Here is a 72,089-nt window from a genome sequence, read left to right on the forward strand (position 1 = left end):
AGATAAAAAACCTTCAGTGTGCAGCAGCCCCCCCCCCCCCCCTCAGCACCCCCCTAATACTTACCTGAGTCCCATCTCAATCAGCAATGTTGCACGAGAGACTCAGCTGTCCAGGACTCTCCCTCCTCATTGGCTGAGGCAGCAGCACAGTGCCATTGGCTCCCGCTGCTGTCAAAGTCAGTGAGCCAATGAGGAGAGAGAGGGGGCGGGGCCACGGCTCCGCATCTGAATGGACACACGGAGCTGCGGCTCGGCTCGGGTGCCCCCCATAGAAAGCTGCTTGCTGTAGGGGCACTCAACGGGAGGGAGGGGCCAGGATCACAGAAGAGGGACCAGAGAAGAGGAGGATCTGAGCTGCTCTGTGCAAAACCACTAAGTATAACATGCTTGTTTTTTTTTTTTTTTTTAACAAAAACAACAAAACAAGACTTTAGTATCAATTTAAAGCTGAATTCCAGGTATGGTGTCTTCTTGGTGTTCTTATTCCTTAAAGAGCCTTAGCTTGTGTCTTGTTTCTCTTGAACCTTGAACCCTTTGCTCCTCCCATGAGCTTCCTATTCAAGCCATGTCTCTGCACTTCCTGTTTGCCAGATTATTCTGTCAGGGTCAGGGGTCAGCCTCGGAGACCAGTAGCTATAGCAGTAGAGAGGCTCCCACCGACCAGCTTGATACATACACAAAGCAGGTCACCTTGACAGATGACACAGGCTCACCCGAGGTGCAGAGTCTAAGCAATGACCGGTGTTCACCAATGGTGGAGAGTGGCCTTGTTGCATGTTAGTACCAGATCACGGTCCTCAGGATTGCACAGCTCCCAACTGTCTTTGATTTCGAGGGACTGTCCCTGATTTCGAGGGACTGTCCCTGATTTGGAACAAAGTCCCTCTGTCCCTCATTTGCATATAAAATGCTGGCTGCGTGTGGAGACAAGTGAGGGAGAAGATGGCCCCCCACCCGTCTCCACACCATTGCAGGGCGGAAGCGACGTCAAAACGTCACTTCCGCCCATAGCTCTTAAGGGCCATTTTTTTTTTTTTATTGCATTTTACTGTAAATATGAGATCTGAGGTCTTTTTGACCCCCCAGATCTCATATTTAAGAGGTCCTGTCATGCTTTTTTTTCTATTAAAAGGGATGTTTACATTTTTTTTTCCCAAAAAAGTGCGCTTGTAAGACCGCTGCGTAAATACGGTGTGACAGAAAGTATTGCAACAACTGCCATTTTAGTCTCTAGGGTGTTAGAAAAAAATAAATGTACATTGTTTGGAGGTTCTAAATAATTTTCTAGCAAAAAAAATCTAGCAAAAAAAATCTGTTTTCAACAAATCTCAGAAAGGGGCACGGTCCTTATGTGGTTAACGAATCATCTTTTTGTATAATTCTCCTTTAAGGGGGCGTGGCAGGGGGTATGTTTCCTATGAATACATACCTGTGCTAATAGGTGGCCCTCATTCTCATCTCAAAAAGTTGGCAGGTGTGGGATAGCCCCACCAGAAGGTGAGCAAGCCGGGGTCCAGTAGAAAATATAGCAGGTAGGGATCAGGCAGAAGTGTAGTCAGTAAACAAGGCAAAGGTCAGTAACAAGTGGTCGCAGGTTGGGATCAAGCACAAGCATAGTCGAGCAACAAGCCAAAGGTCATTAACGAGGTAGCGGAGATATGGGCGGTAGCAAGAGTGACAAGAGCGAGATGTTGGCTGAACACTGTGACAAAAGGAGCAAAAAAAGGGGGGCGCTATGTTCAATATTAACAGATCCCAATTCTACTGTGTATATACATCTGTATACCACTCAAAACCTAAAACTCTTAATAAAAAACTCCACTGTGCAAAGTTCTTCTGTGCTTTTTCACTAGTGCTTCTTCACCATGAAAAAGGTTTTCCACACCCGGTGCTCTCTTATGAATAAAACATTCACCAGGCCAATGTGACCTCTTTATGCAAAAAAAGAAGGTCAGTATGCGATTTTGCTTTAAGATCTGCAAGCCAGGCCTTCTCTTCCAACATCAGTGCCTGACCTCACAAATGCTCTTCTGGAAGAATGGTCAAACATTCCCATAGACACCCTCCTAAACCTTGTGGACGGCCTTCCCAGAAGAGTTGAAGCTGTTATATCTGCAAAGGGCGGAGCCAACTCAATATTGAACCCTACGGACTAAGACTGGGATGCCATTAAAGTTCATGTGGGTGTAAAGGCAGGCGTCCCAATACTTTTGGTAATATAGTGTAAGTCCATCTAATTCAACCAATATCCAAACTGTAACTTATTTACTTTACGAACATTATTCAAGGGAATAATAATTCTGACTCCATTGTAACATTTCATCTTTTATTCTCATTGGCAACATTATTGCATATACTTCCCCGCTGGAGGCTGTGCGGTCATGCGACCTCCGAATAAAACATCAAAAGGGTATAAAATGTTTTTTTTTTTTTTTTTTTTTTTTTAAAGTGAATGTGATTATAGTTTAAAAAAAAGAAAACGCAATTGGCTGTATCACAGCGTGCATTTTCAGGACTGTGTTTGCAGATACTTTGAGAGCACGTCCCCGCGCCGGCCAAGTCCCGGCCAGTCGATTCATGGCTTCCTTCCTGAGCTTCCCAGCAAGTGAGCTTTCATCGCAACCTCCCCGCCGTCCAAACCAAACACACTCTGCTGATTTCATCCGTCGCCCTTGGCTTTGCTGTAGAATCCATATTTTTTTTTCTTTTGCTTTACTTTGTTGTGGTAGAAAGCTAAAACGCAGGATGGATGAAAATAACAGGAAGCTCAGCCATGTCCCTTAGAAAAGAAAATAAAAGGAAAGGAAAACCATTTTTAAAGGTATCCAACAAGTAGGCATTGACTGATGGAGGGGCTGAGGGGCTCTTGTTGTATAGGGTTCTTTATATCTGTTCTGTCCCTCAGTTATAGGGTCCTGTATAGTATATAAGGGGTCTACAGACTTTTCCCGTATGAGGGCCACATCGTAGATCTGACAAATATTTATTTGCCAAAAATAAGTTCCAATCAGAGTTCCCCCTCAGATCCAAGGATTTCCGAGCAGAGTCCCCGCCCCCCCCCCCCTTACATCTTGGAGTGCCCATCAGAATCTCCCCTTACATCGAGGAGTGCCCATCAGCCTTCCTTCCTACATCCAAGATTGCCAACCAGAGATCCCCCTAAGATCCAATCAGAGTTCTCTTTTAGATCCAGAAGAGCCCAGCAGAGTCTCCACCACCACCACCTTCTCTTACATCTAGGAGTGCCAGACAGAATTCTCCCTCACATCCAGAAATGCCCATCAGAGTCTCCCCTTACATCTAGGAGTGCCCATCAGATGCCTTCCCTTCATCCAGGATTACCAATCAGAGTTCCCCCTTAGATCCAATCTGATTTCCCCCATTAGATCCAGGAGTGCCCAGCAGAGCCCCCCCCCCTTACCTCTAGGAGTGCCAGACAGTTCCCCCTCACATCCAGGAATGCCCATCACAGTCTCCCCTTACATCCAGGAGTGCCCATCAGCCTTCCTTTCTACATCCAGGATTGCCAATCAGAGTTCCCCCTTAGATCCAGGAGTGCCCAGCAGAGCCCCCCCCCCTTACATCTAGGAGTGCCCATCAGACACCTTCCCTTCATCCAGGATTACCAATCAGAGTTCCCCCTTAGATCCAATCTGATTTCCCCATCAGATCCAGGACTGCCCAGCAGAGTCCCCCCCCTTACCTCTAGGAGTGCCAGACAGTTCCCCCTCACATCCAGGAATGTCCATCAGAGTCTCCCCTTACATCCAGGAGTGCCCTGTGCCCATCAGACTCCTTCCTTATATCCAGACCAGGAGTGCCTATCAAAGCCCCCCCTATACATTCACAAATGATTAGTAGGGTTCCCCCTTACATCCAGGAATCCCCCCTTAAGTCCAGGTGTGCCCAGCAGAGTCCCTCCTATCCCTTACATTAAGGAGTAATTAGCAGCCCCCCCCCCATTACATCCAGGAATGTCCAGCATCATCACCCTTACATCTAGGAGTGCCCAGCTGAGTCCTACTCGCTTGCATCTATGTGTGCCTAACAGAGTCCCCCTTACCTTTCAGATGGCAGATATCGCTAGCCAGGAGGCGGAGCGAGTCTGGATGGTGAATTTCCAGTTCTCTTGTAAATTTAGGGGAGAGGGATTCACACCCTTGGTTGGTTCTAAGACATCAGTGGTCCTAGTAACCAACCACAGATATGGTGGGAGAATCTGTGGTGGGGGGACTGGAGGATAGACAATGGATGTTGTAGCCTCCGTATTACCATACCAGAACGGTACATCCGCTTCCAACCAGCCGTGGTCATTTCACGGATACTTGCTGTGGACCAGATTAAAGCCTTGTAGTGGGTCAAATGTGGCCCATGAGCCATAGTTTGGAGACTCCCCACTGTATATGGAAGTTTTCTATTCATTCATTTTCTCTATTGGTTGAATTAGATGGATTTGTGTCTTTTTTCATAACTATGTTGTGATTGCAGCGTTGATACCATTCTCACTAAACTCCCGTGATTACCGGCCTCCTTATCTTTTCAATGGCCGATAATCTGAATCTGCCAGTGTAATCCCTGGCCCCCTTCTCTGCCTCTTCCTGAATCCCACCACATCCCCTCCTTCAACCACCGATGTAGGAAGGCTTCACACCATAGCATCATGAGACGAGAGACTGCAGTACTGCCTCCGAAGCACTTTGAACATCTAGATTCTGGCAGCAGTGCTTCATGGGTACCCTACATTAGCTTGAGACCTTTGACTTTGTGACCTTGTAGAACCAATACCATTAAAGACTTACAAGTGACACCATCTGCCCGGGGTCTACACGGGCGGGGCCTGGACATGTTGTATCATGTGAGGTCCGGGGGCGCCAGGAGGAGATTTTGGGGGGGGGGGATTTGTGTTGGGTGGGGGAATTTGGGGTGGCAACAGGGGGTAAAAATTGTTATAGGAGGGGACATTTGGGGGGTATGCTGGGAAAGGTGATTTGGGGTGATTTGTGCTGGGAGGGGGGGATGGGACATATTGAATCATGTGAGGTGTGGGGGCTCCATGAGGAGATTGGGGGGGAAGGGATTTGTGTTGGGTGGGGTAATTTGGGGGGGGGGGGCAACAGGGGGTAAAAATTGTTATAGGAGGGGACATTTGGGGGGTATGCTGGGAAAGGTGATTTGGGGGGAAATTGTGCTGGGAGTGGGGGTGGGACATATTGTATCATGTGAGGTGCGGGAGCGTCATGAGGATATTGGGGGGGAGAGGGTATTTGTGTTGGGTGGGAGAATTTGGGGGGCAACAGGGGGTATGTATTGTTCTAGATGGGGAAATTTTGGGGAGTATGCTAGGAAAGGTTATTTGGGGGAATTTGTGCTGGGAGGAGGGATGGGACATGTTGTATCATGTGAGGTGCTGGGGCGCCATGAGGAAATTGGGGGGGGGTTGTGTTGGGTGGGGTAATCTGGGGGGATGAGAGGATGTAAGGATTGTTCTGTGAAGTGGAAATTGGGGGGAGGGGAAGCTAGGAAAGGTGATTTAGGGGGATTTGTGCTGGAAGGAGGGATGGGACATGTTGTATCATGTGAGGTGCTGGGGCGCCATGAGGAAATTGGGTGGGGGGGGAATTGGGGGGACAACGGGGGATAAGGATTGTTCTAGGAGGTTGAACTCTGGGGGGGGGGGGTGCTAGGAAAGATTCGGGGGGATTTGTGCTGGGAGGGAGGGATGGCACATGTTGTATAATGTGAGGTGCTGGAGTGCCATGAGGAAATTGGGGGGGATGGGATTTGTGTTGGGTGGGGGAAAAGTCACTTGGATTTGTGGTAGAAGAGATGATATGGGGGGGGGGGGAGATGGATTTTTTTTTTTTTTTTTTTTTACGCTAGTAGGAATGATTGGAGGGTATTTGTGCTAGGAGGGGAAATTTGGGGAGGGGGGAGATTTGTGTTAAAAGGGAGGGTGGGGTTGAAATCGTGGGGGGGTGAGAGAAGGTGTACTCTATGGGGAAATGTGGGAAGTAGAGGGGAGGGGGGCGATTTGTGCTGGGGGTATTTGGGGGAAAGAGAGGTAATGAGCTGGGAGGGGGGGGTGTGGGAGGCAAAGATTTGTCCTGGGAGGGTGGAATTCAGCAGGGGGGCATTCAGGAGGAGAATTTATGCTTAGGGGGAAAAGCATGCAGACTGCTTATGGGTTTTTTTTGGGTGGGTATTTTGTCTAACACATAATTCTCATACATTTTAGGGGGGCCCAGTTTGGCATTTTCGCCCAGGGCTCTTATGACTACATAAGGGTTTCAAGGTAGACCTTGTCTGTTAGAAAAGAGTTTTTACTGGAATCTTTGCGTTCTTCGGAACGCGGACTGGTAAAAGACGGAGTACGCAGCACAGGTGTGACACGGAGGGGAACTCAGATTTGTTCCAAGTGTTTAGTTAAAGCTTTCTTTTTTTTTTTTTCTCTCCAACGCTTTGCTCGCTGCTCTATTTGAGTCGGTGCTGTTGCTGAGGTCAACTGATTTTCCCTTCTACGCCGACTGCCGATGACAGCTTTCTGGAAGCAGCTTGCCGGCAAAGACCGCCACTTCCTGCAGCTGCAGCCATCGCCGCTGCCAAAAGCAGACAATGAGTGCGTCTGCGTGCCAAGGACTCTGAGCGCCGAGAAAGCACGATCGTGATTGCCCTGGCAACTAACCTTAACTCTTTCACGACTGCAATGCAACCCACTCCATGGCGACTAACGATCCCCCCTGCTTTTTTAGGGACCGTTTTGCGTCTTTTAAATTTGTCCCTGGAAATTTTTTTCTAATTTTTTGGTGTAACCTTGGTGATTGAAATCGTAAAATATTCCCTATTTTTCTGTATGCTGGAGTAAAATCTTATGCTTTGAATGTACTAGATGTACTTCAAGAAGGATCATGGTCTAATGGAAGAGTAGGGTAAGGTTTTCAAGTGGAATTAAGGTCTGCTGCCAGTATCCAGGGTTTTTGGCATCATATACTGTATGTATAGCATATTTGCACATTATAGTAGACATACCTGCCAAAGAGCACCACTTTTTTTTATATGGCGCTCCCCGGTGCGGTGCTTTTGTCGAACCCCTGAGAACTATGATATCAAAGCATGCAAAAAAAAGTCCACAGAGGGTACAGCAAATAGCCAAACCTCCAAATAAGAAGGGCTTCTAACCCTGAACTTCCCAGGGTGCAAGGCCCCTGACAGAGGCAAGCTAAACCATTGTCTACCTAGGCCAAGCCAGGTGGACCCCACTCCCTAGGGATTAGCTGAAGCCTGTCTACCAAGTACTTGGTGGGGCAAGCTACACCATGGTATACCTAGGCTAAAGCCAGGTGGACCCCACTCCCTACGCACCAGCTGAAGCAGGTCTACCAGTTACTTGGTAGGGGAAGCTGCGCCATGGTCTACTTAGGCCGAAGCCAGGTGGACCCCACTCCCTAGGGACCAGCTAAAGCTGGTCTACCAAGTAATTGGTGGGGCAAGCTTTACCATGGTCTACCTAGGCCAAAGCCAGGTGGACCCCATTCCCTACAAATTAGCTGAAGCCAGTCTAAAAAGTACTTGGTGAGGGGCAGGCTGCACAATGGTCTACCTAGGCCGAAGGCAGGTGGATTCCACTCCCTAGGGATTAGCTGAAAACAGTCTACCAAGTACTTGGTGGTGTAAGCTACACCATAGTTAACCTAGGCCGAAGCCAGATGGTGGTCCCCACTTCCTAGGGATTAGCTGAAGCCGGTCTACCAGTTACTTGGTGGGGCAAGCTACACCATAGTCTACCTAGGCCAAAACCAGGTGGATCCCACTGCCTAAGGATTAGCTGAAGCCTGTCTACCAAGTACACGGTGGGGCAAGCTACACCATGGACTACTTAGGCTGAAGCCAGGTGGACCCCACCCCTTATAAATTAGCTGAAGCTGGTGTAAATAGTACTTGGTGGGACAAGCTACACCATGGTCTACTTAGGCCGAAGCCAGGTGGACCCCACTCCCTAGGGACCAGCTAAAGCTGGTCTACCAAGTAATTGGTGGGGCAAGCTTTACCATGGTCTACCTAGGCCAAAGCCAGGTGGACCCCATTCCCTACGAATTAGCTGAAGCCAAACTAAAAAGTATTTGGTGAGGGGCAGGCTGCACAATGGTCTACCGAGGCCGAAGCCAGGTGGATTCCACTCCCTAGGGATTAGCTGAAAACAGTCTACCAAGTACTTGGTAGTGTAAGCTACACCATGGTTAACCTAGGCCGAAGGCAGGTGGTGGACCCCACTCCCTAGGGATTAGCTGAAGCCGGTCTACCAGTTACTTGGCGAGGCAAGCTACACCATAGTCTCCCTAGGCCAAAGGCAGGTGGACCCCACTGCCTAGGGATTAGCTGAAGCCTGTCTACCAAGTACATGGTGGGGCAAGCTACAACATGGACTACTTAGGCTGAAGCCAGGTGGACACCACCCCCTACGAATTAGCTGAAGCCGGTCTAAACTGTAGTTGGTGGGACGAGCTACACCATGGTCTACCTAGGCCGATGCTAGGTGGATGCCACTCCCTAGAGACAGCTGAAGTCGGTCCACCAAGTACTTGGTGAGGGGCTTTCCCGAAGAGAGACCCCCTCTGGATGGAAAGAGGAAAAAGACCCCAGAACCTCCCCTTGACATCAGGGCAGGCTCCCCGATAACCTGCACCCGCCGTCTCTGTGCAACACAAAAAAAGTAAATGTGTAGTTTAAGTGCCTATGAATAAATAGTGCACAAATGTAAAAAATAAAGGGTGCCAAGTGCAATGACAAGGCAAACCTTCCAACTAGTATACAAATTTTTCCCTGAGCTAGCCAGAGGGCCTACCCATGAGGCATGTACACGTAAAGAAATTAGTGACATGTCCTATTGTTAGTGACAAACACATATGGTGTACCACTTCCATTGTGGTAATTTTCTGTCATCTCTAGAATGCCACCCCCCAGGGGGCACATCACCCAGAGCTTCTTACACCTCCCAGGCCCTGGTCAGACAAATGCAACCTTCCTACTAGATAGGCATTAGAACTTTGGGACAGCTCTGCCTTCAATCAAGGACAAGCCTGGTAAACCAGGGCAGACTGAACCCTGGGGGGAAAAAAACCTCCCCTTGTTCTTATTCTCACCTAATTACATCAGGTGAATACTAAGCAGCACCCCCACTCAACAAGGGGCGCCAGCTATCTCACTCCCGAAAACTGATAAGAACAGATACTACAATTGATATTAACCACAAAGCTAAGAAGGCAAGGAGCACCACTGCGAAGGCGGCAATATCCCTTGTCACTCCTGCTGACATCTTTTCCCGCCTTCTTCTAGGATTGGCATCTTTGGCCACCTCGATTGGCTGACCCATGGTGACATCACTTCTACACATGCACACAAAAGTTCATTCGTTCCTGCACATGCATGGATCAGTGGAGCATGGATTCACAAGAACATTGATGGCAGGCAGGATTTTTTTGGGGAGAATATATATAAAAAGTCTCTTCTGCAACAAAAAAAGGAGAGCTGTGGGAGGGACCCAGCATGCTCCACCCACTACAGGCTGCCTGCAGAGAATTACAGGAGGGGGCGGAGACAAGACCAGTCATCCTGCACAGGGAGAAAGAGCAGAAGTGAGCAGTCTTCATTGCAGGAAGTCTCACACTGCAATACTGCACAAATTTGGAAAAAATACACAAAGCACACCAAGGAAAAATAAACATGACAAATGTACTTAGACAATATTTTCTTATCCTGGAGTGCAGCTTTAAATTTAAAGTGATTAAAGACCCTCTTTCTGTTTCAATCTGAGGCTGGTTATGATTTGCTATAACTGCCAAAATGATGACAAAATATATCCCCCTGCTTCTGTAGCTGGCCCATTGTTTTCCCTAGGAGTCTGCCCGGAGGTCAAGTTACAGGCATCCCCTGCAGCATCCTGTACTACAAGCTTTGTCCTTCATAATTGCACATTTAAAGAGAACTGTCTTATGGTTCAAAGCAGGGGCAAACATCCCATTTGTGCCCCTGTCACAACACAATAGCTCAGCCGGGGAGATCGCTATACTAACTTCCCATAGTGAGTAAAGCGGCTCCAACCGGAGCTGATGGTGGGTTGAACGGAAAAAAATAATAGTGGGTACCAGGCCTTAGGCTGGCCATACATGGGTCAGTTTTTTCGCTCAGCTAGCAGGTTTAAAAAAAAAAAAAGAACGAACCCCTATATTAGAATACATTGATCAGCGTTGAAGTCCATTGGCTGCAAGCGCTAATCGAATGGAAATTTTGCAGCAAGGCTATTCATGAGAAGTCAATCTATTGAGCAGGAATGGCCATAGATGGATTGAAATTCAATCGGTCCCTGCTGAACTGGCCAAATATCGATGGGTGGGGGAGCGGGTGGAATGGGATACCCCAGAAATACTACATAAAAAGAGGACACTTTAAAGTATAATTAAAGGCAAAACTTTTTTTTTAGTTTTGGATAGAGTGGGAGGCGTGGCCTGTAGCTGCATGAAGTAGCTGCATGAAGTAGGACGTGGTTCACCAGAGCTCTGTCGGCATTGCCGTTATTCGTTTATCCTGCTACTTATCCTGTGACCCTGTTTACCTAGAAGCTACTCCTAGTGCTTCTATTAGCAACCGAGACATGTCTCCTCCTCGCAAAAACCTGGATACAGCCGTAAAACTGGATAGTTTCGCCATAAGGACAAGGACTCGCAGGGAGAGAAACTTAGACTTGAGAAACTTAACATTAATAAATCACCGGGACCAGATGGTTTGCATCCGAGGGTACTTAGGGAACTCAGTCAAGTGATTGCCAGACCATTGTTCCTAATTTTTACAGATAGTCTACTGACTGGAATGGTACCAGCTGATTGGAGAAAAGCCAATGTAGCACCAATATTTAAAAAGGGCCCAAAATACATCCCTGGGAATTACAGACCAGTTAGCCTAACATCAATAGTATGTAAACTCTTGGAGGGGATGATAAGGGACTATATAAAAGATTTTAGTAATGAGAACGGTATCATTAGCAGTAATCAGCATGGATTCATGAAGAATCGTTCTTGCCAAACCAATCTATTAACCTTCTATGAGGAGGTGAGTTGCCATCTAGATAAAGGAAGGTCCGAAGACGTGGTGTATCTGGATTTTGCAAAAGCATTTGACACAGTTCCCCATAAACATTTACTGTACAAAATAAGGTCCGTTGGCATGGACCATAGGGTGAGTACATGGATTGAAAACTGGCTACAAGGGCGAGTTCAGAGGGTGGTGATAAATGGGGAGTACTCGGAATGGTCAGGGGTGGGTAGTGGGGTTCCCCAGGGTTCTGTGTGTCCTATTTAATTTGTTCATAAACGATCTGGAGGATGGGATAAACAGTTCAATCTCTGTATTTGCAGATGATACTAAGCTAAGCAGGGCTATAACTTCTCCGCAGGATGTGGAAACCTTGCAAAAAGACCTGAACAAATTAATGGGGTGGACGACTACATGGCAAATGAGGTTCAATGTAGAAAAATGTAAAATAATGCATTTGGGTGGCAAAAATATGAATGCAATCTATACACTGGGGGAGAACCTCTGGGGGAATCTAGGATGGAAAAGGACCTGGGGGTCCTAGTAGATGATAGGCTCAGCAATGGCATGCAATGCCAAGCTGCTGCTAACAAAGCAAACAGAATATTGGCATTAAAAGGGGATTAACTCCAGAGATAAAACAATAATTCTCTCTCTCTACAAGACTCTGGTCCGGCCGCACCTGGAGTATGCTGTCCAGTTCTGGGCACCAATCCTCAGGAAGGATGTACTGGAAATGGAGCGAGTACAAAGAAGGGCAACAAAGCTAATAAAGGGTCTGGAGGATCTTAGTTATGAGGAAAGGTTGCGAGCACTGAACTTATTCTCTCTGGAGAAGAGACGCTTGAGAGGGGATATGATTTCAATTTACAAATACTGTACTGGTGACCCCACAATAGGGATAAAACTTTTTCGCAGAAGAGAGTTTAACAAGACTCGTGGCCACTCATTACAATTAGAAGAAAAGAGGTTTAACCTTAAACCACGTAGAGGGTTCTTTACTGTAAGAGTGGCAAGGATGTGGAATTCCCTTCCACAGGTGGTGGTCTCAGCGGGGAGCATTGATAGCTTCAAGAAACTATTAGATAAGCACCTGAATGACAGCAACATACAGGGATATATAATGCAATACTGACACATAATCACACACATAGGTTGGACTTAATGGACTTGTGTCTTTTTTCAACCTCACCTACTATGTAACTATGTAACTATGAGAAGGTGGCGGATCCTCCTCCTCTGAGTTGGAGCCATTGGCCCCGGATACCAGCAAAGTGCTGGAGGCAATATCTACCTGCCAGGCGACACTGATGAGGAGGTCAAGGTAGACATTTCCTTGATCAGGCAGGACTTCCACAAACTATTTGATTGGGTATCAGAGGCTGAGCACCACTTGAGCCACGTGGAGGATGCTCTTCTGCCTCTACAGGCCTCCTCAGATGAAGCAAGCTGCCATATTGCTCAACTGCAACAGAAACAAGACGACCTAGAAAACTGAATGCGTCGCAATAACTTGAGCCTCATAGGCCTCCCGGAGGGCTCAGAGGGGACTAATCCAGCCACCAGCCACCTTTCTGGAAGACATAGTTTTAGAGTGAGTGGAGAAGGATTGGAACTCCTGTCAGTTTTTATTGCTGTCTGTGCCCCTGTTAAGGAGGTTCACCCTCCCTTTTTTTTTCCAATGGGGGCAGCAGTTCTGTGACCTGGTGGTCCCTAAGAAAGTCCCTTAATTTCCTTTTTTTTCTAGTTTGGCTATGGGACAGGAAGTGAATGGAAATCTCCGCAATGGGACACAGATGGCAACAAAAAAATCTGACAGGGGTTATAACCCTCCCTTGCTATATCTAAAATGTTGTCCATAGTTCGACTTTACCTTCTCTAGACAGTGTTTAAGCAAAGGGCAGAAAAGAGTAGCTGAAACTAAGTTCTTGTAAAAGCCCACCATCAGAGCAGTCACAAGGGGCCTTATGAAGAAAATAAAAAAACTGCCCACAATCACTAAGGCTCTGAGTTCAGGTTGGTACTCACAATGCCACAGGATCACTAGCTTCCTCCTTCCGATATCCACCAAGGCACTCTTCAGTGAGGGACAAACAGGGCTCATAACTCCACAGGACAACTGGACACCTCCTTCCAACTTCCACCAGGCACTCCTCAGCGAGCTTCTCCAGACAAGATCCCAGACAGACCCTTTAAATAAGCCTCCCCCCCAGCTATGCTTCAGCTGGGTCCTCGTTGAGCATACGGCAGCGTTCCAGTGGCCCTCCTGTAGGACTGGATCCCAGGACCAACTAACACCTGCCCCAAGCTTGAGACTATTTATGGGCTCTCCAGCCACCTACTGGGCACACCTCCCTAGGGATCGGGTGGGTCCCCATAAATATTCAGACTGCCTTTCTGCCTTCCCTCTGACTGTGATTCCAGAACCCTCTAGAATGCAGAGGGATATAATTAGGCCAATCAGCTAAAACAATGAGCAGGCTAAAGCAATCAAGAACTGCTCCACTGGCTACAAAGGAGCCGGACTAAATTTAACCTAGCATGCTATACTCTAACTAGGAGGGTGCTATATAGGGCTGCAGGTTTTTTTTTTGCCTTGTTCAGACTTGAAGCCTAATATTTAAAAAGGTTCCCACATTGGCCTGACTGTTATGGGAATCTCACTAATAGCAATAGGGTCACTGCGCCTCCAAAATTGCAATCAATTTTCATGTAACAGTTGCTTAGTGATGATTCGGTGAGATCTCCGTCACAGCCAATGAGCGTTTATTTTTATTTTTATGTTTGTGAACGCTGCTGACCAGGCTTTCCCTCCCCGAACACAGCTAATGATGCTCAGACGGGTTCGTGTAAGGTCAGCCTGAGCCTTTCTCAGCTTGGAAAGGGTTAAGAGGAGACGGTACACTTGACAGCACTAAACGGGTCATTTAAACGAAAAAAAAAAAAAATTTGGAGCTGTAACCGAGAGATGTCACCGGAGAAGGCACAGGATGTTTTGGCCCGCCCGCCTCGCGAGTTCATCTCCAACTGAAGGATTCTTATTTTTAGGATTTGCTTTGCAGAGGAAACGGTACGCAGCGACTTTTTTTTTTTTCCAACAGATGCCTGCGTATGCATATTGTTCCTGTGTCAGAAATACATCTCGAGCAGGGAACATTTTAGGCCACGGAGCGCCTGTCTCTGCCAATAAGAGTGGAGATGTTACATAAGAGGGGAAGGAAAAAAAAAAAATCTCCTTCTTTTCAACTGGCACGCAATTTGGGTTAGGATGACCCTGTTATTGCACTGCAGCAAAAAACCCAGGCGGAAGAGAGCCCGGGAGACGAAATTCTCAATCTAACCGGCGCTGATTGTTGAGGCCATCCGCTCCAATGACAGTTGTTTTTTTTTAAGTTGCTGAAACCACTAAAAAGAAAAGGAAACGAGCTATAGTTTTTTGGGATATATTACGTTTTTTCAGTATGGTTTTTTGGATATATATATATATATATTTTTACTATATCGTTTTTTAGATATATATATATTTTATTTTTAGTATATAGTTTTTGGGGTTTTTTTTCTCCTAGCATTTCATTTTTTGGATACATCGAGGCCGGGTTCACACTATGTGCGGACACGGCTTACGGCAGGGGGTTCGGTGCGTCCCCTGTTCTCCATTTCAGGGGCGAATCAGGTCCAGATTTTTGCCTAAATTCAGACCTGTAACAGAGCCAAAGATGCACACAGGACCCTTCTGCAGTGCGCTGCGCGGCCACCCCGGAGGTGTGTGAACCCCCTCTATTGAGAGCCGGTCACACTCTCCTGTTATGCGAATAGGATGCGGGGAAACTCGTGAACCCAGCCTCATTATTATTATATTTTTTTTAGTATATGGTTTTTTGGATATATTTTGTTTTTTTGATACATAGGTTTTTGGATATATATTTTTATAGTATATAGTTTTTTTCGATATTTATTTTTTTAGTATATAGTTTTTTTCGATATATTTTTTTTTTAGTATATAGTTTTTAGATACATTTATTTTTTTAGTATCTTGTTCTTTCGATATATTTATTTTTTTTAGTTTATAGTTTTTAGATATATATATATTTTTTTCAGTATATCACTTTTTGGATATATTTATTTTTTTAGTATATCGTATTTTTGATATATTTATTTTTTAGCATATTATTTTTTTGGGCTATATTTCGTTTTTTTCAATATATAGTTTTTTGGCTATACTTCGTTTTTTTAGTATATAGGTTTTTGTATATATATATTTTATAGTATATAGTTTTTTCAATATATTTTTTTTTTAGTATATCGTTTTTTCGATATATATATTTTTTTGTATATAGTTTTTAGAAATATATATATATATATTTTTTTTTAGCATCTTGTTTTTTCGATATATTTATTTTTTTTATTTATAGTTTTTAGATATATTTTTTCTTAGTATATCGTTTCTTGGATATATATATTTTTTTTAGTATATCGTTTTTTTTTTTAAATATATATTTATTTTTTTAGCATATTATTTTTTTTGGCTATATTTCGTTTTTTCAGTATATAGTTTTTTGAATATATATTTTTAAAGTATATAGTTTTTCCGATATATTTATTTTTTAAGCATATAGTCTTTTCAATATATTTATTTTTTTAGTATATCGTTTTTAGATATATTTATTTTTTTAGTATATTGTTTCTTTCAATATATATATATATTTTTTTAAGTATATCGCTTTTCTATATATTTATTTTTTAGCATAACAGCTTCAACTCTTCTGGGAAGGCCGTCCACAAAGGTTTAGGAGGGTGTCTATGGGAATGTTTGACCATTCTTCCAGAAGAGCATTTGTGAGGTCAGGCACTGATGTTGGATGAGAAGGCCTGGCTTGCAGTCTCCGCTCTAATTTATCCTTGTGGACGGCCTTCCCAGAAGAGTTGAAGCTGTTATAGCTGCAAAGGGCAGGCCAACTCAATATTGAACCCTACGGACTAAGATTGGGATATCATTAAAGTTCATGTGCGTGCAAAGGCAGACGTCCCAATACTTTTGACAATATAGTGAATATTCCATCTGTTTATTCAGCTCTTTGCCCAGAATTCAGTTTTAGAGCTAAAGTTTATTCTGCTCCCCCCCCCCTCTTCCTTATCAGCATGCTTTCCATTTCGATGTTTTACCTTAATTTAGACCCATTGACTTCATCACAGGGTCTCTGTGCTTCTCTATGCAATGAAGGGAGGGGCTGGCACACAGTGTCCTGAAAACACCTGGTGAAATGGAAAATACCAATGTTTACCAAAAATTTCTGGACTGCAATGACCTAAAAAATTGATCAAGAAGCATTTGGATTTCCGTTGTAATTTTGTCAACTAAAACATTTCCATAAAAATTTTCGTCAGCGGCCCTTTTACAGTGACGAAAAGCACACCACGTTTTCGCCCACTGACGAAAACTATGAAAATCAATTCCTTTTTCATTAATGAACGAAAACAAAACTAAAATGTGAGGTAGGGACGATTACCGGTTTCCACGGAGCTCCATGCTTAGCAGTTAGCACTGTGCAGCATTACAGGCCTCTTCAAACGACCGTCCAGAGCAGAACTGTGCATTACAGTTCCCCTGACGAGGGTTCCGACTCACGACCATCCAGAGCAGAGCACTGTGTGTACATTACAGGCCTCCCCTCAGACCACTGTCCAGAGCACTGTGTTCATTAGAGGCCTCCTCTTATCACCGGCATCCAGAGCACTGTGCATTACAGGTCTCACCTGAGACCACCGTCCAGAGCACTGTGCAGCATTACGGGACTCCTCAGACCACTGTCCAGAGCACTGTGCACCATTGTAGGCCTTCTCAGACCATTGTCCAGAGCACTGTGCATTACAGGCCTCCTGAGACCACCATCCAGAGCACTGTGCATTACAGGCCTCCTCAGACCACTGTCCAAAGCACTGTGCAGCATTACAGGCCTCCTCAGACCACTGTCCAGAGCACTGTGCATTGTAGGCCTCCTCAGACCACCATCCAGAGCACTGTTCAGCTATACAGGCCTCCTCAGACCACCGTCCAGAGCACTGTGCAGCATTACAGGCCTTCTCAGACCACTGTCCAGAGCACTGTGCATTACAAGTCCTTCTCAGACCACCAGCATTACAGGCCTTCTCAGACCACTGTCCAGAGCACTGTGCATTACAAGTCCTTCTCAGGTAGGGACGATTACCGGTTTCCACGGAGCTCCATGCTTAGCAGTTAGCACTGTGCAGCATTACAGGCCTCTTCAAACGACCGTCCAGAGCAGCACTGTGCATTACAGTTCCCCTGACGAGGGTTCCGACTCACGACCATCCAGAGCAGAGCACTGTGTGTACATTACAGACCACTGTCCAGAGCACTGTGCATTACAGGCCTCCTCAGACCACTGTCCAAAGCACTGTGCAGCATTACAGGCCTCCTCAGACCACTGTCCAGAGCACTGTGCATTGTAGGCCTCCTCAGACCACCATCCAGAGCACTGTTCAGCTATACAGGCCTCCTCAGACCACCGTCCAGAGCACTGTGCAGCATTACAGGCCTTCTCAGACCACTGTCCAGAGCACTGTGCATTACAAGTCCTTCTCAGACCACCGTCCAGAGTACTGTGCAATATTACAGGCCTCCTCAGACCACCGTCCAGAGCACTGTGCAGCATTACAGGTCTTCTCAGACCACTGTCTAGAGTACTGTGCATTACAGGTCCTTCTCAGACCACTGTACAGAGTACTGTGCATTACAGGCCTCCTGAGACCACCGTCCAGAGCACTGTGCAGCATTACAGGCCTCCTCATACTACCGTCCAGAGCACTGTGCATTACAGACCTCCCAAGACCACTGTCCAGAGCATTGTGCAGCATTTCAGGCCTCCTCAGACCACCGTCTAGAGCAGTGTTTCTCAACTCCAGTCCTCAAGGCGCACCAACAGGTCATGTTTTCAGGATTTCCCTCAGATGAAACGGCTGTGGTAATTACTAAGGCAGTGAAAACTGATCAAATCACCTGTGCAAAATAGTGGAAATCCTGAAAACATGACCTGTTGGTGCGCCTTGAGGACTGGAGTTGAGAAACACTGGTCTAGAGCACTGTGCATTATAGGATTTTCTCAGACCACCGTCCAGAGCACTGTGCAGCATTACAGGCCTCCTCAGACCACCGTCTAGAGCACTGTGCATTATAGGATTTTCTCAGACCACCGTCTAGAGCACTGTGCATTATAGGATTTTCTCAGACCACCGTCCAGAGCACTGTGCAGCATTTCAGGCCTCCTCAGACCACCGTCTAGAGCACTGTGCATTATAGGATTTTCTCAGACCACCGTCCAGAGCACTGTGCAGCATTACAGGCCTCCTCAGACCACTGTCCAGAGCACTGTGCAGCATTATAGGCCTCCTCAGACCACCGTCCAGAGTATTATGCATTACAGGCCTTTTGAGGCCACCGTCCAGGGCACTGTGCATTACAGGCCTCCTGAGACCACTGACCAGAGCACTGTGCATTACAGGCCTCCTTAGACCACCATCCAGAGCACTGTGCAGCATTACAGGCCTCCTCAGACCACTGTCCAGGGCACTGTGCCTTACAGGCCTCCTCAGACCACTGTCCAGAGCACTGTGCAGCATTACAGGCCTTCTCAGACCACTGTCCAGAGCACTGTGCAGCATTACAGGCCTTCTCAGACCACTGTGCAGAGTACTGTGCATTACAGGCCCCCTGACACCACCGTCCAGAGCACTGTGCAGCATTACAGGCCTTCTCTGACCACCGTCCAGAGCACTGTGCAACATTACAGGCCTTCCCAGACCACTGTCCCAAGCACTGTGCTGCATTACTGGCCTCCTCAGACTACCATCCAGAGCACTGTGCAGCATTACAGGCCTTCCCAGACCACCATCCAGAGCACTGTGCATTACAGGCCTCATTAGAACACCGTCCAGAGCACTGTGCTGCATTACAGGCCTCTTAAGACCGTCCAGAGTGGCTAAATCTGTATCTGTGAGTTTGTTCAAGCCTTAATACCATAAATAATAACATATTAGATTTCTTTACTCTAGGAATATATAATGAGTTTGGAAATTCTGGAGAAATACTTAAATAACGAATTACAATTTAACTAAACTTTAATCGTCTAAAATGTACTGCAGATTTAGCTGACTAAATACGACTAAAACTAAAACAATTGCAGATGACCAAAATGGGACTAAAACTAAAACTGCATTTTAGTCAAGGGACTATAACTAGAACTAAATTGAAATTTGCTGCCAAAATGAACTCTGTTTTATTGCACCGTCTTACCGCCATGTATGGTGTGATTTATACCTTTAGTCAGTTTATGTGCAGCTGGAGATGTCTGATTGATGATTGGACAGCTGTGTGAAGATCAGACACATGTGCATAACATCCAGACCACCCTTGTAACACACATGTGAGATGCCGAGCCCCCAGTCAATGAAAGGGGCGGAGCCAGGGACAGTCAGACTGGGGAGAAAAGAGCTGGATGATGCTGGACGATGCTGGACGTCCTTCAGCCAGGAAATGAGGCGGGGCTCTATCTGATTACTGCAGCTTCTAATGCACATTGTGAGAAGCTCACAGTGTGCGGTGAAATCAGAGGAAGCCATTTCAGTCCAGGAGAGGAGTCGGTACACCTGTGCAAGACTGAAGGGGCGGCCGGACTTCAGCTTTACCACGGAATCACTGTGCTTTCATGCCATTATCCCGGGGCTGTAAGGAGGTGGGAAGGTCGAGACTTCTGTGTTTCACCTTCTGATAGAGAGGAACTTTTTGTAAATTCACGTCCACCGAGTAAATCCCGGGCATGTCCCCATACAGAGCAATATTACTATATTGTGTACAGAGCTCCGCCCCTTTTATCGTTTAGTGCAGTGGTCTCCAAACTGCGGCCCAGGGGCCAGTTGCAGTCCTTTGCTTGCCTTTATCCGGCCCTTGGGGCACTATTGGCTCCAACAATGGGGCACGATTCCTGTCGTCGACACCATCAAAAGGGTACAATTCCTTCCATTGATAACAAACGATGGGGCACTATTCCTTCCATTGACACCAACAATAGGGCACAATTCCTTCCATTGACACCAACAATAGGGCACAATTCCTTCCATTGATAACAACGATGGGGCACTATTCCTCCCACTGACACCAGCAGTAGGGTACAATTCCTTCCATTGATAACAACGATGGGGCACTATTTCTCTAATGACACCAACAAAAGGGCACTATTCCTCCCTCTGATACCAGCAGTAGGGTACAACTCCTTCCATTGATAACAAACGATGGGGCACTATTCCTTCCATTGACACCAACAATAGGGCACAATTCCTTCCATTGATAACAACGATGGGGCACTATTCCTCCCACTGACACCAGCAGTAGGGTACAATTCCTTCCATTGATAACAACGATGGGGCACTATTTCTCTAATGACACCAAAAAAAGGGCACTATTCCTCCCACTGACACCAATGATGGGGCAGTGTTCTTCACACTGACACCAGCAATAGGGCACAATTTCTTCCATTGAAACCAATGATGGGGCACTATTCCTCCCACTGACACCAACAAAAGGGCACTATTCCTCCCTCTGATACCAGCAGTAGGGTACAACTCCTTCCATTGATAACAAACGATGGGGCACTATTCCTTCCATTGACACCAACAATAGGGCACAATTCCTTCCATTGATAACAAACGATGGGGCACTATTCCTTCCATTGATAACAACGATGGGGCACTATTCCTCCCACTGACACCAGCAGTAGGGTACAATTCCTTCCATTGATAACAACGATGGGGCACTATTTCTCTAATGACACCAACAAAAGGGCACTATTCCTCCCACTGACACCAACGATGGGGCACTGTTCTTCACACTGACACCATCAGTAGGGCACAATTTCTTCCATTGATACCAATGATTGAGGCACTAGTCCTCCCACTGACACCAAAGATAGGGCATTATTTTTACTCCTGCTGGATGCCATGACATCTTCTACCCCCCACTGGGCACAGTCTGCCCCATCCCCCCCCCCCCCCAAAAAAAAACCCCTGAAGGACAGTAAACTGGCCCTTTGTTTAGAAGGTTTGGAGACCCCAGACATAGTGTTTCTGCTCTCATCCCCATTGTGTAAACTCTTAAAGCTTAGCTGTAAATGTGCTAATTGCAATCCCAGAGGTCTGCCCAGAACTTTCTAAAGAACGCCGGTTCAGAGCTGACATTCCGCCACTAGAGGGCTCTCAGTACAATGTTTTATAGAGCCAAAAAATCTTTACCAGAACACTGACAAAACCTAACTTCACCACCAGAGGGTGCTCCAGGCTTAGTTTTCTCTTCACCGAGGTGGCTATAGCCTGTTCTACAGTATATGCTGCAATACATCCTAAGTGAGAACATCTTTTTAAGTGAAACTAAACTCCTGTTTATTTAAAAAAAAAAATGTTGGTTTGTACTCAGAAAAGTCCCTTCTATTGCTCTCGGCTTCCTCCAAATGTTTAAATTCCTTTGTTTTTTGCTGCTGTGATCTGACATCCTATTAGAGGGTGGCTATGCTCATTCTCCATGGTCCCTCTGTATGTAGGAATGTGACCAACCAGCCTTGCTCGCTCCTGAGATGGACTATAGACTATGGCAGTGATGGAGAACCTTGGGGCACTCCAGATGTTTTGGAACTACATTTCCCATGATGCTCAACTACCCTGCAGAGTGGATGAGCATCATGGGAAATGTAGTTCCAGAACATCTGGGGTGCCCCAACGTTCTCCATCACTGGACTATGGGATGTGTAGTGTATATAGAGCAGTGCACCTAACCTACAGTAACTTATTATGGTATTGTCAAAAAATTTGTAGATTATTCATCTAATGACAGCCTGAATTTCCCTGGAGTCTGATGGGCCTGACTGGTAGATATGCCTTGAAAAAGTATTCATACCCCTTGAAGTTTTCTACATTTTGTCATGTTGCAACCAAAAACGTAAATGTATTTTATTGGGATTTTATGTGATAGACCAACACAAAGTAACACATAATTGTGAAGTGGAAGGAAAATGATAAATGGTTTTCAAAATTTGTTACAAATAAATATGTGAAAAGTGTGGGGGGTACATTTGTATTCAGCCCCCTTTACCTCTAACTAAGATCTAGTGGAACCAATTGCCTTCAGAAGTCACCTAATTAGTAAATAGAGTCCACCTGTGTGTAATTTAATCTGAGTATAAATACAGCTGTTTTGTGAACCCCTCGGAGGTTTGTTAGAGAATCTTAGTGAACAAACAGCATCATGAAGGCCAAGGAACACACCAGACAGGTCAGGGATAAAGTTGTTGAGAAGTATAAAGCAGGGTTAGGTTATAAAAAAATCTCCCAAGCTTTGAACATCTCACAGAGCTCTGTTCAATCCATCATCGGAAAATGGAAAGAGTATGGCACAACTGCAAACCTACCAAGACATGGCCGTCCACCTAAACTGACCGGCCGGGCAATGAGAGCATTCATCAAAGAGCCAAGAGGTCCATGGTAACTCTGGAGGAGCTGCAGAGATCCACAGCTCAGGTGGGAGAATCTGTCCACAGGACAACTATTAGTCGTGTTCTCCACAAATCTGCCCTTTATGGAAGAGTGACAAGAAGAAAGACATTGGTGAAAGAAAGTCATAAGAAGTCCTGTTTGTAGTTTGTGAGAAGCCATGTGGAGGACACAGCAAACATGTGGAAGAAGGTGCTCTGGTCAGAGGAGAACAAAATTCAACTTTTTGGCCTAAAAGCAAAACGCTATGTGTGGAGGAAAACTAACACTGCACATCACCCTGAACACACCATCCCCACCGTGAAACATGGTGGTGGCAGCATCATGTGGTGGGGATGCTTTTCTTCAGCAGGGACAGGGAAGCTGGTCAGAGATGATGGGAAGATGAAAATCTGTGGCAAGACTTGAAAATTGCTGTTCAGACGCTCTCCATCCAGTCTGACAGAGCTTGAGATATTTTGCAAAGAAGATGAAGAGAGCAAAAATGTCCCTCTCTAGATGTGCAAAGCTGGCAGAGACACCCCCAAATAGACTTGCAGCTGTAATTGCAGCAAATTGGGATACTACAAAGTATTGACTCCGGGGGGCGCCATACAAATGCCCCCCCCCCGCCACACTTTTCACATATTTATTTGTATCATTTATCATTTTCCTTCCACTTCACAATTATGTGCCACTTTGTGTTGGTCTATCACATAAAATCTCAATAAAATACATTTACATTTTTGGTTGTAACATGACAAAATGTGGAAAAGTTCAAGGGGTATGAAAACTTTTTCAAGGCACTGTATGAGCGGCTCGTGAACGCAGTCCTTTTCCCCCAGTTAGGGCGCACACAGCCAGGCACATAGCATTTTCTTTGCTCTTCCACTGGCTCAAAGGAACAGTCTAGGGGTTGTCTTTATTTCAGTTTTATTGGAACGTAGAGCTTGGATGGGGATGTGGAGGGCATGGGATACCCCAAAAAACTGAAGAATGGAACATCTTGAGGACTCTTGCTGAACTGTACCAAAAAAGAATGTCCCACAGAACCTCCATGCTGACGGTGGTTATGAATTCTCATATGGGCCAAAAGCTACACACAGTCACCGACTTTCCAGCACTGGGGTCATCTACTCAGATGGCTACAGGATCATTGGATGCCATCATCCTACATCCACCAGGCTCTTCTCCGTGAGGGAGATGTGAGCTCACACCACCATAAGACAGATGGACTCTTTCCTACCAACTTCCTCCTGGCTCTCTCCAATGACCTCCTCCAGACCCAACTTGATCCCAGGACTAGGCTTACAGTCCCCCCCCCCCCCGATGGAGGAGGTAGAGCCTCCTCCATCAGGACTAGACCCAGGAACTTTGCTACTGCTGCCTCAGGACCCAGATTATTTATGGGATCCCCAACCACCCACTGGGCACACCTCCTCAGGGATTGGCTGGAGTTCCATAAATATGCAGGCAGTGCACTCTTTTTTTTCTTCCCACTATAATTCTAGAATCCTCTAGAATAAAAGGGGAAATAGAAGCCGTGAGACACTGAGCAGGCCTAAACAATCAATCCCTGCTCCACCGATTACAGAGGAGCTAACTAAATGTACCTAACAAACAGCCTACACTACACTAGAAGGGGGCTTCACCTATATATTAGGAATGCACAGATATATCGGCCACTGAAAATTTTTGGCCTAAAATAGGGTTATCAGTGTTTTGCCGATAGAATAAAAAGGTACCGTGCAAAATCGGATCCCATTGACTTCAATGCACAATCGTGTTCCATTAACTTCAATGCAAAAACATCCAGATTGACTTCAATGCAAACTCGTGTCCCATTGACTACAATGCAAAATCCCATCATATTGACTTCAATGCAAAAACGCCCCCTATTGATTTCAATGAAAAATTGTGTCTCATTGGCTTCAGTGCAAAATCGCGTCCCATTGACTTCAATGCAAACACGCCACCTTATTTACTTCAATGCAAAATCGCATCCCATTGACTTCAATGTAAAAATACCAGCCACATTAATTACATTTGTTTTTTTTAATCCTTTAAAAACTGTCCATTTCGGTTTTGGTTTTCTGCCAAGTACATCCTGAATTTTCGGTTTCGGCACCGGAATTCTCATTTCGGTGCACCACTACTACAGTGCCTTGAAAAAGTATTCATACCTCTTGAAATTCTCCACATTTTGTCATGTTACAACCAAAAATGTAAATGTATTTTATTGGGATTTTATGTGATAGACCAGACCTTGGCACCCCAGATGTTTTGGAACTACATTTGTCATGATGCGCATGCACTCTGCAGTGTAGTTGAGCATCATGGGAAATGTAGTTCCAAAACATCTGGGGTGCCCCAAGGTTCACTATCACTGTGATAGACCAACACAATGTGTCACATAATTGTGAGGTGGAAGGAAAATGATAAATGATACAAATAAATATGTGAAAAGTGTGGGGGGTACATTTGTATGGCGCCCCCCGGAGTCAATACTTTGTAGAACCGCCTTTCTCTGCAATTACAGCTGCAAGTCTTTTTGGGGATGTCTCTACCAGCTTTGCACATCTAGAGAGGGACATTTTTTCCCATTCTTCTTCTTTGCAGAATATCTCAAGCTCTGTCAGATTGGATGGAGAGCGTCTGTGAACAGCAATTTTCAAGTCTTGCCACAGATTCTCAATGTGATTTAGGTCTGGACTGTAACTGGGCCATTCTAACACATGAATATGCTTTGATGTAAACCATTCCATTGTAGCTCTGGCTGTATGTTTCGGGTCGTTGTCCTGCTGGAAGGTGAACCTCCGCCCCAGTCTCAAGTCTTTTGCAGACTCTAACAGGTTTTCTTCTAAGATTGTCCTGTATTTGTCTCCATCCATCTTCCCATCAACTCTGACCAGCTTCCCTGTCCCTGAAGAAAACCATCCCCACCACATGATGCTGCCACCACCATGTTTCACAGTGGGGATGGTGTGTTCAGGGTGATGTGCGGTGTTAGTTTTCCCTCACACATAGCGTTCTGCTATTAGGCCAAAAAGTTGAATTTTGGTCTCATCTGACCAGATCACCTTCTTCCACATGTTTGCTGTGTCCTCCACATGGCTTCTCACAAACTACAAACAGGACTTCTTATGACTTTCTTTCACCAATGTCTTTCTTCTTGTCACTCTTCCATAAAGGGCAGATTTGTGGAGAACACGACTAATAGTTGTCCTGTGGACAGATTCTCCCACCTGAGCTGTGGATCTCTGCAGCTCCTCCAGAGTTACCATGGACCTCTTGGCTCTTCTCTGATGAATGCTCTCCTTGCCCGGCCGGTCAGTTTAGGTGGACGGCCATGTCTTGGTAGGTTTGCAGTTGTGCCATACTCTTTCCATTTTCCGATGATGGATTGAACAGAGCTCCGTGAGATGTTCAAAGCTTGGGAGATTATTTCCTAACCTAACCCCGCTTTATACTTCTCCACAACTTTATCCCTCACCTGTCTGGTGTGTTCCTTGGTCTTCATGATGCTGTTTGTTCACTAAGGTTCTCTAACAAATCTCTGAGGGCTTCACAGAACAGCCGTATTTATACTGAGATGAAATTACACACAGATGGACTCTATTTACTAATTAGGTGACTTTTGAAGGCAATTGGTTCCACTAGATTTTAGTTAGGGGGTATGAGAGTAAAGGGGGCTGAATACAAATGTCCCCCTACACTTTTCACATATTTATTGGTTAAAAATGTTGAAAATCATTTATCATTTTCCTTCTACTTCACAATTATGAGCCACTTTGTGTTGGTCTATCACATAAAATCCCAATAAAATACATTTAACATGACAAAATGTGGAAACATTTTAAGAGGTATGAATACTTTTTCAAGGCACTATGTATATGACAATTACGATAATTATGGATAACAGTTTTCCATAATATTGGCCGCTGTATACAGTGCAGTTGATCATGATTGGCTCAAATCAGAAACTCCCGAATATTAATTCGCTATTGTCACACAACTAGGTGGGCTCGGGGGCCCACCCTTTTTTGAAGCCTATTAGAACCTCAGGCTCCAATCACGTGCGCGGCGCGCTCTGTGATCAGCGAGTCTATGAGACTTGGCTGATCACAGATTGGAGAAAGGGGTCGATCCCGATCTCCTTATCACGTGATCAGCTGTCAGCCAATGACAGCTGATCATGTGATGTAAACAGAGCTGGTAATCGGCTATTTTTTCTCCTCCGGCTGGTAGCGCGAGGAGAAAAAAAAAAAGGCGATCACCGGCGGCTGTGAGAGGGATATCGGTCCCGATTGTAGAGAGCCTCTGCAGAGGCTCCTGTGCCACCTACCAGTGCCCACAGTGTCACCTATCAGTGTCCACAGTGTCACCTATCAGTGCCACCTATCTGTGTCCACAGTGTCACCTATCAGTGCCCACAGTGTCACCTATCAGTGTCCACAGTGTCACCTATCAGTGTCCACAGTGTCACCTATCAGTGCCCACGGTTCCACCTATCAGTGTCCACAGTGTCACCTATCAATGCCCACAGTACCACCTATCAGTGTCCACAGTGTCACCTATCAGTGTCCACAGTGTCACCTATCAGTGCCCACGGTTCCACCTATCAGTGTCCACAGTGTCACCTATCAATGCCCACAGTACCACCTATCAGTGTCCACAGTGTCACCTGTGTCCACAGTGTCACCTATCTGTGTCCACAGTGTCACCTATCAGTGCCCACGGTTCCACCTATCAGTGTCCACAGTGTCACCTATCAATGCCCACAGTACCACCTATCAGTGTCCACAGTGTCACCTATCAGTGTCCACAGTGTCACCTATCAGTGCCCACGGTTCCACCTATCAGTGTCCACAGTGTCACCTATCAATGCCCACAGTACCACCTATCAGTGTCCACAGTGTCACCTGTGTCCACAGTGTCACCTATCTGTGTCCACAGTGTCACCTATCAGTGCCCACGGTTCCACCTATCAGTGTCCACAGTGTCACCTATCAATGCCCACAGTACCACCTATCAGTGTCCACAGTGTCACCTATCAATGCCCACAGTGCCACCTATCAGTGTTTACAGTGTCACCTATCAGTGCCCACAGTGTCACCTATCAGTGCCCACAGTACCAGCCATCAGTGCCCACAATGTCACCTATCAGTGTCCACAGTGCCACCTGTAAATGTCACCAATCAGTGCCTCATCATCAGTGCTGCCTATCAATACCACCTACCAGTGCCCATCAGTGCCACCTACCAGTGCCTATCAGTTCCACCTATCAGGGCCCATTAGTGACATCTATCAGTGCCCACAGTGCCACCTATCAGTGTCCACAGTGTCACCTATCAGTTCCCACAGTGTCACCTATCAGTGCCCACAGTACCACCCATCAGTGCCCACAGTGTCACCAACAGTGCCCACAGTGTCACCAACAGTGCCCACAGTGTCACCTATCAGTGTCCACAGTGCCACCTATAAATGTCACCAATCAGTGCCTCATCACCAGTGTTGCCTATCAATACCACATACTAGTGCCCATCAGTGTCACCTATCAGTGCCCATTAGTGACATCTATCAGTGCCACCCATCAGTGCCGCCTTATCAGTGCCTATCAGTGTCATCTTATCTGTGCCCATCAGTGCCGCCTCATTAGCGAATATCAATGAAGGAGAAAAATTACCCGTTTGCAAAATTTTATAACAAACTATGAAACATGTTTTTTTTTTTTTAACTTCTGTTTTTTTTGTTTGCTTAGCAAAAAGCAAAAACCCCAGTGGTGATTAAATACCACCAAAAGAAAGTTCCATTTGTGTGAAAAAAATGATAACATTTTCATTTGTGTACAGTGTAGCATGACTGCGTAATTGTCATTCAAAGCGCCCGGTAAGCAAGAGGTTAAAAACGAATGTCTATTTCTGTTTTTTGTTTTCTTCTTTCTTTAGTGACTTGGAGTTCTGCCCTAAACGGGTGTTTCGAGTTTCCGTACATCAGAAGGTGGAGCCGCCGGGAGGAGAAGAATTCAGTTTCAGTTTTGTTTGTGATGAAACAGAATAGAAACTGTATGAAGAGATTACGTCAGCGGAACTGATAATAGACGGACGTTCACATGGATGTCAGAGCGATACGGGACGGTGCCGACTTACTGCCAGCCCAACTCTCCAAGGTGAGTGGAACCCTCAACACTTCTCCGGAGGCTGCCCAATCCTGGGGCTCCCCAAGTCACTGAGCGCCCCTTATTATTAGGGATCCTGAGAATGAATGGGTTACTATTGGCCAGGGGTGGCACGTCCATTAGGGGCCGCTGGCCGATGTCTGGATGTCCGATCCCCGCCGCTCCTTGGATACTCGATCCCCGCCGCCACTCCTCGGATGTCCAATCCCGCCGCCACTCCTCGGATGCCCAATCCCGCCGCCACTCCTCGGATGCCCAATCCCGCCGCCACTCCTCAGATTCCCGATCCCCGCCGCTCCTTGGATACTCGATACCCGCCGCCGCTCCTCGGATGCCCAATCCCGCCGCCACTCCTCAGATGCCCGATCCCCGCCGCTGTTCCTCAGATGCCAGATGCCCGCCACTCCTTGGATGCCTGATCCCCACCGTTGCTCGGATGCCCAATCCCCGCAGCTGCTTCTTGGATGCCCGATCCCCACAGCTGCTCCTTGGATGCCCGATTCCCGCAGCTGCTCCTCGGATGCCCGATCCCCACAGCTGCTGCTCGGATGCCCGATCCCCGCAGCTGCTCCTCGGATGCCCGATACCCGCAGCTGCTCCTTGGATGCCCAATCCCCGCAGCTGCTCCCTGGATGCCCGATCCCCGCAGCTGCTCCTTGGGTGCCCGATCCCCACAGCTGCTCCTTGGATGCCCGATCCCCGCAGCTGCTCCTCGGATGCCCGATCCCCACAGCTGCTCCTTGGATGCCCGATCCCCACAGCTGCTCCTTGGGTGCCCGATCCCCACAGCTGCTCCTTGGATGCCCGATCCCCGCAGCTGCTCCTCAGATGCCCTATCCTCACCGCTCCTCGGATGCCCGATCCCAGCAGCTGCTTCTCAGATGCCCGATCCCCGCAGCTGCTTCTCAGATGCCCGATCCCCGCAGCTGCTCCTCGGATGCCCGATCCCCGCAGCTGCTCCTCGGATGCCCTATCCCCACCGCTCCCCGGATGCCCGATCCCCACAGCTGCTCCTCGGATGCCCGATCCCCACAGCTGCTCCTCGGATGCCCGATCCCCACAGCTGCTCCTCAGGTGCCCGATCCCCACAGCTGCTCCTCAGATACCCGATCCCCACAGCTGCTCCTTGGATACACAGTCCCCACAGCTGCTCCTTGGATGCCCGATCCCCGCAGCTGCTCCTCAGATGCCCGATCCCCACAGCTGCTCCTCGGATGCCCTATCCCCACCGCTCCTCGGATGCCCTATCCCCACCGCTCCTCGGATGCTCGATCCCCACCGCCGCTCCTCAGGTGCCCGATCCCTGCCGCCGCGCCTCATATGCTCACTCCTCACCGCTCCTCGGATGCCCGATCCCTGCAGCTGATCCTTGGATTTTTGACACAGTATTAATTGATACAGAAAAGCACGCTACATAGGATAGATATCCTATTTTTGCATATTTCAGCAGTGGTATCATACACAGAAATATTATATTGATACGCTATCATTTTTGTGTAGGCTTACATGATTGCAGCAAACTAGTATATTTTTAGTTTTGCGCCGGTAGCACATCTGGTCGGATTACATACATATTTTGCTCCTCGGATGCCCGATCCCCGCCGCTCCTCGGATGTCCGATCCCCGCCGCTCCTTGGTTGTCCGATCCCCGCCGTTCCTTGGATGTCCGATCCCCGCCGCTCCTCGGATGTCCGATCCCCGCCGCTCCTCGGATGCCCGATCCCCACAGCCGCTCCTCGGATGCCCGATCCCCACAGCCGCTCCTCGGATGCCCGATCCCCGCTGCTCCTCGGAAGCCCGATCTCCGCCGCTCCTCGGATGTCCGATCCCCGCCGCTCCTCGGATGCCCGATCCCCACAGCCGCTCCTCGGATGCCTGATCCCCGCCGCTCCTCGGAAGCCCGATCCCCGCCACTCCTCGGATGCCCGATCCCCACAGCCGCTCCTCGGATGCCCGATCCCCGCTGCTCCTCGGAAGCCCGATCCCCGCCGCTCCTCGGATGTCCGATCCCCGCCGCTCCTCGGATGCCCGATCCCCACAGCCGCTCCTCGGATGCCCGATCCCCGCCGCTCCTCGGAAGCCCGATCCCCGCCGCTCCTCGGATGTCCCATCCCCGCCGCTCCTCGGATGCCCGATCCCCACAGCCGCTCCTCGGATGCCCGATCCCCGCTGCTCCTCGGATGCCCGATCCCCGCCACCGCTTTGGAAGCATTGATATTGGGGGTGGCCACAATTCACAATCACTTCTACTCTTCATTTCAGGCGCAATGGCAGGGTTGGCCCAGGACAGCCCGGATCGAACGCAGAGACTTCCGGAAAAACGTGAACTCACCAAACTACGTGAGTAGACCCAACTCCACATATGTTTGTTAAAGGAGGAGCTGGAAACAAAGCGGTATTAAACCCAAAATGTAATATATTGCAGCTCACCAATCATTATATGTGGCGGCTTACTTTGTGCACTGGTCCAAACCATTTGGTGGAGGGGGGATTATGGTGTGGGGGTTGTTTTTCAAGGGTTGGCCCCTTAGTTCCAGTGAAGGGAACTCTTAAGGCGTCAGCATACCAAGACATTTTGGACAATTTCATGCTCCCAACTTTGTGGGAACAGTTTGGAGATGGCCCCTTCCTGTTCCAACATGACTGAGCACCAGTGCACAAAGCAAGGTCCATAAAGACATGGATGAGGGAGTTTGGGGTGGAGGAACTTGACTGACCTGCACAGAGTCCTGACCTCAACCCGATAGAGCACCTTTGTGATGAATTAGAGTGGAGTCTGCTAGCCAGGCCTTCTCGTCCAACATCAATGCCTGACCTCACAAATGCCCTTCTGGAAGAATGGTCAAACATTCCCATAGACACACTCCTAAACCTTGTGGACGGCCTTCCCAGAAGAGTTGAAGCTGTTATAGCTGCAAAGGGCGGAGCCAACTCAATATTGAACCTTACAGACTAAGACTGGGATGTCATTAAAGTTCATGTGTGTGTAAAGGCAGGCGTCCCAATACTTTTGGTAATATAGTGTATGTCCCATAGTTTGTGGACTCTATAACTTTCCTACAGACTAAATAATACATTTAATTGGGTTATTTTCACCAAAGAAATGTAGCAGAATACATTTTTGCCTAAATTTATGAAGAAAGATTATTTATTTGCAAAGTTTTAATACAGAAACTAAGGAAAATTTAGCAAAAAAACAAAACAAAAAAACCCCAGAGGTGATTAAATACCAGTAAAAGAAAGTTCTATTTGTGCGATAAAATGATATATAATGATATGTTGTATGACGGCGCAATTGTCATTCAAAGTGTGAGAGCGCTGAAAGCTGAAAACTGGCCTGGGCAGGAAGGGGGGAAAGTGGCCGGTATTGAAGCGGTTAAAGCCGACCATACATGTAAAGATTTCTCTCATCCACCCCAGTGAGCTAAATAGAGGAAATATAGTGCCTTGAAAAAGTATTCATACCCCTTTAAATTTTCCACATTTTGTTTATGTGACAACCAAAAACGTAAATGTATTTTATTAGGATTTTATGTAATAGACCAACACAAAGTGGCTCATAATTGTGAAGTGGAAGGAAAATGATAAATGATACAAATAAATATGTGAAAAGTGTGGGGGGGCATTTGTATTCAGCCCCCTCTTCTCTGATACCCCTAACTAAAATCTAGTGGAACCAATTGCCTTCAGAAGTCACCTAATTAGTAAATAGAGTCCACCTGTGTGTAATTTAATCTCAGTATAAATACAGCTGTTCTGTGAAGCCCTCAGAGGTTTGTTAGAGAACCGTAGTGAACAAAACAGCATCATGAAGGCCAAGGAACACACCAGACAGGTCAGGGATAAAGTTGTGGAGAAGTTTAAAGCAGGATTAGGTTATAAAAAAATCTCCCAAGCTTTGAACATCTCACGGAGCTCTGTTCAATCCATCATCGGAAAATGGAAAGAGTATGGCACAACTGCAAACCTACCAAGACATGGCCGTCCACCTAAACTGACCGGCCGGGCAAAGAGAGCATTCATCAGAGAAGAGCCAAGAGGTCCATGGTAACTCTGGAGGAGCTGCAGAGATCCACAGCTCAGGTGGGAGAATCTGTCCACAGGACAACTATTAGTCGTGTTCTCCACAAATCTGCCCTTTATGGAAGAGTGACAAGAAGAAAGACATTGGTGAAAGAAAGTCATAAGAAGTCCTGTTTGTAGTTTGTGAGAAGCCATGTGGAGGACACAGCAAACATGTGGAAGAAGGTGATCTGGTCAGATGAGACCAAAATTGAATTTTTTGGCCTAAAAGGAAAACTCTGTGTGGTGGAAAACTAACACTGCACATCACCCTGAACACACCATCCCCACCGTGAAACATGGTGGTGGCAGCATCATGTGGTGGGGATGCTTTTCTTCATCAGGGACAGGGAAGCTGGTCAGAGTTGATGAGAAGATGGATGGAGACAAATACAGGACAATCTTAGAAGAAAACCTGTTAGAGTCTGCAAAAGACTTGAGACTGGGGCGGAGGTTCACCTTCCAGCAGAACAATGACCCGAAACATCCAGCCAGAGCTACAATGGAATGGTTTAGATCAAAGCATATTCATGTGTTAGAATGGCCCAGTCACAGTCCAGACCTAAATCACATTGAGAATCTGTGGCAAGACCTGAAAATTGCTGTTCACAGACGTTCTCCATCCAATCTGACAGATCTTGAGATATTTTACAAAGAAGAAGAATGGGCAGAAATGTCCTCTCTAGATGTACAAAGCTGGTAGAGACATCCCCAAAAAGACTTGTAGAGAAAGGGGGTTCTACAAAGTATTGACTCCGGGGGGCGCCATACTAATGTACCCCCACACTTTTCACATATTTATTTGTATCATTTTCCTTCCACTTCACAATTATGAGCCACTTTGTGTTGGTCTATCACATAAAATCCCAATAAAATACTTTTATGTTTTTGGTTGTAACATGACAAAATGTGGGAAATTTCAAGGGGTATGAATACTTTTTCAAGGCACTGTACATATATCCTCCATCTGTCCAAAATAGTGCCAATCTCCCCGGCACCCGCTGCCATCAGAATGCCCCAGTGACTGCGTCTGATTGGATGCAAGCCGACTTTATTCCCCCCAATCTCTCAAAGCCTGCCGAGTTGGGTGTTATTGGTGGGGCCACCCACTGTTCAAATTTTGGAATCAGGTGGAATTGAAGCTGTGTGTGCCCAACTTAAAGGGTTAGTTCACCTTTGCAGAAAAAGAGGTGAAGAGGGGAACTAACGCCATACATTTGGGGATTTGCAAATAAAATGAAATATCCCTTCAGGGTGGATTGGCCATTTAATAGATATGATAATAACAATAGTAAATGTATTATTAATCAATGAGGGTATTGCTGGTCTCTCTATGAACGGATTACACGGCTGCAGGCTATCACTCCCTGACATTACACTCTTTTCTTACAGAAAATGACATTTATGAGCTGTTGCTGAAGGAGAAACCACAGAAAACGCTCGCCGTCGCCAAGGCCATTGGAAAAACCTGCGCTAGAGATGTTAATCCTGATTTGTACAGGATGCAAGGCTGGCACTTGGTGGACTGTAATGAGGACAAGCTCTGGAGCATAAAGGCGGAGAGCCGTGCCTCGGGTAGGCAATTATATGTATACTGTATGTGACGGATCCAACCAGGACAGGGGCTTGTGGGGGGAACTGCAGGGCGGCCTCTTGCAGCGGCGGGGCCCGTCCATTAAGACGTCCATTAGCCTGAGGCTCTAATTGGCTTAAAAAAAAGGGTGGGCTCGGGGGGGGGGGGGGTGCAGAGCCCACCCACTTGTGTGACATTAGCAAATTAATATTTGCTATTTTCTTCCTGCTTCTCCTCCCGGCCAATCAGGAAGAAGGTCCTGAGACCCGATTGGGCGGGAGGGCTGTGCGCCACTAAAGTGTTCGGGTTTGACGTGAAGAAAAGGTGGCAACTCTAGTCGGGGCCTTTCTTCCTCCCGGGCCGAACAGGCGTTGCTTGTCCTCCCGACCGAACAGGAAGTGGGTCCTGAGACCTGATAGGACTCCCGCCCAATCGGGTCTCAGGACCCACTTCCTGTTCGGTCGGGAGGACAAGCAACGCCTGTTCGGCCCGGGAGGAAGCAAGGCCCCGACTAGGGTTGCCACCTTTTCTTCACGTCAAACCCGAACACTTTAGTGGCGCACAGAAATCTTTTTTTATAGTATAAACTATACATATATTTTGAAATTTATATACAATTTCTAATCAAATGAAGGTAATCGCAAGAGTCCCCCTTTACATCGGAGTCCACAGAGTCCCCCTTTACATCGGAGTCCACAGAGTCCCCCTTTACATCGGAGTCCACAGAGTCCCCCTTTACATCGGAGTCCACAGAGTCCCCCTTTACATCGGAGTCCACAGAGTCCCCCTTTACATCGGAGTCCACAGAGTCCCCCTTAACATCGGAGTCCACAGAGTCCCCCTTTACATCGGAGTCCACAGAGTCCCCCTTAACATCGGAGTCCACAGAGTCCCCCTTTACATCGGAGTCCACAGAGTCCCCCTTTACATCGGAGTCCACAGAGTCCCCCTTTACATCGGAGTCCACAGAGTCCCCCTTTACATCGGAGTCCACAGAGTCCCCCTTTACATCGGAGTCCACAGAGTCCCCCTTTACATCGGAGTCCACAGAGTCCCCCTTTTACATCTGAACTCACGGAATTCCCTTACACTGTAAGGGGGGGACTCTGCAGATTCTGATGTAAGGGAGGACTCTGGGGACTCTAACATAAGGGATGCTCTGGGAACCCTGATCTAAGGGGGAACACTGTGGCCTCTGGTGTAAAGGGGTGCTCTGAGAACCCTGATTTACCTTACTCAGGCAGGAGAGAGAAGGGGAGAGACTTCAGTCACAGACAGGGATGGATGGTGAGCTCACTCACCCCTTGGCAGTCAGCACCTCTTATCCAGATGTAGCTGAGGCTGCTGGACTTCAATTTTCTGGCCCCACTTTCCTTTTATGAGGCACCGCGCCAGGGATTGAAGAGTTGGGCGCATTCACAGAGGGGTAGGGGCGGGAGGAAGGGGAGCAGATCAATCCCTCTCTCCTCTCCCGTCTGTGTGGGGGGAGGGGTAATTGTTAGTGCTGGCTTTGGGCAGTGTGAAAGAGAGTGTAACGAACACTCTCGGCTTACACAACTGCAGCCAGCAACCCTGCTGGGAAGCCATAGTCTGGTCTGAATAATGTGTCCGGGTTTCAGGTGGTCTGAACCCCGAACGCATGATTCCAAACCCAAACTGTCCGGGTGAATCCTGGACAGGTGGCAACCCTAGCCTCGACTCTTCCCTCGGCAAACTGGAGCAAGGAGCACCATCAGCCTCATAAGGTAAGGCCACTGATCGCTGCCATCCCGCGGGGGGGAGTGAGTCTGTTCGCCGCCGCCCGTCTCCCACGGGGGGGGGCACTGATCGCCGCCGTCCGTTTGTTTGCTGCCCCCCCAAAAATAGTGAGCACCAGCCGCTACTGGGGAGCACTGCTCTTTACGAGGTGTATGCCCAGGGGAGAGGTCTTGCTTTGAATTCGGGTCCATGTCTCCCCGAAACACACAGATTTGGGGGCCCTTGTGCCCAAACCAGCAATGACTGCTATAGACTGTGAGACTCAAAGTAGATGTTAATATAATCAGCTCAAACCAACCTGATACTGGGTGGTCTCCTGCTTAGCCTGTCTATTAAGGTGTTATGTGTTTATTGGTAAGTATGTCTCTCCCATTGTTAATTGAGTCACCCATTGTTTCTGTCTGTCTGTTCCTTAGCTATGTTAATTATAGTCCAGTTTACAGTTTGCATTGTATATGATAATGTAATCGGGCTCCCCCGATCTCGTGTGCTATATATTCTGTGTGTATTTACAATAAACAGTTCCAGTTTGCACCTAAGCCAGTCTTGTCTAGTCCTTGGGTGCTCAGCTATAATACCCGGGTCCTGGATTCAGACTGGAGGAAGCTGTATACAGACAGAAGCACCCAAGCTGGGTGTTGGACGGTTCCGTCACACTGTATATACTATATATACTAAACTGGATGGAGACAATTTGGTGGGGACAAATGTAATAAAATACATTTAATGATGGATTAATGAATACAGATCTTTATTAGTGTGTGGCATATATATATGCCTGGAGTTCACTTTTTATCTTGTTTTTTCTATTCAGAAAATAAAGCAAAAATGGAGCAACCGAATAGGACTGGATCCAAAACAACCAGCCCATTAACAGAGCAACGTGAGTATTTCTACTGACCAGAACTTTTTTATAAGATCTGCCCCCCCCTATCTATGAGCCCGGCCCCTTTCAGGACGCCGGGCGCTTGAATTCCAATGGCGGGGGGGTTTTTTTGAAGCACTGATTAGAGCCAGAGGCTCTAATAGGCTTCAAAATAGGGTGGACTCGGGGCGCAGAGCATTGTGTCCGGAGCCCACCCAGGTGTGTTGCAACAGCGAGTGACAATTTGCTGTTACAACACTGGTCCTCCTCCCGGCAATTCAGGAAGTGGGTCTGATACCCATCACCCGATTGGCTGCAAGGACAGGCGATGCTATTGGATCGCCTGTCCTATAGAAGCCCGCTGCTGCCACTGGAGCCTGCAACCCGCCCAAGCCCGCTGCTCTCTGAAGCCCCTAGCCTGCCGCTGCCCCTGGAGCCCGCTGCCCGCCGGGGCCTGCTTGGGTAAGTGTGTGTGTGTGTGTGTGTGTGTATGTGTGTGGGGGGGGTGCTGACTGTGATGCCACCGACCAACGGGTGGGCAGGTTGTTTGCTGATGATCTGTGCTGATAATCATCAGCACATCGATTATTAGTGCGGACCAATCAAGGATGCCCGCAAGTGCCCACCTAGAGTGCCCACCAAGGATTCCAATCAGTGCCCATCAGGGATGCCTGTCAGTGTCCATCAGTGCATGCAGTGCATATCAGTGCTGAATTACAACATTTTATAACAGAAATGAGGAAAAACGTATTTATTTACTTGTTTTTCTAAATTTTTAGGTCTTTTTTGATATGTTTAGCAAAGAATAAAAAAACCCCCAGTGGTGATTAACCATTTGCCGACCAGCCGCCATCATTATACTGTGGCAGGTCGGCACGTTCCCGCCAGCTGTCTTAGCTGTACATCGGCCCTTTAAGCAGAGATAGCAGGCTCTGCACTGCGGGGAACTGATGCGCGTGGCCGGCGGTTGCGATGACTGCCGCCCACCCAAGACCGGGGGGCACGAGAGCCAGAACAGGGGCGTGTCCGTGTAAACACACACATCCCTGTTCTGTGAGGAGAGACAGATCGTCTGTTCCTACTAGCTAGGAACAACAGTTAGAACACACACACTGAGGGAACACACTTAACCCCTTGATCGCCCCCTAGTGTTAACCCCTTCCCTGCCAGTGACATATACACAGCGATCAGTGCATTTTTATAGCACTGATCGCTGTATAATTGTCAATGGTCCCAAAAATGTGTCAAAAGTGTCCGATCTGTCCGCCGCGATGTCACAGTCCTGATAAAAATCGCAGATCACCGCCATTACTAGTAAAAAAAATAAATAAATAAAAATGCCATAAATCTTTCCCATAGTTTGTAGACGATATAACTTTTGCGCAAACCAATCAATATACGCTTATTGCGATTTTTATTACCAATAATATGTAGAAGAATACATATCGCCCTAAACTGAGGAAAAAATTCGATTTTTAGAAACATTTTTGGGGATATTTATTATAGCAAAAAGTAAAAAATATTGTTGTTTTTTTCAAAATTCTTGCTCTTTGTTTTTTGTTTATAGCGCAAAAAATAAAAACCGCAGAGGTGATCAAATACCACCAAAAGCTCTAATTGTGAGAAAAAAAGGACGTCAATTTTGTTTGGGCACAACGTCGCACGACCGCGCAATTGTCAGTTAAAGCGACGCAAAAAATGTCACAATTAGAAGCTCTAATTGGGGGGGGGGGGGGGGGGATGACAAAAATGTCATATGGGGACAGTGCTGTATGACCGCGCAATTGTCATTCAAGAGCTGAACATTGGCCTGGGCAGGAAGGGGGGTAAAAGTGCCCGGTATTGAGGTGGTTAAACAACATTTGAATTGCCAGCCTTTGGGCCCGGTATAGCCGCTAGTTGATGGTGTGGGAGGTCTCCACTGAGCCTGTTGAGTTTCATTAAATATTTCTGAACAATAATAACAACGGTCTTATGTTGGGTCTGTTTGGTTTGGGCACAAGGGGGGTGAAGTCAGACAGGAGGAAAAAAAAAGAGTCTTCAGTACCGGTGATAATGTGTCTTTGTATGGCAGAGAGAGAGATCTGTACACTTCTGGAGAAAAACCGGCCAATGAGAGCCAAGGACATCGCTAAAAAGCTGGAGAAGACCAGGAAGGACGTCAATCCCGACCTGTACACATTGAAGAAGATGGACCTCCTCACCCATAGCGAGGAAAAACTCTGGTCTGTGAAAAGTCAGAACGATACAAGATGTAACGAGAGGGATAAAGGTAAGACACTGACTGAGAGACCGCATACGGAGCAGAGTCCTCCAGCAGAGTATTTCAGGAGAGGAGAGTTATAGAGGAAGGAGCAGAGTCCTCCAGCAGAGTATTTCAGGAGAGGAGAGTTATAGAGGAAGGAGCAGAGTCCTCCAGCAGAGCAGAGTATTTCAGGAGAGGAGAGTTATAGAGGAAGGAGCAGAGTCCTCCAGCAGAGCAGAGTATTTCAGGAGAGGAGAGTTATAGAGGAAGGAGCAGAGTCCTCCAGCAGAGCAGAGTATTTCAGGAGAGGAGAGTTATAGAGGAAGGAGCAGAGTCCTCCAGCAGAGCAGAGTATTTCAGGAGAGGAGAGTTATAGAGGAAGGAGCAGAGTCCTCCAGCAGAGTATTTCAGGAGAGGAGAGTTGTAGAGGAAGGAGAAGAGTCCTCCAGCAGAGTATTTCAGGAGAGGAGAGTTATAGAGGAAGGAGCAGAGTCCTCCAGCAGTGCAGAGTATTTCAGGAGAGGAGAGTTATAGAGGAAGGAGCAGAGTTCTCCAGCAGAGCAGAGTATTTCAGGAGAGGAGAGTTATAGAGGAAGGAGCAGAGTCCTCCAGCAGAGTATTTCAGGAGAGGAGAGTTGTAGAGGAAGGAGCAGAGTCCTCCAGCAGTGCAGAGTATTTCAGGAGAGGAGAGTTATAGAGGAAGGAGCAGAGTCCTCCAGCAGAGTATTTCAGGAGAGGAGAGTTGTAGAGGAAGGAGAAGAGTCCTCCAGCAGAGTATTTCAGGAGAGGAGAGTTATAGAGGAAGGAGCAGAGTTCTCCAGCAGAGCAGAGTATTTCAGGAGAGGAGAGTTATAGAGGAAGGAGCAGAGTTCTCCAGCAGAGCAGAGTATTTCAGGAGAGGAGAGTTATAGAGGAAGGAGCAGAGTCCTCCAGCAGTGCAGGGTATTTCAGGGGAGGAGAGTTATAGAGGAAGGAGCAGAGTCCTCCAGCAGTGCAGGGTATTTCAGGGGAGGAGAGTTATAGAGGAAGGAGCAGAGTCCTCCAGCAGAGCAGAGTATTTCAGGAGAGGAGAGTTATAGAGGAAGGAGCAGAGTCCTCCAGCAGTGCAGAGTATTTCAGGAGAGGAGAGTTATAGAGGAAGGAGCAGAGTCCTCCAGCAGAGCAGAGTATTTCAGGAGAGGAGAGTTATAGAGGAAGGAGCAGAGTCCTCCAGCAGAGCAGAGTATTTCAGGAGAGGAGAGTTATAGAGGAAGGAGCAGAGTCCTCCAGCAGTGCAGAGTATTTCAGGAGAGGAGAGTTATAGAGGAAGGAGCAGAGTCCTCCAGCAGAGTATTTCAGGAGAGGAGAGTTGTAGAGGAAGGAGAAGAGTCCTCCAGCAGAGTATTTCAGGAGAGGAGAGTTATAGAGGAAGGAGCAGAGTTCTCCAGCAGAGCAGAGTATTTCAGGAGAGGAGAGTTATAGAGGAAGGAGCAGAGTCCTCCAGCAGTGCAGAGTATTTCAGGAGAGGAGAGTTATAGAGGAAGGAGAGGAGTCCTCCAGCAGTGCAGAGTATTTCAGGAGAGGAGAGTTATAGAGGAAGGAGCAGAGTCCTCCAGCAGTGCAGAGTATTTCAGGAGAGGAGAGTTATAGAGGAAGGAGCAGAGTCCTCCAGCAGGGCAGAGTATTTCAGGAGAGGAGAGTTATTTTTTTTTTTTAACAAACAGGTGTGCTTTATTGTATCACAAGGAAGAAGGTTACATAATACCTCTTGACATAATACAGAACATTACATGACAGATAAGCATGAGCAATCGCATAGCAGTGTCATACATGTGCAGGAGGTGAAAAATCAGTACATGTCAACATTCTAGACAAAATGATCACAGAGAAAAGTACCTCATGTATCCGGGGATTACCCCTCCCTCCCCCCCACATAATACATGAATCCACCGTGGCTCTCTAAGATGAGAGCCAAGGTGTCCACACTTTCTCAAATTTCCATGGACAACCTCGATTGATATATGTGATTCTGTACATAGGTATAACTGCCTCAATCTGTGCCTCCCAGGCCGACACGGTCGGGGGTGAGGGGTCTGTCCACTTCATCAGTATCTCCTTCTTGGCATAATAAAGTAGAAGGGAAATAAGCAATTTTAAGTGATAGGCTCTTTGTTCATTGTCATGAATCCCGAGAAGGGCCAACTCCGGAGTGATTGGTATGGATATTTGCAACCTGGAGTTTATCTCTGCAAATATTGCACACCAATATGTTGCTATCAATGGGCATTCCCAGAACATGTGGAAAAAAGTTCCAATTTGGCACTTACATTTGTTACACATAGGGTCTCTGTCAGGGAATATGCGATGGAGTCTCTGTGGGGTGTAATAAGTCCTATGTATAAATTTGACCTGGATTAACTTATCCCTGGATGCAATCACCAGTTTAGGGCCATTATCTAGACATTCCTCCCAATCCTCTCTGTCTAATGATGGAATGTCGGTGTGCCAACTGTCCCATAATTTTGCTATTTTAGGAGAGTCCTTACCCAGGAGTACAGCAAGGAGAGGAGAGTTATAGAGGAAGGAGCAGAGTCCTCCAGCAGAGCAGAGTATTTCAGGAGAGGAGAGTTATAGAGGAAGGAGAGGAGTCCTCCAGCAGTGCAGAGTATTTCAGGAGAGGAGAGTTATAGAGGAAGGAGCCGAGTCCTCCAGCAGTGCAGAGTATTTCAGGAGAGGAGAGTTATAGAGGAAGGAGCAGAGTCCTCCAGCAGGGCAGAGTATTTCAGGAGAGGAGAGTTATAGAGGAAGGAGCAGAGTCCTCCAGCAGTGCAGAGTATTTCAGGAGAGGAGAGTTATAGAGGAAGGAGAGGAGTCCCCCAGCAGTGCAGAGTATTTCAGGAGAGGAGAGTTATAGAGGAAGGAGCAGAGTCCTCCAGCAGAGCAGAGTATTTCAGGAGAGGAGAGTTATAGAGGAAGGAGAGGAGTCCCCCAGCAGTGCAGAGTATTTCAGGAGAGGAGAGTTATAGAGGAAGGAGCAGAGTCCTCCAGCAGAGCAGAGTATTTCAGGAGAGGAGAGTTATAGAGGAAGGAGAGGAGTCCCCCAGCAGTGCAGAGTATTTCAGGAGAGGAGAGTTATAGAGGAAGGAGCAGAGTCCTCCAGCAGTGCAGACTATTTCAGGAGAGGAGAGTTATAGAGGAAGGAGAGGAGTCCCCCAGCAGTGCAGAGTATTTCAGGAGAGGAGAGTTATAGAGGAAGGAGCAGAGTCCTCCAGGGTACAGAGAATTGTATTACATTGTGACTCTCCTGTTACATTTGATTGAAAATGTTCCAATTTGTATCTGCAGAATGTGAAGAGCTGAGAAGAAGCACAATCCCTTCAGATAATAATCGTACTGATATAACAACTTCTCTAAATCAGACAGAGACTGAAAACCCGAACAATCAACTCTCTAATGGCACAGAATGTAACAATGACACTGGTGAGGACTACAGAAGGACCTGTACTCGGTGACAGTTCAGGGCTGGGGGTGAGGGGTGACGGTTGGTCTGTACTTGTTACACTCCACACACAGGACAATTTTTCAAAAGATTAGATACAATTTTTTGCAAAAATATATTTAAATACACATATTACATATTTAGGGTGCTTCTTGATTTTTATTATACAGCAATAGGGCCCTTTTTTAAGATTGGGGTGCTCAAAGCGCAGCATTCACTTCTTATTGAACATCTGTTCTTGGAGTTGCCTTCTCTTCACAGTAAGTGGAGGAAGAGTGTACACCCCAAACCACCTCACTTTATATCACTCCCATTCCCCGCACCCCCTCCTATCCCCATAGATAGAATAAAAGTAAGGCATACACCAGTTAGGCCTATCATCCCTAATTGAAACTGTTCTGCTACTGAAAAATATTACACTGCTGTATAGAATAGAAAAATGCTGTATGCTCTGAAGTACCTTAATTCTTGTCGTAAAATTCCAGCCTGGGCTCTTTGTTGCTAGTAAATTTGGTCCTAGCTTTGCTATGTAAAAATGTCCTGCTGCTGGCCATCTTCACACGGCTGTGTCATCTGCAGTCTCTTAATTCTCGAAGAGAGCTCCATAGAAATTGGCCACTGGCAGCAGGGTTTTGCATCATCGAGAGCAGGGACAGCCACATCAAACTACTGGCCAATATCTTCACTTTATTGGCAAAAGTATTGGGACGCCTGCCTTTACACACATATGAACTTTAATGGCATCCTATTCTTAGTCCGTAGGGTTCAATATTGAGTTGGCCCACCCTTTGCAGCTATAACAGCTTCAACTCTTCTGGGAAGGCCGTCCACAAGGTTTAGGAGTGTGTCTATGGGGATGTTTGACTATTCTTCCAGAAGTGCATTTGTGAGGTCAGGCACTGATGTTGGATGAGAAGGCCTGGCTTGCAGTCTCCGCTCTAATTCATCCCAAAGGTGTTCTATCGGGTTTAGGTCAGGACTCTGTGCAGGCCAGTCAAGTTCCTCCGCCCTAAACTCGCTCATCCATGTCTTTATGGACCTTGCTTTGTGCACTGGTGGGCAGTCATGTTGGAACAGGAAGGGGCCATCCCCAAACTGTTCCCACAAAGTTGGGAGCATGAAATTTTCAAAATGTCCTGATATGCTGACGCCTTAAGTGTTCCTTTCACTGGAACTAAGGGGCCAAACCCAACCCCTGAAAAGCAACCCCACACCATAATCCCTCCTCCACCAAACTTTACACTAGGCACAATGCAATCAGGCAACTACCGTTCTCCTGGCAACCGCCAAACTCAGACACGTCCATTGGATTGCCAGACAGAGAAGCGTAATTCGTCACTCCACAAAACACGTCCCCACCGCTCTAGAGTCCAGTGGCGACGTGCTTTACACCACGGCATCCAACGCTTTGCATTGCACTTGGTAATGTAAGGCTTGGAAGCAGCTGCTCGGCCATGGAAACCCATTCCATGAAGCTCTCTACACACTGTTGTTGTGCTAATCTGAAGGCCACACCAAGTTTGGAGTTCTGTAGCTATGGGCTTTGCAGACAGTTGGCCACTTCCGCGCACTGTGAGCTTCAGCATGCCCTGACCCCGCTCTGTCATTTTACGTGGCCTACCACTCCATGGCTGAGTTGTTGTTATTCCCAAATTCTTTCCACTTTGTTATAATACCACTAACAGGTGATCGTGTAATATTTGGTAGCAAGGAAATTTCACGGATGAACTTATGGCACAGGTGGCAACCTATCACTGTACCACGCTTGTTTTTCACTGAGCTCCTGAGAGCGACCCATTCTTTCACAAATGTTTGAAGAAGCAGTCTGCATGCCTAGGGACTTGATTTTCATACACCTGTGGGCATGGGGGTGATTGGAACACCTGAAACCAATGATTTGGAGGGCTGTCCCAATACTTTTGGCAATATAGAGTATCTGCTGGTCAAAGTGGGTCTATTACTGCTTGATGTTAAGAATGCATTGCTGCTAAAACTACCACTGAAATTAAGCAGGGTATTTCAGGAGAGGAGGGTTAGGTAGATGAAGGAGCAGAGTTAGAGTATTTTAGGAGAGGAGAGTTATAGAGGAAGGAGCAGAGTCCTCCAGCAGTGCAGAGTATTTCAGGAGAGGAGAGTTATAGAGGAAGGAGCAGAGTCCTCCAGCAGTGCAGAGTATTTCAGGAGAGGAGAGTTATAGAGGAAGGAGCAGAGTCCTCCAGCAGTGCAGAGTATTTCAGGAGAGGAGAGTTATAGAGGAAGGAGCAGAGTCCTCCAGCAGAGCAGAGTATTTCAGGAGAGGAGAGTTATAGAGGAAGGAGCAGAGTCCTCCAGCAGTGCAGAGTATTTCAGGAGAGGAGAGTTATAGAGGAAGGAGCAGAGTCCTCCAGCAGAGCAGAGTATTTCAGGAGAGGAGAGTTATAGAGGAAGGAGCAGAGTCCTCCAGCAGAGCAGAGTATTTCAGGAGAGGAGAGTTATAGAGGAAGGAGAAGAGTCCTCCAGCAGTGCAGAGTATTTCAGGAGAGGAGAGTTATAGAGGAAGGAGCAGAGTCCTCCAGCAGTGCAGAGTATTTCAGGAGAGGAGAGTTATAGAGGAAGGAGCAGAGTTCTCCAGCAGTACAGAGTATTTCAGGAGAGGAGAGTTAGGTAGAAGAAGGAGCTGTTTTTCAGCAGAGCAGAGTATTTCAGGAGGGGAGAGTTATAGAGGAAGGAGCAGAGTCCTCCAGCAGAGTATTTCAGGAGAGGAGAGTTATAGAGGAAGGAGCAGAGTCCTCCAGCAGAGTATTTCAGGAGAGGAGAGTTATAGAGGAAGGAGCAGAGTCCTCCAGCAGGGCAGAGTATTTCAGGAGAGGAGAGTTATAGAGGAAGGAGCAGAGTCCTCCAGCAGTGCAGAGTATTTCAGGAGAGGAGAGTTATAGAGGAAGGAGCAGAGTCCTCCAGCAGAGTATTTCAGGAGAGGAGAGTTATAGAGGAAGGAGCAGAGTCCTCCAGCAGTGCAGAGTATTTCAGGAGAGGAGAGTTATAGAGGAAGGAGCAGAGTCCTCCAGCAGTGCAGAGTATTTCAGGAGAGGAGAGTTATAGAGGAAGGAGCAGAGTCCTCCAGCAGAGCAGAGTATTTCAGGAGGGGAGAGTTATAGAGGAAGGAGCAGAGTCCTCCAGCAGTACAGAGTATTTCAGGAGAGGAGAGTTATAGAGGAAGGAGCAGAGTCCTCCAGCAGAGCAGAGTATTTCAGGAGAGGAGAGTTATGGAGGAAGGAGCAGAGTCCTCCAGCAGTGCAGAGTATTTCAGGAGGGGAGAGTTATAGAGGAAGGAGCAGAGTCCTCCAGCAGTGCAGAGTATTTCAGGAGAGGAGAGTTATAGAGGAAGGAGCAGAGTCCTCCAGCAGAGCAGAGTATTTCAGGAGGGGAGAGTTATAGAGGAAGGAGCAGAGTCCTCTAGTAGTGCAGAGTATTTCAGGAGAGGAGAGTTATAGAGGAAGGAGCAGAGTCCTCCAGCAGTGCAGAGTATTTCAGGAGGGGAGAGTTATAGAGGAAGGAGCAGAGTCCTCCAGCAGTGCAGAGTATTTCAGGAGAGGAGAGTTATAGAGGAAGGAGCAGAGTCCTCCATACAGAGTATTTCAGGAGAGGAGAGTTATAGGGGAAGGAGCAGAGTCCTCCAGCAGTGCAGAGTATTTCAGGAGAGGAGAGTTATGGAGGAAGGAGCAGAGTCCTCCAGCAGTGCAGAGTATTTCAGGAGAGGAGAGTTATGGAGGAAGGAGCAGAGTCCTCCAGCAGTGCAGAGTATTTCAGGAGAGGAGGGTTAGATAGAGGAAGGAGCAGAGTCCTCCGGGGTTCAGAGAATTGTATTACATTGTGACTCTCCTGTTATATCTGATTAAAGTTTCAATTTGTATCTGCAGAATGTGAAGAGCTGAGAAGAAGTACGATCCCTTCAGACAATAATCATACTGATGATACAACTTCTCCAAATCAGACAGAGGCTGAAAACCCGAACAATCAACTTTGTAATGGCACACAATGTAACAATGACACTGGTGAGGACTACAGAAGGACCTGTACTTGGTGATAATTCAGGGCTGGGGGTGAGGGGTGGCGGTTGATCTGTACATGTTACACTCCACACACAGGACAATTTTTCAAAAGATTAGATACAATTATTTGCAACAAATATGATATTTAAATATACATATTTAAGGTGCTTCTTGATTTTTATTATATGGTGATAGGGTCTTTTTTAAGATTGGGGTGCTCAAAGTTCAGCATTCACTTCTTTTTGAACATCCGGTTCTTAGAGTTGCCTTCTCTTCCCAGTAAGTGGAGGAAGAGTGTACACCCCAAACCGCCTCACTTCATATCACTCCCATTCACCGCACCGCTTCCTATCCCCATATATAAAATAAAAGTAAGGCATACACCAGTTAGGCCTATCATCCCTAATTGAAACTGTTCTGCTACTGAACAATATCACACTGCTGTATCCTCTGCAGTACCTTAATTCTTGTCGTAAAATTACAGCCTGTGCTCTTTGTTGCTAGTAAATTTGGGCCTAGCCTTGCTATTTAAAAATGTTATTTTTTTGTATAATGTGAAAGATGATGTTACACCGAGTAAATAGATACCTAAAATATCACGCTTTAAAATTGCCCACGATTGTGGCATGGTGACAAATTGTGGTACTTAAAAATATTCATAGGTGATGCTTTAAAATTTTTTAACAGTTACCAGTTTAGAGTTACAGAGGAGGTCTAGCGGTAGAATTATTGCTCTCACTCTAACGATTGCAGCAATACCTCACGTGTGGTATGAACCCTGTTTACATTTGCGGGCGCGACTTATGTATGCGGTCGCTTCTGCGTGCAAGCATGGGGGGATGGGGCGCTTTCAATTTTTTTTTTTTTACACTTTCCCTTTAAAAAAATGTATCACTTTTATTGCTTTTATTACACTTTTAATGTAATAAGCAATAGTCACATGTCAAGTATTTTTTTTTGGAGAAATCTGGGGTCTGTAAGATCCCAGATCCCTCCCTTTCTACTTAAAATCATTCAAAAAGCTCAAGTAAACCAGAAGTGATGTCATGACATTGCTTTCGGGTTAGCAGATCCGAGACCCAATTAAATCCGATTCTGGCTTTTTTTGGGGGTCTGCGGCCGGTGGATGTGCCGGCTGGTCGGGAGAGCCCAGGCCAGCCGCAGAAGGCGTCAGGAATGGGGGGGGGGGTGTCCCCTTCTGCTGCTTGTAATAACAGCTGAGCAACTTATTAACCGCACTGGTTGTTATTACAAGTAGACTGACCGTCCGCTCTAAATAACGGTACCAGGGTGAAGCCTGCAGCTACATATCATCTAGGTACAACCACTTGAAGCAGAAGGCCGCATATATCAGTTACGTTGGCATGAAGGGGTTAAGGTTCGAACTTCACAAACAGCCCAGTGGGAAGGCCCCTGACCGGGAACACTCACAAAATGTGACAGCAATGTGTAGCAGAGCAGGTTTCAGATGTGCTGATGACAGCATCTGCTTTAAGGGGTGGAATGTGCCCAAATGGGAAGATTCCAGGAAGGATTGAGTGTCCCTATCCCTTCCCTACTCATCTGAAACCTTTCCCTACCGCTGGTCACTGTCCCTGACCTGTCCCTATGCTACGTACATGCGTAGTGCGCGCCACGCCCGCCAGCCAGGGTCTTAAATAGACTCTGCCTGATCCAAGATGGCCACCAGAGTCACATGGGGGCGACAGCAACAAACCGGATAGCTTCCCCAGTGACCCAGGAAACCATTTTCCTCCTGACTTCTTCTCTCTTAGAAATGCCACTGCAGTTGAGCGCCACCTGCAGTGGAGAAAGCAGACTGCACCTGCCTACACGTAGTTTGCCTATTAGCCATAATAATAGCCAGAACTCGCTAACAGGTTTCATCTCCTATAGAGTTCAATACGATTTGCTGCCTTTGTTTCACTGAACCCTGGGGAAATTGAGCCCAGGCAAATATGCTTATCCCTGTTCTAAATGAAAAATTATTTATTTTAGTTAAAAAATGTAAACAATTCTTATTACTGCTAAATGATTTATCTCACATTAAAAATGTTCACTGTCTTTCAGCACTGATAGGAGTTTCCTCACCGGATCATACATACGTGGGAGGTCAGAATCTTACCCAATTTCCGAATGGCTGGAGCACCATCCAGAGCTGTGAGTTCCTTATGTCCCTTAGTTTGTGCTTATTTCATGGCACATCCTGCAAAATTCTGACCAAAACTATTTACAGTGCATCCGGTAAGTATTCACAGCGCTTCACTTCCACATTATGTTATGTAACAGCCTTATTCCAAAATTGATTAAATTCATTATTTTCCTCAAAATTCTACAAACACTCCCACATAATGACAACGTGAAAGACGTTTGTTTGAAATCTTTGCAAATGTATTAACAATAAAAAACAAACAAAAATCCCATGTACATAAGTATCACAGACTCCTCCCATGTACATAAGTATCACAGGCTCCTCCCATGTACATAAGTATCACAGGCTCCTCCCATGTACATAAGTATCACAGGCTCCTCCCATGTACATAAGTATCACAGGCTCCTCCCATGTACATAAGTATCACAGGCTCCTCCCATGTACATAAGTATCACAGGCTCCTCCCATGTACATAAGTATCACAGGCTCCTCCCATGTACATAAGTATCACAGGCTCCTCCCATGTACATAAGTATCACAGGCTCCTCCCATGTACATAAGTATCACAGACTCCTCCCATGTACATAAGTATCACAGACTCCTCCCATGTACATAAGTATTCACAGGCTCCTCCCATGTACATAAGTATTCACAGGCTCCTCCCATGTACATAAGTATTCACAGGCTCCTCCCATGTACATAAGTATCACAGGCTCCTCCCATGTACAGAAGTATCACAGCCTTTGCCATGACACTCAGAATTGAGCTCAGGTGCCTCCTGTTTCCACTGATCATCCTTGAGATGTTTCTACAACTTGATTGCAGTCCACCTGTGGTAAGTCAGTTGATTGGACATGATTTGGAAAGGCACACACCTGTCTATAGAAGGTCCCACAGTTACCACTGCATGTCAGAGAACAAACCAAGCCATGAAGTCCAAGCAATTGTCTGTAGACCTCCGAGACAGGATTGTATGGAGGCACAGATCTGGGGAAGGGTACAGAAAAAGGTCTGCAGCATTGAAGGTCCCAATCAGCACAGTGGCCTCCATGATCTGTAAATGGAAGAAGTTTTGGAACCACCAGGACTCTTCCTAGAGTGGGCCACCTGGCTAAGTTTAGTGGTCTGATGAAACAAAGATTGAACTCTTTGACCTGAATGGCAAGCATCATGTCTGGAGGAAACCAGGCACCGCTCATCACCTGGCCAATACCATCCCTACAGTGAAGCATAGTGGTGGCAGCATCGTGATCTGGGGATGGTTTTTAGTGGCAGGAACTTGGAGACTAGTCAGGATTGAGGGAAAGATGAATGCTGCAATGTACAGAGACATCCTTGATCAAAACCTGCTCCAGAGTGCTCTGGACCTCAGACAGGGGTGAAGGTTCATCTTCCAACAGGACAGCGACCCTAAGCACAGAGCCAAAATAACAAAGGAGTGGCTACGGGACAACTCTGTGAATGTCCTTGAGTGGCCCAGCCAGAGCCCAGACTTGAACATCTCTGGAGAGATCTGAAAACGGCTGTGCACCGACACTCCCCATCCAACCAGATGGAGCTGGTGAGGTCCTGCAAAGAAGAATGGGAGAAACTGCCCAAAAGTAGGTGTGCCAAGCTTGTAGCATCATACTCAAAAAGACTTGAGGCTGTAATTGGTTCCAAACGAGCTTCACCAAAGTATTAAGGAAAGGCTGTGATACTTATGTACATGGGAGGAGCCTGTGATACTTATGTACATGGGAGGAGCCTGTGATACTTATGTACATGGGAGGAGCCTGTGATACTTATGTACATGGGAGGAGCCTGTGATACTTATGTACATGGGAGGAGCCTGTGATACTTATGTACATGGGAGGAGCCTGTGATACTTATGTACATGGGAGGAGTCTGTGATACTTATGTACATGGGAGGAGCCTGTGATACTTATGTACATGGGAGGAGCCTGTGATACTTATGTACATGGGAGGAGCCTGTGATACTTATGTACATGGGAGGAGTCTGTGATACTTATGTACATGGGAGGAGCCTGTGATACTTATGTACATGGGAGGAGCCTGTGATACTTATGTACATGGGAGGAGCCTGTGATACTTATGTACATGGGAGGAGCCTGTGATGCTTATGATTTTTTTCACGTTGTCATTATGGGGGATTGTTTGTAGAATTTTAAGGAAAATAATGAATTTAATCCATTTTGGAATAAAGCTGTAAGATAACAAAATGTGGAAAAAGTGAAACGCTGTAAATACTTTTCGGATGCACTGTAGGCATCAATTTTTATCCCATAAGCTAAAGGTAAAAAAAAATTGGAGTCTTCCCCTAAAGCAGGGATATGCAATTAGCGGACCTCCAGCTGTTGCAAAACTACAAGTCCCATCAAGACTCTGCCTCTGGGTGTCATGCTTGTGGCTGTCAGTCTTGCTATGCCTCATGGGACTTGTAGTTCTGCAACAGCTGGAGGTCCACTAATTGCATATCCCTGCCCTAAAGCCATAGGTGTGCGCAGCCTCTTGCATTAGGGTGTGCACCCCAAAGCTCAAATACATATGCATGTGTATATGTACTGATGGTATCAGTAGGACAGTGGACAGTGTAATTTTGTTAATTTTCTTGTCCCAAAATTTTTTAGCTTGTGTAACTTTTTTGGGGTGGATGAAATATCAGTGGTCTAAACAGGGGGGAATATGCACCACACAAGGCAATTAGGGTGTGCCCAGGCACACCTGGCACACCCTGTGCGCACGCCTATGCCTAAAGCCTTGTACACACGGTACGACTGTTGGCAGGGGAATGTCTGTTGACAGACTGTTGTCCTAAAATCTTACCGTTAGTACGCTCTTTTTGACAACTGTTGCCCAATTTTCGGCCAGCAAATGTTTGAAGACAGGCTAGTAAATTTTCGGCAGACGTCAGATTTTCCTATGGTCAGTACACAAATCCGTCACACATAAGTTGAAAGTACAAACACGCATGCTCAGTCGCTGCTCTGTGCCCTGCCCCTCCAGTGCTCACTGGAGCGCCGGGCTGTCGGATTGGGGAGGGTGGCGGGAGTGGCCGTCTCAGGCTCTCAGCGGCTTGCTGAGAGCCTGAGCCAGCTGCCAGTCAGGCATCTGGGTGGGTCCCAACATTACAGTTGGGATCTCTCCAGCATGAGGACCGGCTCAGTGATGTCAGCCAACAGCCGACTTTAGCCCTCTGTTGGCTGATTATGGATCACAGGAGTGCAGAATGAAGTGAACTCCTGTGATCCACAGGAGAAGTAGGGCCAAAAAAGCTTTGGCCATACTTTTCCTTTTAAAGGGCCTGTCCACTCAAAAGTGATTTTAGTTCTATGGAGCCGGATGGACTGAGTCAGCTCTTGACTTTTAATATGTCATGGGTACTCCCACAACAAGATCTGACATACAGTAAATCCCAACTCTGTTCCTGTTCATTGGTGGCATTTGGTGTCCCCCCTGCCACCTTTTTGTGTGTCCTACGTTACAGTCTTCATAATAAAAAAAAAAGGTATAAACAAGCAGGATTGATGGAAGCCCCTCAAAATGGGCAGAGAGATAGAAGATAATGTCCGAACGCTCTTCAGCATCCATCAAACATTGAAATACTGGCTTTGGATGGACTGACCCTTTAGGTAGACATTTTTTAATTCTACAACCATCCAAAGCTGAATTTATATTAGTGTGTGGATGCTTGATAGTCCAAGCACTCAGATTCTTCGTTTGTCTCCATGGCCTTACCAAGCCATGGAGACAAAAGAAGGGACCAAGCTTTGTCTAAACCAAGCTTGGTCTAGCAGACTTTCTCAACCTTTTCAACACACAGGAACCCTTGAAATAACTTTCCAGGTCTCAGGGAACCCCTGCTAATAATTACTATGTATATCTACAACTCATGATACGTTAGTGTGATGGTCATTGGGAAGAATGCTCCTTATACTTGTGGCCATTGGGAAGAATTACCCCCTTACAGATAGTTAAAAGGCTCAATGGTGTCAGTGGGCGATATCTAAGCGGCAGAAATTGCTCATTGCTCAAGGAAGCCCTAGAAACCTCTGGAGGAACCTCAGACTTCTATGGGACCCTGGTTTAGAAACCCTCGTCTAGACCAAGCCAAAACCCTTTATCTTGCCTGCCCAAATGACCATATTAATACATGTGCAGCCACCATAGTGGTGATCTATACTTAACTAATGCCACCAAAGTGAAGGCCTTAGAAATGATTATTCCAGGGCTGGGTGCAGTTATGAGAATTAATATCTTTATTGATCCTCCAAAATATAAAAAAAAATAGTAAATATATAGATAAACATCCACATTTCCATCTCCCAAAACAATTATTGTCATCAAGAACACCTCCCTTATCATCTGGACCTCACTCATACAAGGTCACGGTTCCTAAGATTCAACAAGTGACATCACTGGTCCCTAAATAGGGTGAATTGTCCCACCGATCCAATTTCTTTTTTTCCCATCAGACCATCAGCTGTTGGGACACTAGAAATCCCAAGACATTTTATATATTTTTGAGTCTCAATAAAAATATAGCATTTATAACCACACTCAGCCCCTGAGATAACCATCTGTTGACCATCGCCTTGGTGGCCTTAGTTTAGTATTGGACTTGGGGTTATGGGCCGGCATCCTTGAATGTGGGCAGGATGAGCTGATCTGAACCTACTGATTGAGGAATATTCCCAGCAGCTTTTATATATATCTTTAGTCTCAATAAGGTAATCTGTTGCTGTGTATCCAACGAGCTTCTAATATCTGCTTCACTCTAATAATTACTTTCTAACTCCAGCCAAAGTTTTTCCTCTTTTTTAGTTTTGGGTAGAGCAGAGAACCCTCTTTCAGATCTCATTACTGCCGATGTCCCCATTAGAGAGATTGCTCCTTCACTTCCTGTGTGGTCATGAAACAAGAATTGAAGTGTTCTCCGACACCCTTCGATCCAAAACCATAATAATCGCAAGCCTGTAACCTTTGGTAGTCCTGCATTCTGTATCGGGAAAGTTGATCCAATTTGCTGGCAACTGTGGTAATAATAGTAATAATAATAATTTTTTTTTTTTTTAATTACAGATACCCAGATCCATCCTCCTGTGATTAAAAATTACACCTTTTATATTCAAAACAGTCAAAATTTTACAGTAGGTGATAACTTGGTGAACGGTGGAGACAGCCAGGATCTCGGTTACATGACAGGTAAAAACTTTGCTGTATCAGCAGAAACAAGCAAGTGCCCAGATGGGGCATTAAAGGTGCTCTTTGTGTTTGTTACTTTTGCTGTGTTGTTGAGCCTGTGAGTACAGGCTCTTGAACTATCCATCGTTTCCTGAGAGGAATGCCCCAGGTATGCTTATTGGTCAGTCTATGGCAGTCTAGAACAGCCCATAAAATGTCTTCATAGACACAGCCCTTAGCCTGTTCAGAGTTTTCCTCTGGGCTGTACATCAAGAGAGAAGATTTTCTATAAGGTGCAGTAGACACTTCTAGAGTCTGTAACAGGGTAGTGTCTTCTGGGGTCATTTTCTGCCCTGAGAAACACTTGACCTCTGGTTTTATCAAACCTCCATACCGATAAGCAATTTATAGACTATGGAGGTTGCATTAGCCTGTTCAGCTATGGTGAAACAACCCAAGCATTAAAGGGTAATTCCACTTTTTGTGGGAAAAAATAGCAAATAAAAATATACATATATTCGAAATTCGAAAATCCAAAAATTCGAAAATCTGGAAAATTGAAAATTCGGAAATCCGGAAATTCAAAAATCCGGAAATTCGGAAATTTGAAAATTCAGAAATTAGAAAATCCAAAAATTTGAAAATCCAAAAAAAAAAACAAAGAAAATTCGAAAGAATGAACATTTGAAATAATAACTAAGTATTAAATTATAGATTTTGGAATTTCCTTTCAATTTTGGCTGTTAGTGAATGTAACAAATACGAATTATCCAAAATAACAAATGCCGCATCGAAAAACAAATGGAACTGAATGAATTAATAATATTTATAATAAAAAGTTATTGTTATTTATTATTATTAATTTGTTACGTTCCCTTCCTTCAGATGCGGCATTCGTTATTTCGGATAAATCGTAATGTCGGATAAATTCGTATTCATTCCGTTCTCTAACAGCCAAATTTCTAAGGAAATTCCAATACCTATAATTTAGTAGTTATCATTTCAGATTTTCGGCTTTTCGAATTTTCTGATTTTTGTTCCTATTTTTGGATCATCGAATTTCCACATTTCCGAAATTTCGGATTTTTGAATTTCCAAATTTTTTAATTTCCGAATATTCGAAAAAATGTGTTACATTCAAATTTCACATGTCTAACGGGATCCATGCCTTCCCTACTGACAAAGTGGCGATCTGCCTTGTTTACATAGGTGGATCGCCGTTCTGGCTCTCTGCCTAGTGATCGGTGAGTGTCGGCAGATATCAAGTCCGCTGTGTCTAATCACAGCGGGGCGTGGGGGGGCCGCTGGCGGTGCGCACGTGCGCCCCAGACCTAGAAGTGTCAGATCATGTACTAGGTATGTGATCCAGGCACAGAGCGGCCACTCCTGCTGAAGTCTATGTGGGCGGTGGTAAAGCGGTTAAAGCTGAACTCCTGACAACTGTTAAATACACAGAATAAAATTCTTACAAGGGAGCTTTTTGTATTTCTGTCCATCCAGTTTAGAAATTTTACACAGCTCAGCCACACAGAGCAGCCATGTCTGGCAGGACAGGAGATCTGATTGTTCTCTGTTGCTGTTAAGTAACACCTACAGGCAGTGCCCAGGGCAGCCGCCACTCCTGCCCCCCCCCCCCCCCCCCAGCCTGTGACTGGACAGTATAAGGAGAAGCTGCAGACTGATAGTTCATCTTTCTGTCACTTTGCTCTCTCCACCTATCAGAATGATCTTTATTAGCACAAGGAACTGTGAGCACTGCTGCACAACTGATTGGCTCCTTGTGCTGTGTCTCCCTCTCCCTGTCTGAGCTTTGCTGTACAGGGGGTCTGATACCAAATCATATTTAGACGCTTGCATTACAAAAAAAATAAAAACGTCATTAATGAATACAGAGCTGCAATAAGTTGTGTGTTTTATATCTGTTGGCAGTTTATTTTTTCAAGTTGCATTTCTGCTTTTTCATCCCACTTTTTTTTTGTTTCGAAAGGAGACTCAGCCGCTCTGACCGATGGCTCTGGTGCGCAGTACGCCTCGCAGGGGGCGGAGCAACCGCCGCCCTTGGAGTGGCTCAACAGCAGTCAAAGCGAAGATAGTTCGATGAACGCCTCCGATCTCTCAATGGCTGAAGGTGAATAGTTATGGTTCTTATTATTGGTTTATACATCTCCAGCCACACTGTGATGTCACGTTTCGGGGTACATAAGCTTTGGCCAGTGTGTTTCGTCAGATTAGGCGACCCCCCCCTGTCAGATTTTGTAAAGGAAGTGACGTTCCGTCGCCGCCATCTTGCTACACCCCGCACTCCTCCACAGTGAGGATACAGTGAGAAGGCGGCAAGCGAACATCTTGTTACACCCGCCGGAGTTTTGCATTTCACACTTTTATTTTTACCAGTATACTCAGCTTTTATAGTGAAATACAGGATTTAAAAATCCGTCGGACTGTTTTTGATGTTGAATTTTTAAAAAGCAGCGGAAAACCTGCTTGATCTCAGAGGATTGCTAATCTGACAGAAGACCGCTGCTTTAAAAAAAATCAACATCAAAACAGTCTTACGGATTTAAAACTACTTTCACCATATAAGCTGAGTTTACTGTTAAAAACAAGTGTTAAACGCAAGACTCCGGTGGGTGTAACAAGATGTCGGCTTACCGCCTTCTCTCTTCTTCTTTCTGAGGCACAGCGCCGGGGATTGGAGTGTGGGCAGACACAGAGGGGTAGGGGCGGGAGGAAGAGGAGCAGATTGAGCCCTCTCTCCTCTTCTGTCTGTGTGTGTGTCTGTGTGTGTAGTTGTGTACACTATCAGCTTACACAACTGCAGCCAGCAACCCTGCTGGGAAGCCATAGTCTGGTCTGAATAATGTGTCCGGGTTTCAGGTGGTCTGAAACCCGGACGCATGATTCCAAGCCCGAACTGTCCGGGTGAATCCCGGACAGGTGGCAACCCTAACTACAAACCTCAGCTGTCCTATCAGGTTTTAGCTGAGGAGAAACTCTGGGATTGATGGCTGCATACAGGGTTAATCTCTGTTTGGAGCAGGAGTTCAGAGGGCAATAAATCGCCATGCTAGGATAACTAAACGGTTTTTCAAAAGGGGATCTTTGACTAGGACCATTCCTGAGTTCTGACTTTGGCCCTCCTATACTGGAAACTTCACAGTTTAGTTTTCCTTAACAGGCTCCCTAATGGGGTCCCCTTCCTACCCCAGGGCCCCATGGCAGCTCATGGGCTGCTCTGGCTCCATTTAAAACAGTCATCCGATGTATTCCATCAGGGTAAAAAAGAAAGAGTTATACAGGTTGGTAAATTTCAGAATGCTCTCGATAGACCCGCACATGTGGCATAGTGGACTTTTTTTAGAAATTCAATACAAAAAAAAATCAATTGGACAGAAAAGCATCAGAATCAGTGGCAATTTTTAGGCTACAAAAAGCTAGCCCTTCAGTTTGCAGACGGTATAGCAGCCCGTCCCCCGGTGAGGGAAAAGTGGAAGATACGTTCATGGCTCACAATGAGTGATTACATCATCTGCACTAAAAATATGAAATCAGAACCTTCTTTTTCTCTAGAAATCCAGGAGCAACCACCACGCACGTCCTCCCCCGCCAACCCCAATCCACCCCGACAATGTTTAAACCTCTCCACCATCTGCGATGGGATCGGACAACTGACTCTGGAACAGCAAGACGACCATCTTTCGTGATTCTGTTGCCTCCTTGTTTAAAGGGAAACTTCAACTTTAAAGTGTAAACCCCCACCACCTCTGTACAGATTTATTTGGCAGCGCCATAAATGATATGCATCTTCAATTATTCCGCTTCTTTCATTGTTTACAAGCCAACTGGAAATGTTCAACTTGCTTTTAGCTCTGGGGGATATGTAGACACATGAAATGCTGTGTCTAGGTCACAGTCCTTGAAGATTTTTATTAGCAAACGGAAATCTTTTTAAGAAGTGAAAGGCACGTCCAAAATGGGCGGCCATATTGGAACACTTGTAGGGATAACTTCTATTTAAATGCTTCCTTTTCTTTTGCATCACCCTCCTCCCATGTACAGCCTGCTGAGCAGACAATACAGTGTCAGAAGCCATTTAGATGGAAGAGCGGTCATTATACCGCATCAGATATATATATATACAGACTGGCTAAGATTTTTGGATTTATGAAATAATGAGATATGGGCAGAATTTATGTGACTTTGTACAATAAACATCTCAATGACCCTTTTCTGTATTTGGTTGTTGTCATTAAAAATTGTGATTGTTTAAATTGATATTAAATTTACTTTTATTTTAATTTTTATATGGTGGATTTTCTTTGATAAAATTGCCTGTTTTTATTCTGCTGTGGCCGGTCCCCAAACTGCTGTCTTTTCCTGCCTGGTCATGGGTGTCTCCTTAGCTAGCTGGCCTCTAAGGGGACACTCATGTGTGTACGCTCCCAGCCCGTGCTGCGTGCATCCATAAACACACACAGCCCCCTACTCCCTCCCTCCCAGCAATTTGACTGATGCCCCCAGTACCCTTCTCTACAGCCCAGACAACGGGGAAGTGGCACAGATCAGCTGACGCTGTGACAGTGGACCACAGGTAAGGCCCCTTTCACACTTGTGTGACTTTTCCTATGGCTTTGGACATCAGAGTCACATGACAAGTCATACCCCATGATTCCCAATGATAACCATTCATATCTGTGCGACTTTAAGTCGCACCGACTTCAAAGTAGTCCCTCTACTAATTTGGTCCAACTTTGATGAGTCCATAGACCTCAAGTTTACACAGGCATTCCCTGAAATCACGGAAAAGTCGCGCGACTTTTAAGTGGCGGCAGTGTGAAAGGTCCCTAAGTGTTGCCAGATGGGGAGCAGAGAAGAAAGAAAGAAACAGAAAAATAAAGAGAGTGAGGAAAAAGAAAGAGAGAAAGACTGGAATGAAAGAGAGAGAAAGAGAGAGAGAGAGAGAGAGAAAGGGGGAAGAATGAGAGAGAACACAGTATGAACTTGCTACAAACTATCTGGAGACAATTAAACGGCAGCACTCCTCTTCAGTCTGAGGCCTCATTAGTCATGGCTTTCCTCTACAACCCTAAATTGCCCGATAGTTTAACTTACCAGATGATCTCACCATGGTTGCAGAAGAACCTTTTTCATTATGGACACTTAGTGAAGCCAGTGACTAGGGTTTTATTATCTTTTGACGAACTCAGAGCCAAACATGAGCTTCCCTGTAGGTCTTTCTTTGGCTACCTACAAAATCGGCATTACGCTCTTACCTTCACCCCTAGCCTTCAATTCTCCAAGCCATCCCCATTCGAATGCTTAATCTTATCGGGCTCCTCACAGAAAGGACTGACCTCGGACATACATAAACTCTTAAACTCTTATGATATGGTCTCTCAGGAGAAACATAGTTGCATGCGCAGATGGGAGGAACACCTTGAAGAGGAATTATCCCTTGAACAATGGACAACTATATGGTTCTGTGCAGCCAAGAGCTCTGTAAAGCTCTATAAAGAGAACACATATAAGGTGCTCTTCATTTGGTACCTGACACCATCTCGCCTACATGCTATATACCCATCGGCCGCGGAACGCTGCTGGAGATGTCTCCAAGACCGGGGCACTTTATTCCATATTTACTGGAACTACCCTTCCCTTCAGCCTTACTGGCGTTCGGTCCAGGGACTACTCCACTGGCTGTTTGAGGTGGATATCCCTCTCTCTCCTAGGCTTTTTTTATTGGGTCTTCTTCCTCCTAAACTACTCGGACTAGCCAAAAAACTGGCCACGCATATACTAACGGCGACTAGATGTCTAGTGACCATTCACTGGAAACAACGAAACCCCCCCAACACTTACTGATCTTTATGCTAGAATCAAGGATGTGGAGGTTATGGAGTACATGTCGGCTCGCTTACTTGACCGGGTGGACCGACATACAGCAATATGGGAATCTTGGTATCTCTGGATAGACCCCCCTTGATCCCACGAGATCCCCCTTGCCCTGTTCACTGTAAACACTCAGAGCCCAGGAGGGACGAGCCCAGCTCATTGTTGTCATCTTATACACTTTCCCCCCTTTTTTTTCTCTTTCTTTTGTTGTATGTTTTTTTCTTTTTTTTTTTTTATAAGCTAATGGTCTGTCTGACTGAGATGCTCTTACTGTTGTTTCTCCAACATTATGTTCTCTCGTTTTACAGAGCTGTAATCTAGCTGCCTATGTCATTAGACTTTGTCTCAAATCTGATGTATAATAGTCGACTACGCACTTACCAGAGTAGTCTGTTTTTATTATTCCACTTCCTTTTTTATTTTTTTTTTACATCTTTTGTATTGAAAATATTAAAAAAAAAAGAAAGAAAAAAGAGAGAGAGAGAGAAAAAAAAATAATTAGAGAGAAAGAAAGAAAGAAAGAAAGAAAGAAAGAAAGAAAGAAAGAAAGAGAGAGAGAGAGATGGGGGAAGAAAGAGAAAGAAAGAAAGAAAGAAAGAAAGAAAGAAAGAAAGAAAGAAAGAAAGAAAGAAAGAAAGAAAGAAAGAAAGAAAGAAAGAAAGAAAGAAAGAAAGAAAGAAAGAAAGGGAGAGAGATGGGGGAAGAAAGAGAAAGAAAGAAAGAAAGAAAGAAAGAAAGAAAGAAAGAAAGAAAGAAAGAAAGAAAGAAAGAAAAAAGGGAGAGAGAGGGGAAAGGAAGGAAGAAAGAAAGAAAGAAAGAAAGAAAGAAAGAAAGAAAGAAAGAAAGAAAGAAAGAAAGAAAGAAAGAAAGGGAGAGAGATGGGGGAAGAAAGAAAGAAAGAAAGAAAGAAAGAAAGAAAGAAAGAAAGAAAGAAAGAAAGAAAGAAAGAAAGAAAGAAAGAAAGAAAGAAAGAAAGAAAGAAAAAAGGGAGAGAGAGGGGAAAGAAAGAAAGAAAGAGGGGAAAGAAAGAAAGGAAAGAAAGAAAGAGGGGAAAGAAAGAAAGGAAAGAAAGAAAGAAAGAAAGAAAGAAAGAAAGAAAGAAAGAAAGAAAGAAAGAAAGAAAGAAAGAAAGAAAGAAAGAAAGAAAGAAAGAAAGAGAATGAAAGAAAGAAAGAAGGGAGAGAGATGGGGAAAGAAAGAAAGAAAGAATGAAAGAAAGAAAGAAAGAAAGAAAGAAAGAAAGAAAGAAAGAAAGAAAGAAAGAAAGAAAGAGAATGAAAGAAAGAAAGAAGGGAGAGAGATGGGGAAAGAAAGAAAGAAAGAATGAAAGAAAGAAAGAAAGAAGGGAGAGAGAGGGGAAAGAAAGAAAGAAAGAAAGAAAGAAAGAAAGAAAGAAAGAAAGAAAGAAAGAAAGAAAGAAAGAAAGAAAGAAAGAAAGAAAGAAAGAAAGAAAGAAAGAAAGAAAGAAAATGAAAGAAAGAAAGAAGGGAGAGAGATGGGGAAAGAAAGAAAGAAAGAATGAAAGAAAGAAAGAAAGAAGGGAGAGAGAGGGGAAAGAAAGAAAGAAAGAAAGAAAGAAAGAAAGAAAGAAAGAAAGAAAGAAAGAAAGAAAGAAAGAAAGAAAGAAAGAAAGAAAGAAAGAAAGAAAGAAAGAAAGAGGGGAAAGAAAGAAAGAAAGAAAGAAATAGTGGGAGAGAGGGGAAAGAAAGAGAAAGAGAAAAAGAAAGAAAGAAAGAAAGAAGGGAGAGAGAGGGGGAAGAAAGAAAGGGGAGAGAGAAATAGAGAGAGAGAGAGGGAAAGAAAGAGAGAAAGAAAGAGAGAGAAAAAAAGAAAACAATAAAAGAAAGGGAGAGAGAGAGGGGAAGAAAGAAAGAAGAAGAGGGAAATATATAGAGAGAGAGAGAGAGAGAGAGAGAGAGAGAGAGAGAGCGAAGAAAGAAAGACCTCACATGTTAAATATTAGCCAGCTCTTTGGTTTTTAGCATAGGCATGTTTTAGTTATATTTTGATATGTGCAGTGCAGATTTCTTGCACCCTTTTTGTTAGCAATGCTTTTGTATGTTGGGAAGAGTCTGCCACCTAGTGGTTGTAGTTGGTAATTCAACCTAGATCAAATGCAGATTTTTTTGCATTCTCTTAATATCTTTGTAAAATGGTATTTTCAGTAATAAAGCCACTTTGGGTTATTTTAGTAAAAAATAAAAATAGAAAAAATGTCTTTTGTAGTTCTGCAATAACCAGAAGTGGACTTTGAGTGCTGCTCTCATAAAGAGCCAAGTTTAAACCTGTTGTTAAAGTGTGTTTTTTGAAGCCCAGTTCTATCTTTACCCATATTGCCCTCCTCCTTCTTCACTTCTCCACCTGAAGCTTCCTCCACTCCATGTATTTGCAAAATATGAAGTATACATACCCATACTTACCAACTGTCCCGAATTTCCCGGGACATTCCCGGGATTTAGACTCTTTTCCCGATTTTTTGCTTGTTTCCCAGGAAGTGTCCGAGAAATAAGTTTTTTCCCGATTTTTTGCTGCCGCCGCTAGAGGTCCGCGGCCGGCGGAGACAATGTCTCTGCCGGCCGCCATTTTTAAGAAGAAGTAGAACATGGCTGGGTGGCTACAATAGAAATTGAGCTGCTGCGGCGCCGCCCACCCCCCCTCCCGCTCCGCCCCACTGCCGGTCTGTTATGGTTCTATTGTAACCACGCAGCCAGCTCTGCCTCTCTTTTGTTCCCCCTTGGCCTCTGTTCTGTAATGGCGGCGGAGACACCGCTACTAGGACATCCATATTTACCAACTGTCACAAATTTCCCGGGACATTCCTGGGATTTAGACTCTTTTCCCGATTTTATTGTTTCCTGGGATTTTTCACCGCCGCCGCTAGAGGTCCCCCATTTGAACCACGCCCATATAAGCCACACCCACTATTCCACGGAAACCCCGCCCATTTTCCAACGCGCCACATTTTCTTTTTTGCTATGTCATGCCTACAAACGCAGCCGCCCCCCCCCCCATTATAATAAGACTCCACCTACAGCCAAAAAAGTGTCCCTATAAATTTTTTTACAATGTTGGCAACTATGCATATCTCATTTCCAAGTGTTTCTAGTTCTGAGGTTCTCAGCCACCAGGCCATGACCCACTACTGGGCAACAGCCTCCCTTCTTCCGAGTCTCCAGCCAGCTTGTAGGCAGGTGCAGTCTATTTTCTCCACTGCAGTTGGTTCTGTCCACAATGGCAATGCAGATGGGGGAGGAAGTTGAGAGGAACTTGGTTCCTCTATGGTTTCCTCGGTCACAGGGAGGCAGCTATCCAATTGGATGCTGGCACTCCAGGTGACTTCGGTGACCATCTTGGGTCAGGCAGGGACTAATTATGACCCTGACTCCTTGGTTTTGCGTACATTTTGCGAGTGGCTAAAATTGAGTCAGTATACCTGTCTGACAGGGACAGTACACAGAGTCAGGAAAAGGTCCTGGAGAAGTAGGGAAAGTGCAGGGACCACTCCAAATTTTTGGGAAGCTTCCCCTTTGGGTACGGCCAGGCCGAATTCTGCTCCTTGTGGCAAATGCTGTTGGCACCTCTGAGTCTTCAATCTACTGCCCCATCGCTGTTACAACTTCTGAGGGCTCCTGGTTGGGTTGCCTACCCACCTGTTGTGTATTGCTGGACTTTGGTTACAATATATTCTTGTTATTGCTTCTGGTCTCCATGTGTTTTCTGCCCGCCACATCACGTCGCACCCACCTACAAGCTGCAAATCTCTCAACCTCCTATGGTGCCTCCTAGCTTCCATAGTGCCCCCCCAACCTCCAAAAGTGCTCTCAGGTTTTCTGAGAGTCCTCAACCTCCACAAAGCTTCTAGGCTCCCACACTGCCACCAAGTCTTCCACAGTACCCCCCCCAGGCGCTGAAGAGCCTCCAACTCCCATCCCCCCACAGGGACATCCAGAGCCCTTCCAACATTTGAATGCACATTTTGCATTCCTATCTTTTTTTTTGTGTAAGTATAAGCTTTATTTTTTACTGTTGGGGCAGGTCCTGGTCTCAGGTTGAGAACCACTGTTCTAGTTGGTCATGTGATGTCAAGGGTCTTTCCTGTTCTTATGCAGCATCAGCAATGGAGAGTTTTTTTGCATTCCACAGCATGAAGTGTGGCAGCACTGTAAGCCCAGACTGCCATGGTGACTTGTCACATACCTTGTGACAGAGCCTGGCGTATCGAGGGAGGCCTCTCGTACAGCCCCATGCTCTGAGACCACTGATGTTGGGACAGTGGCCGCGAGAACGTGGCAAAGTATGAGTGCCTATAAGATGTTCCATCAGCTGCAGCAATAGGTAACAGGTGCGTCGCCAGAGATGGGTCAGACCGCTGGAACAGCAGATGATAGCAGACCCAGCACTGGGCAGACAGCAGGCGGCAGGTGCTTGACAGGCAACTGACAGGTAGCAGGTGTGGAAGGACTGGTAGCACTCAGCAGATCAGGAACCAGCAGGGAACAGGTAGTATGACGAGTAAAACAGGTGGATAAATGGATGAGTGGTCAGTAGGGTTGCCACCTTTCCAGGATTCACCCGGACAGTCCAGGTTTTGCATCATATGTCCGGGTTTTAGTCTGCCTGAAACCCGGGCACATTATTCCGACTGTGGCTCCCCAAGTAGCTGAGATAGTTACACAAAAATATGTTGCCGTCTGGAAACTGCGGGCCACTGTCTGGGGGCAGGTTCAGCATCACTGGGGGGAGGGGGGAGAGCCGGAGCGATGAAGTCAGCAGGAGCAGTTTGGCCAAACCCACTGTTCGCCGCAGCGCGCTGCATTATCACTCTTGGGGCACCCAGAAGTGTTCCAGGTCTTTGTTAGGCTGCTAAAGTGTTCAGGTTCGGCTTGAACAAAAGGTGGCAACCCTGGTGGTCAGGCGAGCCAGGTCAACAGACGGTCAGATACAGACATAGGCAGAGAATTGTCAGGTTACAAGCCAAGATCAGCAACTTGGTGTCAAGCAGATAAACAGGAGGCAGAGCAAATCCAGAGACAGTCTAAGGTCAGGGCAGGCAGTGTTCAAGCAAGGTCAGGGCGATCTGGGTCAATAACAGAAGTCAACACAGGAACAGATACAGGAATATGGGTAATAGCTGTAGATCAGACAGCACTGGCTAATAGAACTGCTGCAGTTTAAATAGTCCCATTGACGCCAAGATTCGTGCCTGGGCGTGTGTGGGTGCACGACCGCGAATGCACATGTGCATGCAACTGCACACAGTTATGCACAGAAAGTTGGGCATCTGCACCTGGACACCTGTGTACACCTAGAGGCTTCAGCTTCGGCTAGGGCCTTCCTGATAGACAGATTTGCTTCGTTCTGAGTTCATTTTTTAACGAAGTTTGACAAATTTATTCATTCCGAAATATCCGAATTAACGAAAACACGTTGAACGAATTAGTAAATTCAAATATTTGAGAATTTGTAAAATCATAAATTCGAATATTCGAAAATTCGCAAATTCGCAAATTCGAAATTTTGGAGAGTGCCCATTTACTACCATAGCCTGTCTATATACTACCCTAGCCTCTCTATATACTTCCCTAGCATGTCTATATACTACCCTAGAGTGCCCATTTACTACCCTAGCCTGTCTATATACTACCCTAGAGTGCCCATTTACTACCCTAGCATGTCTATATACTACCCTAGAGTGCCCATTTACTACCCTAGCCTGTCTATATACTACCCTAGAGTGCCCATTTACTACCCTAGCCTGTCTATATACTACCCTAGCCTCTCTCTATACTTCCCTAGCCTGCCTATATACTACCCTAGAGTGCCCATTTACTACCCTAGCCTGCCCCTATACTACCCTAGCCTCTCTATATACTACCCTAGCCTGCCCCTATACTACCCTAGCCTCTCTATATACTTCCCTAGCCTGTCCCTATACTGCCCTAGCCCACCACTTGGAATTGAACATAATGGTATGTCATACAATTTTGCATATGGACAAGGTGCTGTTGCATGTATACCTGACTTCCCGATAAATTCAATTTTAGATTTAATTATCATGATATAAAATAATGGATGTGGGGGCCTTTTGGTGGGCGTTATTTTTTTTTTTTTTTTTTGGGAGGGGGCAGCATTTCATTCTTGGACCCAGGCAGCACAATGTCTTGGGCGAGCCCTGCTCTAGTTGCATGACAATATAGCTGACCTACTGCATCCAGTACATTCTGTATCACTCTAACAAGGACGCAGTGCCAGAACACCTTGTTAGTGTATCAGAAACCCGCCAGAGCGCAGTGAGCTGAGAGTGATCCTGCCGGTACGCGGTTCGTCTCCTCTGTTCGTGGCTGGAGCTATAATAAATTGGCGATTTTTCTCAGGTAGATGAATGCGTTCATGTTTGATAGCAGCTGAACTTAGCTGTTGGAGGCTGACAGAGCAGATGGCTCACTGAGCGAAATATCCGACTGCCGAGCAATATCTGCAGCTTCTCGTTTCTGCATCAGCTCTTCATTAATTCCTGATGTCGTAGTGCGTCTGAAAGAGGAGAACCAGCTCAGCTCTTCATTTGGGCTGCCTTAAAGTGTATTTAAAGCTAGATGTGTGCAATTCGTTTTGTTCCAAATTCAACTTTTCGAATTTCAGAATTTTCGGATTTCGAATTTGAATTTCGAATTTTCAATCATAACGAATGACCTGAAAAACGAAAAAAACAAAAAAAACGAATGAAACGGAAAACGAACACATTTTTTGGCAGTGCACATGTCTAATCTGCAGCTTCTCGTTTCTGCATCAGCTCTTCATTAATTCCGATGTCGTAGTTCTGAAAGAGGAGAACCAGCTCAGCTCTTCATTTTGGCTGAACCACTTGCCGGCCACTGCACACCGATATACGTTGGCACAATGGCAGCAGTGGGCAAATGGGCGTACCTGTATGTCCCCTTTAATTTGCAGGGCTAGTGGGCATGCGTGCGTGCCTGCCGCGTACAGCGTGACCGCGCCCGTGGGTCCCGCTGACTCGATGTCCGCCGGTGTCCCGCGATCATGTCACGGAGCCACAGAACAGTGAATTAAATGATGCAAATCCTCAAACAATCCATGATAATTCCATGTTGTGAGGCAACAAAATACGAAAAATGCCAAGGGGGTGAATACTTTTGCAAGGCACTGTAAGCTAACAGCAAACTAGAAATGACCTAAATGAAGGAAAATAAATATATCCACTAGGATACTTAAAAGGTCTGGGGTCACAAAGCTTCCACTCAGAGAGATTTGAACACTTGGTCACTTTTTCTTTTTTAGGCAGAGCTCTTATTCTCAGAGGTATCACCTCCACCTAACTCCCGACTGTGTTCATTCATTTGTTTCTGGCTTTTTTAAGTCATTAGTCAACCTAAAAAAAAAAATTTTTACCCTCTTAGCCACTTTTGCACTTTCCCATCATGCCTCGGGGCTGTGACGTCATAAGGGGCGGGGTCACCGGATGACATCACCCGATGACCCTGCCCCATGCCTATATAAGTCGCTGCGCACCGCACACACTGCATTACAGCGGGAGAGAGCGTTGTGTCAACATCGGAGGAAGACCAGAGAGAAGAAGACGATGGAGAAGACCGGGCCACCGCTAGCAAAAGATCGGGCAAAAGAGCAGAAGATAGCAGAGGAGCCTGGCAGAAGACAGCGGGAGAAGAGGCCGAAGAGTGCGGAGCAGTCGTAAGAGACCCCCGGAGCTGCCTAATACATTACCTTTGTAGTGTGTTTTTTTATTGACACTTTTCCCCCCAGGTGAATGGGTAGGGGTACGATGTACCCCATACTCATTCACATAGGGTGGGGTGCCGGGATCTGGGGTCCCCCTTATGAAGAGGGGGCTCCCAGATTCCGATAAGCCCCCCGCCCGCAGACCCCGACAACCACCGGGCAAGGGTTGTCGGGAAGAGGCTCTTGTCCTCATCAACATGGGATCAAGGTGCTTTGGGGTGGGGGGCTGCCCCAAAGCAACAACCCCCCCATATTGAGGGCATGTGGCTTGGTATGGTCCAGGAGGCGGGGTCGCTCGCTCGCCCCCCCTTTCCTGACCTACCGGGCTGCGTGCTTGGATAAGGGTCTGGTATGGATCTTGGGGGAACCCCCACACCATTTTTTTTTGGTGTGGGAGTTCCCCCTAAGATCCATACCAGACCGAAGGGTCTGTTATCGTCCTGGGGGGAACCTCATGCAAATATTTTTTTTTATTTTTAGCGGGGTTCCCCCTTCAAGATTCTCAGCACACAAGTCGCACCGCAAGTCGGATCATCTTGATCCGGCTTCTGGTGCGACCTCTATTCAAATCAATGGGCTCCCATAGGGAACCATTGATTTTGAATAGAGACAGAAACGCCAGACGAGGCTTAACACAGCGTTAAACCTCGTTAATTCGCGTTTAACACCTTTTGCCGGCGTCTGACGTTTTTACAGCTCTAGCGCTGGAGCCTCAGAACGCACTTGTCATGGGTTTTTTTTTTGCAGCTTAAAAACGGCTATGCCATTTACAGCTCAAAAACGCCATGGTGGGCATGAGGCCATAGACTAAAATGGAGAGGAGTTTTTAAGCTGCAAAAAACGCTCAAAAAACGTCCGTGTGCATGTAGCCTTAGTGTTCGTTATTATATTTCTAGAATATAGAGCTATAACAAACTAGAAAAAAAATTAAGAGAACACAACTATATCAACATGATACGCAAGGTAGATTAGAGCTCTTGGTTTAATTTTTTTGCTGGCCAGAGTTCTTAACCTCGGAGTTATCACCTTACCTCAGACACTAGGATCATTAATTCTCCTATTTATGGAACATAAGCTAATACCCTGTTTCCCCAAAAATAAGACCTAGCGTGATTGTCAGTGATGGCTACAATATAAGCCCTACCCCCCAAATAAGCCCTAGTTAAAGTCCTTGAAGGTCTTATTTTCAGGGTAGGGCTTATTTTCGGGGAAACAGGGTAGGGCTTATTTGGGGGGTAGGGCTTATATTGCAGCCATCACTGACAATCACGCTAGGTCTTATTTTCGGGGAAACAGGGTAGCAAACTAGAAAATACAGGAATTAATAAAAATAACTACATGCACTAGGACCGGTGAGAGGTGAAGGAACTTGTCTAGGGTCACAAAGCTTCCACTCCTTTGGATTTGAACACTTGGTCACTTTTTTGATAGAGTACATATCCTGTGAAACATGTAGAAGTTCATTCTCATCTTTCCAGGATATGGGGAATTGAACTTGGTGGGTCACTCAAGAGGGGAAGTGACTTGTAGAGCATCACAAGGCTTATGCTCAAATGGATTAGAACTCCTTTGTCACACACAATAGGCAGAGAATGTACCCACCGAGCTAACCGCCTCACAATTACCTACCTATTCTGTTACCTATTTCTGGGTTTTTTAATGCATTAGGCTGGCTTCACACCGCAGCACGGAGCGGCTCACAACAGGGGTCCGGTGTGTGCCCATTCACCGTTTCAGGTCCCATTTCAGCCTGAATTTTTGGCTGAATTCAGACCTGAAATGAACCAGAAGACGCACAGGACTGTGCAATTCGCACCGGAGCCACTCCGGAGATGTGTGAACCGGCTCCATAGAGAGCCCATCACAATCTCTTGACGTGTGAATTGGATGCAGGCAAAACGCATCCAATTCGCAATAGTGCGAACCCAGCCTTAGTCAACTGGGGAAAAAAACTGAGTAAGAGAACATCAGCATTCGGACACTTGAAAAGCGAAGCAGTGTGTTTATAGCCACACAGTTTTCACTCTAATGGACTAGAACTTGTAGCCTTCAGCGTTGTTTCTTAAGTCAGAGCTCTAACCCTCTGAGATATCACCTTCAGGCAGGTACTGTGGCATATATTCTTTTATTTCAGAAATATAGGGCACTAGCAAGCAAGAAAATAATGAAACTGGGGGAAAAAAAACTATTTCCACTGGGATACTTGATAGGTGAAGTAGCTTGCCAAGAGCCAAAAGGCTTTGACTCAGATGAATTAGAACTCCTATTTTAGAGTTTTTATGCTTTGAGTGCCTCTTGGATGCTAAAACATTATTCCTCAAATGTAATGAAAAATATTTTTACATTTGAAAGATGAAGCAGCTTGTCTAGAGCTAAAAAGGCTTTCACTTGGATAGAGAACTCTTGGTCTTTTTTTTTAAATTTAGGTCAAAGGTCTTGAAGTGTAGTTCCACAACAGCTGGAAGGACGTAGTTTGGAGATCCCTGGACTAGAGCAAGAAGGCTTGAACTCTTGGTCCTCTGTTTTTAATTCAAACCAAAATTCCTAAACTGTGAGCGATCAGCTGTTCTAAGACACCAACCCAAACATTTGCTTATTTCTGGAATATAACAAACTAAAAAAATACTTAAAATAAGGAAAAACGAGTACTGTACATCTGTTGGAAAACTTGGGAGGTGATGTGGCTTGTTTAGAGTCAAACGTTTAAACTCTAAATCTTACTTTTCATTCCGCAATCTTATTCCCTGAGCTGTCACCTCCTCCCAAACCCAACGGCGTTCAATCTCATATTTCTAGAATGTAAGGCATTCGAAAACTAGACAAAAGGAAGACCGCTACATTTAGTGTATCATTCAAGATGCTTTAGCTCTAATGGATTAGAACTCTTTGTCTCTGCTTATTTTGCCAGTGATCTGATCCTCCGCGCTATCACCAACATCTAGACCTCAACTGGGTTCATCCTTTTATTTCTGCCTTTTCAAGGCATTAGTCAACAATATATAAAAAGAAAAAGTCAGTGCTACTACCCATACACCACATAGATAGCAGAGCTTCCAGGTGCTCGATCCACAGTTACTGGCTGAGTAGAGTAATGTAGAAAAAAATGATCCGCACTCCGGTTGTTGCTCTTAAAATTTCTTCATTTTATTGAACAGCCACAGTGAACAAACGCAGATTAAGTCAGTTGACGCGTTTCATCCTATAAGGCCTTAGTCATAACCCAAGGCCTTATAGGCTGAAACGCGTCAACTGGCTTGATCTGCGTTTGTTCACTGTGGCTATTCAATAAAATGAAGAAATTTTAAGAGCAACAACCAGAGTGCGGATCGTTTTTTCTACATTAGTCAACAAAAACAAAAGAACTTAACTGAAGGAACACACCCCCATTCACTGGAACACTCTAGAGGTGAAGCAGATTGTGTAGGGGCTCAAAGCTTTCACTCAGGGGTTTATAACTCTTGGGCAATTGTTTTAGTCAGAGCTCTTATCTACTGAGCTGCCACCTCCTCTCAGTTACCTCACTCTTGATTCTCCTATTTCTGAATTTTTTAATGCATTAGTCAACTGGGAAAAAAAAGTCAAGTAAGAGAGAGCATCTCTATTGGGACAATGGACCAGCTTGTTTACAGCCACAAGAATTTCACTCTAATGGAGTAGAACTCCTAACCTCCTTCTTTGCTCCTTGAGCCGGGAGAACTTACTCTTTGAGCTACCACCTTCGGGCGGCTACTGCAGCATATATTCTCCTATTTCTGAAATATAAGTCACTAGCAAGCAAGAAAATACCGAAACTAAGGGAAAACAACTATATCCACTAGGACACCTGATAAGGTGAAGTAGCTTGTCAAGCACCAAAAGGTATTCACTCAGATGAACAAGAATTCCTATTTTTTTACATTAGCTAGAGTTTTTATGCTTTGAGCTATCACCTCCTCTTGGGTTCTGAAGCATTATTCCTCAAATTTAATGAAACATTTCTTAGCCATTTGAGAAGGGGAGCAGCTTGTGTAGAGCCCAAAGGCTTTCAGTCAGAGAGAACTCTTGGTTCTTCTGCTTTTAATTTAAGGGAGTGTTCTTATTATGTGAGCTATCAACTGCACTAGGACACCAACACAAACATATTCCTATTTCTGGAATATAAGGCTATAGCAAACTAGAAAACACTTAAACACAAGGGAAAACAAATATATCCTCTGTAAAACTTGGGAAGTGATATGGCTTGTCCAGAGCCAAATGGTTGAACTCTAAATCTTACTTTTTCCTTAGATATCTTATCCCCTGCATTGTCACCTCCTCCCAAAGCCT

General features: G+C 45.9%; 1 protein-coding gene across 2 annotated transcripts; it reads left to right on the forward strand.

The window, feature by feature from the left end:
- Positions 1-28,627: 28,627 nt before the first annotated feature.
- ZBP1 (Z-DNA binding protein 1) lies at positions 28,628-58,441 on the forward strand. 2 transcript variants are annotated; one of them, XM_073607209.1, is made up of 11 exons: positions 28,633-28,783; positions 31,055-31,132; positions 34,247-34,429; positions 37,000-37,068; positions 39,125-39,322; positions 42,620-42,754; positions 46,670-46,804; positions 48,872-48,961; positions 54,036-54,158; positions 56,125-56,265; positions 57,708-58,441. In XM_073607209.1, the coding sequence occupies exons 2-11, from the start codon at positions 31,060-31,062 to the stop codon at positions 57,839-57,841; spliced, it is 1,281 nt and encodes a 426-aa protein (XP_073463310.1). In that variant the 5' UTR covers positions 28,633-28,783; positions 31,055-31,059; the 3' UTR covers positions 57,842-58,441. The 2 variants fall into 2 exon arrangements, with proteins under 2 accessions (XP_073463311.1, XP_073463310.1); XM_073607210.1 differs by lacking the exon at positions 42,620-42,754 and having other exon boundaries at positions 28,628-28,783.
- The last annotated feature ends 13,648 nt before the right edge of the window (positions 58,442-72,089 follow it).

Source organism: Aquarana catesbeiana, linkage group LG12 (genome assembly GCF_042186555.1).
Source record: "Aquarana catesbeiana isolate 2022-GZ linkage group LG12, ASM4218655v1, whole genome shotgun sequence".
Lineage (NCBI taxonomy): Eukaryota > Metazoa > Chordata > Amphibia > Anura > Ranidae > Aquarana > Aquarana catesbeiana.

Bases quoted from the DNA above. Each gene is read 5' to 3' on its own strand.
- ZBP1 (XM_073607209.1), top strand. From the start codon at position 31,060: ATGGCAGGGTTGGCCCAGGACAGCCCGGATCGAACGCAGAGACTTCCG. The intron at 39,323-42,619 runs GTAAGACACTGA...TTGTATCTGCAG, and splicing joins ATGTAACGAGAGGGATAAAG to AATGTGAAGAGCTGAGAAGA. The intron at 54,159-56,124 runs GTAAAAACTTTG...TTGTTTCGAAAG, and splicing joins GGATCTCGGTTACATGACAG to GAGACTCAGCCGCTCTGACC.